Below are 72089 nucleotides of genomic sequence, written 5' to 3'. Positions count from 1 at the left end.
AATTTTTTTTTTTTTTTGTATTTTTAGTAGAGATGGGGTTTCACCATGTTGGCCAGGATGGTCTCGATCTCCTGATCTCGTGATCCACCCACCTTGGCCTCCCAAAGTGCTGGGATTACAGGCGTGAGCCACTGCGCCTGGCCTTCAAGTCACTCTTATTGACCTCATAATGGTCCCAAAGCACCAAGAGTAGTGATGCTGGCAATTCAGATATGCCGAGGAGAAGCCATAAAGTGCCTGCTTTAAATGAAAAGGTGAATCTTCTCAACTCAATAGAAAAAGAAAAAAAATCATATGCTGGGGTTGCTGAGATCTAAGACAAGAACAAACCTTCTATCTGTGAACTTATGATGAAGGAAAAAGAAATTCCTGCTAGTTTTGCCATCACACCTCAGATTGCAAAATTTATGGACACTGTGCGTGATAAATGCTAGTTAAGATGCAAAAGGCATTAAGTTTGTGGGTGGAAGACATGAACAAAAACGTGTTCCGATTGATGGCAATTGGGTTCAGTACTAGCTGAGGTTTCAGGCACCTACTGGGGGTCTTGGAATGGCCCTCACAGATAAGGGTGGCTACTGTACTCCTTAAAAGAGTTAAAGTCATAAGAAACAAGGAAAGACTGAGAAAGTGTCACAGGCTAGAGAACACTAAGACATGCCGACTAAACACATGAATGTGGTATCCTGAATTAGATCCTATAATAGAAAAAGGATGTTACTGGAAAAACTAATGAAATCCAAATGAAGTCTGGAGTTTAGTAATAATGCACCCTGTTGGTTTCTTAGTTTTGACAAATGTACCATGGTAAGGTAAGATACTAACATTGTAGGGTGACTAACCATTCCAGTTTGTGTGGAAGAGGGGTTTCTTGGGATGTGGGACTCTCAGTGCTAAAACCAGGACAGTCTGTGCAAACTGGAATGACTGGCTCTAATCTAACAATTGGATTAGAGGTATATGGGAATTCTATATTATCTTTGTAACTGTTTTTGTAAATCTAAAAGCATTCCAAAATAAAAAGTTTATTAAAAATAATAAGACAAATTAAAAACAAGTTAGGAATAGCTGACTAATAATGAGATAATAGGCCTAAAGAAGTTAAATATCACTTTAGTCAAATAATTTATTAAAGTCCTACTAGATGCAAAGTTTTTTGATGGTTCCTGCTTTCAAGTGTACAAAACAGATATATATATGTGTGTGTGTGTGTTTATATATACCATTTTTCTTTCTATAATCTTGCTGTTATATTTGCAGAAATATATGTGTTTGTGAGGAACTCTGTGGGTTTATTCATTTGGCCTTTTTATGCATTTACTTTTAGCATACATTAAACACACTTTTAAAAGTGTGCATTTCTTTTCTTTCTGTCTTTTTTTTTTTGAGACAGAGTGTCGCTCTGTCATCCAGGCTGGAGTGCAGTGGTGTCATCTTGGCTCACTGCAACCTCCACCTCCTGGGTTTAAGCGATTCTTCTGCCTCAGCCTCCCAAGTAGCTGGGATTACAGGCATGCACCACCACACCTGACTAATTTTTGTATTTTTAGTAGAGATAGGGTTTCATCATGTTGGCCAGGCTGGTCTGAACTCCTGACCTCAGGTGATCCGCCCACCTTGGCCTCCCAAAGTGCTGGGATTACAGGTGTCAGCCACTGCGCCCGGCCTAACATGTGCATTTCTTGCCATTCCACTGTTTATCCATGGATTTCTTTCTTTCAAAATATTCATTTCTAAGCCTTTTTTCATATACTTCCATCTCCTCTTCAAAAAAGTTTCCACAATTAAATTAGTCTATGTTAAACCCCCCACGTACAGGAGCCTGGACCATCCCCTGTGCTATTCTCACAGAGTTTCACTTTCCGTATTTACTAGTTTTTTTTTTTTTTTAAATGAAGCTTCTGGCTAGGCGTGGTGGCTCACACCTGTAATCCCAGCACTTTGGGAGGCCAAGGTGGCTGGATTACCTGAGGTCAGGAGTTCTAGACCAGCCTGGCCAATGTGGCAAAACCCCATCTCTACTAAAAATACAAAAATTAGCCAGGCGTGGTAGCGGGTGCCTGTAATCCCAGCTACTCTGGAGGCTGAGGCAGGAGAAACACTTGAACCCTGGAGGCAGAGGTTGCAGTGAGCCAAGATGGCGCCACTTCACTCCAGCCTGGGTGACAAAGTGAGACACTGTCTCAAAAAAAAACAAAACAAACATAAAATGAAGATTCTATTTACTTTTTTCTATTTATAAAATAAGGTATAATTTACATATAGTAAAATTCACCCTATTTAGGTATACAGTTCTATGAATTTTGACTACTCCGATACATTTTCACTATTGTAATGCGAATAGTTTCTTCTTGATTTTTTTTTTTTTTTTGGTTTGTTTTTTGAGACAAGGTCTTGCTCTGTTGACCAGGCTGGAGTGCAGTGGTTCGATCACGGCTTGCTGCAGTCTTAACCTCCTGGACTCAAGCAATCCTCCTACCTCAGCCTCGAGAGTAGCTAGGATCACAGGTGTATGCCACCACGGGTGCAACCACACCCAGCTAATTTTTTATTTTTTGTAGAGACAGCATCTCCCTATGTTGTCCAGGCTGGTCATGAATTCCTAGACTCAAATGATCCACCCATTTCAGCCTCTCAAAGTGCTGAGATTATAAACATGAGCCACCATGCTTAGCCTGCTTCTTGATTCTTAATAGATGTTTAAATTCATCAATAAGGAGAAAAGTGACTTGAAATACTTTATCTTTGACTAGGTCTATGTCAGTTTTAATAAGTAAAACCCTCATTAAATTATTGTTCATTCCCTAAATATCCCTTTTTCTCTTGAGCATGAGATTCAGAAGTATTAAATTCTGTAGAGAAGATGACATTGGTAAATTTTGTAGGAAATCAGCAAATGGAAATATCAGAAAGTTATGATTTAATTTAAAAAGAGTCAGCATGGATTCACATCTTATCTGCCTCAGTGATATGAAATAACTTCTGGGTCTAATAACAAGTATCAGCTGAGGGAAGCCATGAACCAATTACTTGTATTTTAGGATAAAATACCATGAAAAGAATACCAGACAAACAACTAATCTAGAAGTTAGATAAGTAGTATAGGGATGAACTACTTAAGTAAACAATGACTTTGATATCAAAGTGTGGAATAGTTTGGAATGGATGGGTTACAATGCTCCAGGGATCAATATTAGGACCAACTTTGTTCATTTTTATATGTCAGTGATTTGGAAGAAGTAACATGCAGTAAGCTTGTTATACAAAACTAGAGGGAGGGTCAGTCAATACAAAGAAGGAATGAAATGACTTGAGTAGACTAGGGACATAAGCAGATAAGTGGCTTATTCAATTCAGTGTGGAGGAAATATGAAGTAGAAAGATTATCTCATGGTAGGCTGGGCTCGGTGGCTTACGTCTGTAGTCCTAACACTTTGGGAGGTGGAGGCAGGTGGATTGCTTGAGCTCAGAAGTTCGAGACCAGCCTGAGCAACGATGTGGTGAAACCCCATCTCTACAAAAAATACAAAAATTAGCCAGATATGGTGGCTCATGCTTGTAGTCCCAGCTACTTGGGGGGCTGAAGAAGGAGGATCACTTGAGCTTAGGAGGTGGAGGTTGCAGTGAGCCAAGATGGCACCACTGCACTCTAGCCTGGGAGACAGAGTGAGACCTTGTCTCAAAAGAAAGAAAGAAAGAAAGAAAGATTATCTCAGTAATGTGAAATCAGAATATTCAAAATAGAGTAAAAAAGTACAAACTCATGAGTTAGCAAGCATGCCAGAAACAAAATAATTCCAATGCAACGAGTAAGACAGGAATATTGACTATAGAATTTAAAGAAATGCTTTTTTTTTTGAGACGGAGTTTCACTCTTGTTGCCCAGGCTGGAATGCAATGGGGTGATCTTGGCTCACTGCAACCTCCACCTCCCAGGTTCAAGCAATTCTCCTGCCTCAGCCTCCCGAGTAGCTGAGATTACAGGCGCACACCACCACACCTGGCTCACTTTTGTATTTTCCGTAGAGATAGGGTTTCACCACGTTGGTAAGGCTGGTCTTGAACCCCTGACATCAGGTGATTCACCCACCTCAGCCTTCCAAAGTGCTGAGATTACAGGCGTGAGCCACCGCACCTGGCCAAGAAATGCCACAGTTTTAATATACTAGACTAAGAAAATAACTCAGTGAAATATATGTAATTAGAGCAAAAATAAAGTCATTTGCTGTTAAAGGTAACAGAACCTTTAAATTATGGGTGTTGGCCAGGTGCGGTGGCTCACACCTGTAATCCCAGCACTTTGGGAGGCTGAGGTGGGCAGATCACCTGAGGTCGGGAGTTTGAAACCAGCCTAACCAACATGGAGAAACCCTGTCTCTACTAAAAATACAAAATTAGTCGGGTGTGGTGGCGCATGCCTGTAATCCCAGCTACTCGGGAGGCTGAGGCAGGAGAATCGCTTGAACCTGGGAGGCAGAGGTTGTGGTGAGCCAAGATTGTACCATTGCACTCTAGCCTGGGCAACAAGAGTGAAACTCCGTCTCAAAAAAAAAAAAAAATTATAGGTGTTAATCAGTTCCAGAAATCTCTTAAATTAGGTGACTTCACCATCTATTATTGTTTTATACTTTATGTATACATTGTGCACATTTTATATATCAAATGGTTCATAACAAAAACATTCAAACATATCCTTACGTTTTTAATAGTTGGTTCAGCTGGTGAGTACCAGTTTTTTGGCCCCTTTACAATCAGCAGGTCATATTACTAACAGTTTCTCCATTAAAATAAGAAGTCTGAATGTTTAATTCTAAAAGAATCCAAATTCATGGCTTGTTGAAATCAATGTATTGTTCAACAGATATCTATTAATTATCTTCTATTTGCTCAACACTGAAAAATTGTCTCCTTACTCTTTCATTACACAACATGCCTCTTTTGATAAAGCATAAAAGTCTCACATTTTCCTTTAATATTTGAAATTCCAGTAAGTTAAGTGTTATAGCTTTTAAAAACATCCCTATGGGACAAAGAGCTGTTTTGTTTTCAAATGATACCTCTCCTTCCTTGGAAATCACTGCTTAAGAACCATAGAAAGAGTAAGATAATGCTTGTGCACAAAGTGCTTATCATTTAAATCGTGGTGACAATACTAAATCATGAATTAAGAGTAATATTAAGGGGTATACTCTAAGGTTAATGGAAAGTTAGAGATGAGGGAATGACCAATAGCTGGAAGCAGTCGCTTTTTAAATTTTTATTTTTGAGACACGGTCTCTGTCACCAAGGCTGGGGTGCAGTGGCACAATCAAAGCTCACTGCAGCCTTGACCTCCCTGGGCTCAGTTGATCCTCCTGCCTTAACCTCCAGAGTAGCTGGGACTACAGGTGCACACCACTATGCCCAGCTAATTTTTGCATTTTTTGTAGAGATGGGGTTTTGCCACGATGCTAAGGCCGGTCTTGAATTCCAAAGTGTTGAGATTATAGGTGTGAGCCACCACGCCTGGCCAGCAGTGGCTTTATGGAAAGAGGTTAAGACTTGAACTGAAGCATGGGGAGGGGAGAAGGAAAATCCTGGTGGCAGAGGGCCAGTAAACTTTGTGGTTAGAGTGACTACAGGACAGTGAGGAGTTGGGAGAGATGACCTGATATGCATTAGATCATTTGAATCACTCAGGTTTTTTGAGCCAGGTTAAGGAAGATTAATTTGATGGTAGATATAGAACAGAAAGGAGCAGGAAAGTCTGGAGGCCTGTCTAGGGCAGCAGAAGTGGGCCAGGGCAAAGCATGCTCCAGAAGGAGCTGACTGACCCCCCAGTGATTTCTGAATTCGGAAAGCAGTCCTTTGGCAAAGCATCTGATGTATTGTAGGCTTTGTTATTTCTCTTCTCTATTATTTGAATTTGTGTATGTTTACATTTTGCTTCTTGCTCTGTGGCCCAGGATGGAGGGCAGTGGTGCAATCATGGCTCACTGCAGCCTTGACCTCCTGAGCTCAAGGAATCCTCCCATCGCAGCCTCCCAAGTAGCTAGGACTGCAGGCATGCACCCCCATGTCTGGCTAATTAAAAAAAAAATTTTGTAGAGTTGAGATCTCAGTATGTTGCCTAGGCTAGCCTTGAACTCCTGGGCTCAAGTGTTCCTCCTGCCTTGGCCTCCCAAAGTGCTGGGAGGCATGCATCACTGTGCCTGGCCTATATTTTCTTTCTTTTTTTTTTTTTTTGAGTCTCGCTCTGTCGCCCAGGCTGGAGTGCAGTGACACGATCTCGGCTCACTGTAGGCTCCGCCTCCCAGGTTCATGCCATTCTCCTGCCTCAGCCTCCTGAGTAGCTGGGACTACAGGCGCCTGCCACCATGCCCAGCTAATTTTTTTGTATTTTTAGTAGAGACGGGGTTTCACTGTGTTAGCCAATACGGTCTCCATCTCCTGACCTCGTGATCCATCTGCCTCGGCCTCCCAATCCACCCGCCTTGGCCTCCCAAGGTGCTGGGATTACCGGTGTGAGCCACCGTGCCCAGCCCTATATTTTGTTTCTTAACTGGATATCCACTCCTTGAGGATAGGGACCATGCAGCATTTTGTAGAGCAGGGTTCAATAAATGTGATTTCAATGAACAGGTAGCTGAGAGTGTCTGCAGGAAAACTGGGCAGCCAGCATCTGGTAAGTGGCTGCCTATGGGAGAGGGAAGGGAGGAGATGTGTCAAAGGTAATATCCCGTACGGGCTTCTGAGAGAATGATGGCCTCACTGTCACAGACAGAAGCATCAGAGGGGAGGAGGAGCTGGTTGTGTAGAGAAAGTTATGAGTTTAGTTTTGAACATTCTGAGTTTGAGGTGAAAGTGAGACATTCAAGAGGAATTCACAGTGCTTAAACATATAGAACATGGCCGGGTGCAGCGGCTCACACCTGTAATCCCAGCACTTTGGGAGGCCGAGGCGGGTGGATCATTTGCAGTCAGGAGTTAGAGACCAGCCTGGGCAACATGACGAAACCCCGTCTCTACTAAAAATGCAAAAAAAAATTAGCTGGGCATGGTGGCGTGCACCTGTGGTCCCAGCTACTCTGGAGGCTGAGGCAGGAGAATCGCTTGAACCCAGGAGGTGGAGGTTGCAGTGAGCTGAGATCATGCCAGTGCACTCCACCCTGGGTGACAAGAGTGAAATTTTGTCTTTGAAAAAAAAAAAAAGGATATAGAACAAGAATTCAGGTGACAGGAGATAGAGATTTGGGAGTGAGTTTGGAGATGAGGGCTGACATTGCAGAATGCTGTGTTTCCAGCTTCTGAAGAAAAGCTCAGGGAACCAAAAACAAAAGAAACCCTAAAGCGGCACTGTCTGATAGCCACTAGCCACATGTGGCCATTCACATTTAACTTTAATTAAAATAAAAAAACCTTCAGTTCTTCAGTCATACTAGCCACATTTCCAAGTTCCTAATGGTCACATGTGGTCAGTGGCTATGGTAATAGGCAGTGCACACATAGAATATTTCCATCACCACAGGTAGCTTTTTATGGGACTGCACTGTAAAGATACAGAGAAATATATATTTGAGAGAAAACCAGAAAGCTGATAATGTTCAAGGGAGGGGAGAGTGTTAAGGAGGAAATATTTACAGTGTCAAATGCTGAAACTGGGTGTAGAATTATATTAGGAAGGCAGTAGGAAGACAGCAAGTTACTGAGACTTTGGACAAGGAAAGGGAGGAAAGAAAAAATATAGTAGCTAGGGACAACCACAGTCACATGGAGGATTTTTAAAGATAGGAAGGAATGTTTATCTTCAAACATAGCTATGTTTGAAGACAAATGGACAAAGGCCTGTGAAGATGGTAAGAGTCCCCAAACCCAAGCCTGCCCTTGCTTCTCTCTGTGGCTCTAAACTCAATTTGACAACAGTCTGTTGGCTATCCATCTCATGGAAGTCCTGCTAGCACCTCCAGCTCAGCACATCTAAAAACAAACTCATAATGGCCCACCACTTACTCATGCCCTTTTAAGATCCTTTACTTCAGTTCATCTTCCCAGTTACTAAAAGCTGGGAAACTTAGTATATTTGAATCATTCTCTTTTGCCTCCAGCCCTTTGATCAGTTACCTGGGCATACTTACTGCAGTACTTCTCCTGTCAGTTACTTTTTTTTTTTTTCTAGTTTAAAATAATGCTCATAGTATTTCAGGCAAAGAGAACAATATATAGAATACAATAATAATACACTCAGCCTAGCTTAAGTAAAACTTGCAAATGTAAACAAAGCCCATGGGAAACTCATTCAAATGCCATTCTCCTCTTCATACCAAGGGTAATCACCATTTTAAATTTAGCACACCATTCCTTTGCAATTACAGTGTTACTACATATGTATATATCCATATATAGTATAGAATATAATTTGGTACATTTAAAAACTTTATATAAATACAGTAGTAGCATAACATTTATTCTTCTATAACCAGGCTTTTTTCACACAATATTGAGATTTATCCATGATGGTCATCTCTTTTAATTAATTATGGATTGTTCTGTTTATATATTAATGCATATATTATACATATATACTTATGTGTGTATAGATTGTACATATATATGTGTGTGTATAATTGCATTTTTTATTCCAGCTGTTTGGTTGGAATGGAGTGATGACATGGTGCAGCACTCAGCCATTTTAGGGGGAACTGGAAAAATTCTGTTCCTTAAAGCAGGTAAAAGCTGCCTTCAATATTTTCTACAGTTCTATCCAACCTTCTCCTAACCACATCATTATTTTTTTCCCCTTTCTCTTACCTTCTCTAACTAGGCTTTGGGTATCATTGACTCTTTTGAGATTAGTTGTTGTTTATGTCTGGTTTATATGACCAAAGAAAATAAACAAATTCTATTATCTAATTGAATCATAAAGTATGAATACACTCCATGCTGAAGGTTGTTGCTCCTCATTTAAGGACATCACACTTTAATGGCTTGAGGTTATTTATTACTATTTTTGAGAAAGGAAGAGATGAAATATGAGGGGGTTAAGTGTATTTAATGTAAACTAAAATGTTTCTGAAGTGTGATAGTGATTATGTAGTAGAACAACTTAAGATCCTTGAAATCCAGTGTGAACAGGTTAAAGAGCTCTAGGATGGTTAAAAGTAAGGTCACAATAATAGAAACAAAGGTTATGTTCTTGAGACATTAATTTAGGTTGAATGATATAGAATTGTCACCTTTTAAGATAAAAAACAGTCGAATACTGGCAATTTCATATGGTCCACTTGATAGATGTTCAGGAGGAAAGAAATGCAGAAGTAGGGAGTGTGAAGGAAAGGGCATAGGTCTTCAGGTGTGGTACCGTTAACCAGGGCCATCACTTTTTAATACTGAATGGCTAGGCTATTGCAGATGTAGATCAAACCGTATTTAGTTGTCTCTTCTGTTTGTAGGGAAGAAACGGGTTGCAAAATATTCCATGCCAGCAGGTGTATAGAAGCCTTCAGGGATTTTTCACCGTCATCACATTTCCAAAGGATTTAAGAAAACTTACAAAAACATATGACATTTTAAAAAGTGAGGAAATCGAGGATATGGGAAAAGAAAGTGACATCCAGATCTCCTAATATGATGTAAACAATGGCCAGCACAGTACTTCCTCAAATCGTTTTGGAAGAAAAAGTATAAATAATATCCAGCACTGTGATTCTCTCCCTGCTAAGCAACTGCAATTTTGGGTTACTATGTAAATGTAGCAGTAGGTGCCATTGAGAGGCAGCTTTCTAATAAGAAAATAAGTGTTTTAATTAAATTGTATTTCGGCCAGGCTCATGCCTGTAATCCCAGCACTTTAGGAGGCAGAGGCGGGCGGATCACAAGGTCAGCAGTTCAAGACCAGCCTGGCCAACATGGTAAAACCCTGTCTTTACTAAAAATACAAAACTTAGCCAGGCATGCTGGCAGGCGCTACGTGATCCCAGCTACTGGGGAGGCTGAGGCAGGAGAATCACTTGAAGCCGGGAGGTGGAGGTTGCAGTGAGCCGAGACCATGCCATTGAAAAAAAAAAATTGTATTTCAAGATTTGACTACAATACTGAAATAGGTAGGAAAAGGTGTTCTTTCAAGAGACTATCTTCATTTCCAGCCATTTTAAAAAGATATTCCATGACAATAACTCAAGTGTGGTCTAAGAGGGTTCTCTGAATCTGACTAAAGTAGTGAGTGATGCTTTTGGTATATGCATCTTTTGTTAAAAATTTTTAAAAACGGATACATATTTGTACATATTTATGGGGTACATGTGGTATTTTGATACATGCATACAGTGTTGTAATGATCAAATCAGAGTGTTTAGGGTATCTATCACTTTGGACATTTTTTTTCTGCCCCCTCTCCCCTGTCACCTTGAACATTTGTCATTTCTTGTGTTGGGAACATTTCAAATCTTCCCTTCCAGTTATTTTGGAATATAAAATATATTGCTATTTACTATAGTCACCCTACTGTGCTATTGAACACTAGAACTTATTCCTTCTATCTAACTGTATGTTTGTACCAATTAACCAACCTCTCTTTGTCACCCTACCTCCATATGTATCTCTTAAAAGCATCGCATCAAAAGCAGTATAGTTAGTTCAGGGAGGTTTTTTTTTTTGGGACAGTCTCAGTCTTGCTGGAGCGCAGTGGTGCCATCTCGGCTCACTGCAACCTCCACCTCCCAGGTTCAAGTGATTCTCCCGTCTCAGTCTCCTGAGTAGCTGGGATTACACATGTGCGCCACCATGCCTGGCTAATTTTTGTATTTCAAGTAGAGATGGGGTTTCACCATGGCAATCAGGCTGGTCTCGAACTTCTGACCTCAAGTGATCTGCCTGCCTTGGCCTCCCAAAGTGCTGGGATTACAGGTGTGAGCCACCACGCTCAGCTAGGCTATTTTTTTCTTTTTCAGAAGTTTTTTTGCTTGTCAAAATGGTCTGCGGACGTGCCGTCCCCACCCCCCAAAAAAGAAAGAAAAAAGACAATTCGTGTCTCACATCATTTGCCAATTGGTATCAATGAAGAAACGAATTTAACTCCTGTGGCCAAGTACTTTGCTCTCAAGGTGGCTGGACTAACACTTTGCAAAAAGGGTATGGCGATAGCGTAGAACATATCCCCACTCCTGAAAAAAACAAAACAAAACTGAAAATGCCTGAAATATCCTTTCTAGGGAAAGAGCTACCTTCCACCCAAGAGATCCAGGTAGGAACAGAGTGATAATAGTGACTTCCCTTCCTGCCTCCCAGTCCACTTATTTTCACCTGTCCCGCTCTTCAAGGCACCCATCTCTTTTTCCATTTTCCCCACCCCAAATCAGGTTATTTTGTGACTTTTATTTCCTTAAAAGTTTTTGTTGTAAAATAGTACATAGGTTATACCACTCAACTTTGAAAGTGACTTTTCCACTTAAATATGAGACTACAAGGACTTACTATTAGAAGAGATGAACCCTATTCTTGGACTCACAATTTTGAGTCTCGTTTCCGCATGTTTGTGGTTTTTAGGTTAATTCCCTGGAAATTTGATCTTTGTACAATTAAGAGCAAAGTAACCATACAATGTTTCTGATCCTGTCAGCATAGGCGGTTAAGTGCTTTGGAACTGGGATGCAAACTCAGTATCTCACAAATGGATTACCTATTAAGTTAGCACACACAAAATCTGGTTAAAGTGCTTGGACTTCACAACCTCATCCACCAGCACATCACATATCACACATCACACAAAATATAATAATCACAGTAATGGGAAAACTGAATCTTGAGCCAGAGTTCTAAAAAACAGGTATTGTGGACAGTGTTTCCACCTCTTGAATTTAACTTCTTTCTTGGCAACTATACTTGAAGGTAACAGGGAGAGATGTCTCTTAGTTGGCAAAACACACACTTAAAACCTGAGCATTTTCCCCCAGGATGACAGCAAGATATCAAGGATGCCAAAGAAGGAAGGAGTGTTAACCTAATCCAGTAAGTGAAACAAGATTTTAAAATACAACAAAAATGTTCCAATGGGGGGAAAAAAGGTAGTTCACCGGTTCACGACTTTAAAAAACGTTGGCAGTAGTTGATGGGCTTGTTTCAGGAGATATCTGACTTGGTACCAAGAGGATAAAGAGGCCGGGAATAATACGTTTGTGCAGCAAAATGATTATGTGACCGATTTTTTAAAACACAGAATTCTGCCCCACTGAATACATACACATACCACAAGTAAAATGAAATATACTTTTAAGTGCCCGTTTTGGTGCCACTGGCCAAAATTAAAACTCTCCTTCCGTATGTGAGGTGACTTGAGATTTCTTTTTTGCTTTAAATGCCTGCCTTCAGGGTACGTGAAAGTGGGAGACCGGTTGGAAAACTGGGGCTAAGGGGGCTGGGAGCGAGATGGCTGTGACTGTGAATCAGGAAGCTGGATGTGAGAGAGAAAAATCCTCCTCCAGCCTCGGAGGGGGTGTCTCCCCTAATACCAGCTCCCTCCCCCCGGGCTCGTGGGGCGGGTCTGGTTTGCTCAGTAGCGGCAGCGGCCGCAGCAGCACAGCCCCGGGGCTGAGCAGCGGTGGCCTCCTGGCAGCGCAGGGAAGCGGCGGCTCCAAGAGCGCGAGGCCCTGGGGAGATCCGGCCAAGACTGCTGCCGGGATGGAGGAAGCGTCCAGTGGAGCAGGAGTCACCGGGGACGAATTTCCTCCCCAGCTCAGCTCCCCTACAGCTTGGCTAGGCCTGCTCCGAGCGCCTGCAAGGTGGAGGAGGCCTGCGCCTCGGGCCTGGCAGCGGCAGCCGGCGAGAGAGGCGGGCACAGCGGGGTAACCGGCGAGCCGTAGCCGCTCTCGAAAACCTACGCTACCACGGCCGCTCATTGTCTCTCCCCTTCCACCCGGGGGCAAACAGGAAGCGCGCCGCCTGGCAGACCGACGGACAGGCGCCTGGACCAATGAGCACAGCCGACAGAGAGCACGGCAGCGAATGAGGGCCAAGAAGAGGGGCGGGAGTTCCGGGCGGGCTGTCACCCTCTTCCCCCCTTTTGGGCTGGAGGCTCCACCTTTTGTGTTTCCCGCACAGTCAATCAAAATAGGAAAAAAAAAATCCCCGGACCGCTCCGGCCGTGTCCGCCGCCGCTTCCCGCATCCTCTCCCGCCGCCGCCGCCTTCGCTCCTCACCATGTGTAAGGCGGCGGGGAGCCCCGCCTGAGGTGCCCTAAACACACTATGACCGGTACGTAAAGCCGAGAGAGAGCAACCCTTGCTGCTGCCGCCGCCGCCGCCGCCGCCGACCACAGCCAGCCCGGGGCCGCTGCCGCCGGTCTCGGCCCCGTGTGTGCGACCGAGTGTCTGTGAGAGGCAGAAAGCTGCACTCCCCTGCGCCTCCCTCCCCTCCCCGCCAGCCACCGTCCACCCCCGAAGCCCCAGCAACGCCGTCTCCCCGCCAGGCCCCGGGGCGGGCGGCCCGGTCCGCCGGGAGCGCATCCCCCTGTGTGCGGGCGCGGGCGGGCGTGTGTGAGTGACTGACGGTGCGAGAGGAGCGAGCGCGAGTGAGAGCGAGCGGCGCGAAGGGAAAGGGGAGGAGAGGAGAGGGGGCAGGGGCAGCGCGGGGAGGAGGAGGAGGAGGGAAAGAGGAGGAGGAGGAGGGTTACAGGCAGCGGCGGGCGGGGGCAGCAGCAGGAGGGGAGGAGGGAGCCGCCGCCGCCGCCGCCGCAGGGGGGCGGGTGGGGGAGGGGAAGGGGCCTGGGTCCGGGCTTTGGGAGTAATTTCGCTTCGGCCCGCGGGCCCCCTCCCTCTCCGCCACCCGCCTTCCTCCCCACCCCCACCCCCCCGCGCTGTGCCTGCAGCTCCCGAAAAGCCCGTGAAACAAGAGGAAATGGCTGCCTTGGACGTGGATAGCGTCGGCGGCGGTGGCGGCGGCGGCGGCCACGGCGAGTATCTGCAGCAGCAGCAACAGCACGGAAACGGTGCGGTGGCGGCGGCGGCGGCGGCCCAGGTGAGGAGCGGCTGAACCCCGGCCCGGCTCCCCCCTCGCGCCGCTTTCTCCTCCCCTCGCCTCTCCCCTCCCTCCTCGCCTCACCCCTCCCTCCTCGTCTCTCCCCTCCTCTCCACTCCCCTCCCCCCGCCCCGGGAGCTGCCCGCCCGAGGCGCCAACGCTCCGACCCCGCCCGCGCCGCCCCGCCTCGCCCGCCTGCCGCCTTTTTGTGCGCGTGTGAGTGTGGGCCCCAGCGTGCCCTCCCGGGGGTGGGTTCCGGGCGGAAGGCGGAGGCCCGGCGCGCAGCCCGCCGCCCGCCTGCCCGCGGACCGGGGAGCCGGGGTGCTTGGAGTGGGGGACGCCAGGCGTGGGCTGGCGGCGGGACCAGGAGGAGAAGGAGGAGGAGGAGAGCGCGGGCTGGCGCTCGCCCGGGCGCAGTCGGCGGGGACCGAGTCGTACTTCCTGTGCGAAAGGCGGCCCGGCCCTAACCGCCACCCCCTCCCCCTGTCTCCCTCTCTGAACCCGCCCATTGGGGGTAGGACACTCAGCCGTCACCGCTCGCTCTGCTGGCCGCTACCTGCAGCAAGATAGGGCCGCCATCGCCGGGCGACGACGAGGAGGAGGCGGCCGCCGCAGCCGGGGCCCCCGCCGCCGCCGGAGCGGTAAGTCCCGCGCGCGGCCCGCCCCCGCCGAGGCCGGGCGCCCGCCATCCCGGACCCGTGGCGCGCCCGCCCGAAAGGCCTCCCCGGCGCCCGCGCTTCCCCCGACCCGCACGGGCCGCTGGGCTCCAGGGCGCCCTTTCCTGCTCTTTCGCATCCCGGTTTGGATCTGAAGCCAGCCCAGGCTTTCTCGAAATTGTCACTGCAGCACCTCGCGCAAAATCTTCACAAAATGAAGTCTGAGAGGGCGGGGGTAGAGGACTCCAAAATGGATGTTTGAGCAATTCATATCAGTGCTGAAAACTCCTTCGCTTAACACTACAAAATTTTCAAGCACAGCCTATCGGCCATAGATAGTATCAACTAGAGGCAGTGTCTTTAGTTTTTAGTATTTTTGAACCTGGAGCATTTTCTGTTGGACGTTACAGGATCTTACTGCTTTAAATCATACATTATTTTAAAAAATGAGGGTTTATTCTTTGAATTACCCTTTTGTATGCAGGAGTGAAGACTGCTTTTTTAGTTGACCATTCAAAATCGTTGAATTTTAGTTTTTGCAGACTACTAAAATTTGCAGTGACTTTTTTTTTTTTGTAAGGGGGGTAAATGAAACATTTAGCAGCCTTTGAAATCAGCAAGTTGCTTAGATAGTACTTTAGATTTTGAAACTGAATATAACAGTGTTAGAAAAGTATGTGTAAGGAATTGTATTTACATGCATACTAGTAGTACAATACTTATAGCTGAATTTGGTTGGCAAAAGTATGTTTTCATTTTATTACGACTGCTAGTCAGGTAAGATATGGTGGGATTCTTTCTGTAGTGTTTTCAGTGTCTGGGGCAAGGGGAGGAGCTCGCCTGTGTTATATGAGGGGTTAATACAAATAGGATAGGAACAGTTTTTAGACTGTTAATTGTGAATTTTACATTTGGGTCATCACTGTTGTGTAGATTTGTTCACCTATTAGAATAATGAAAACTCTCTCATTTGAGTGTGTGTGTGTGGTGGATCATAGGAATTGATTTGTGGAGTGATACTTTGAATAGTCACTGAAGACAGAAGTTTGGTATTTGGTATAGTCTACAACAAATGCTTAGTATGTCCAGGTATTTTTTTTTTTTTTAAGTTAAACCAATGTTAAGCTATTACTTGTAAATAATTTGTAATTTTAGTGCTTCGTTATAGGGGATGTGAATAGTTTTAATGTCTTGTTGTTTCATAAGCAGATTAAGATGTAAAAATGTAAAATTATATTAGGCTTTGTTATTTTTAAATACATTTATGGATTGGTACGCCTTCTGTTCACCTCATTTCAGCTTCGCTGAGGGTTGGTAGATTTTTTTATGAACTGTATCCCTCTAGTTCCAAAGTGCCAAAACAAATTGACTGTATCTTAAAAAACTACTGCATAAGTAAAATTAAAAAGCAGATTGCTTCTCCTGATCTTTTTTGTATTTCAAATGGAACAAAACTTTTCTTGTAACTGTAATTTATAAAGTTTAGATATCAGTTTACAGATGGGGGAGGGGAGAAGGAAGGAAATATGGGTGAATAATATGTGTATGTACATACATATGTGAGTCTGAGGCCCAAGGATAGAATACTGTCTCCAACCTTAGCCAGCTGTGGCCATATACTTGTAGGGAAGTTTCCATGCTTCTTCAGCTGCTTCTCTGAATTACCAAATCACTCCTGACAACACATATTCTGCCACATGAACACGAACTAGAATCAATCTGATAAATCTGAGATTTATCCATCGAATACATCATAATTTGCCAATCATAGTAAAATGAAAATAGTTTTGCCTAAAAAACAAAAAACAAAAAACCCAAACCATATATTTATGATGTCTGGTACCTGCACCCAAGATTTTTCACTTTGAGTAAAATTGGTAAGACTGGCTTGTGTGTATTTGCCTTAGCAAATAGAAAATTTGCTAAAAATTTATTTTTCCAGTGCAAATATGAACTTAAGACATCTTTTCAGCACATCTTAGAAAAGGAAATTCACATGAGTTCATGGGCTTAGATAATCTTTTATTACTCAAATGACTGGGAATTATGAGAGGTTATAGCTGTGTTTTTAAATAATTGTATTTTGGAATAATTTTAAATTTATAGAAAAGTTGGAAATACAGAACTGAGTCATCTCATACCCTTCATCCAGCTTCCCCTAATGTTAGGATAATGATGATACATTTGTCCAAATTAAGAAATGAACATTGGTATGACATTACTAACCAGAGTTTGTTTGCGTTTCACCAGCTTTTCCACTAATGTCCATTTTCTCTTCTGGGATCCAGTCCAGGATTCCACATTGCATATATATTGTTGTGTTTAAACAAGTGGAAATATACACATACAGATGAACTTTATGCCAGTTTAGCTTGGTATTTTGAGATTAAAAGGGCCTTGAAAAGCCAATCAACTGTGCTGAAGATTGCTTTTAATATTTGGATTTTGAATTTGGAATTTGTCATAAAAGAGGATCCTAGCCAAGGGTGTTTGGTTACCCACAGTACATTGCTGAAGAAGTCTAGTCACAAAGCAGTCTCGTATATAATGTCGTACAACATGGACTCTGAAAGATGGTTTTATAGCAACGCTCCTTTGTACTTGTGGCTAATTTTAGTAGTAAACCAGGAAATAGAAAAAAGTAGACCTTTGTGCAAGTATTAACTTTGACCAGTTTGCATTTATGTGAGCTTGTGGATTATTAATTTACTTCATTTTTACTTTAGTGGAATAAAATAAGTGACTATTTTATTTTTATTTTTATTTTTTTGAGACAGAGTCTCACTCTGTCGCCCAGACTGGAGTGCAGTGGCGCGATCTCGGCTCACTGCAAGCTCTGCTTCCTGGGTTCACAGCATTCTCCTGCCTCAGCCTCCCGAGTAACTGGGACGACAGGTGTGTGCCACCACGCCCGGCTAATTTTTTTTTTGTATTTTTAGTAGAGACAGAGTTTCACCGTGTTAGCCAGGATGGTCTCGATCTCCTGACCTCATGATCTGCCCACCTTGGCCTCCCAAAGTGCTGGGATTACAGGCATAAGCCACTGCGCCTGGCCTAAAATAAGTGACTATTATGAAAGTGATTGCTTGATCTTTGGTTTAGGTTGTAAATTTAGTGTTCCTTAATTTGGCACATAAATGTTGAGCTAAAAAATAAGTAATAGCTTACTTCAAAAAAGTTATTTTGCCATTATTTAAAATAAGACCTGTGCTGTCATTGTAACTAATTCATTGGGTAGGGTAATTCTATTTGAAGTCTGTTTGAGTTCTTTTAGTGCTCTTTGAAGATTTTAAGAAACTTGAATATTTGCCTAAGTTCTTAATTTGTTTCCACCTCAGCTTCACACCTGTTCTTGTTTCCAGTTATACTCCTTCCTTTCCTATTTCTGGCTTTTGTAAAGGCATTCGTGGGAACTAAGTTAATAATCATTTCCAAATGCTATGCAATAGGTGGTGTGAATTTTTTCTTTTTCCGTTTCCACAGGTATATTTGTATGTAGAGAGACTTAGAGTGCCTTAGTTACAACTTTTTACTGTACTAATGCCAACATTCATGTTAGATGGTGTTTTGTTTGTTTTTTGAGAAAGGCTCGCTTTGTCTCCCAGGCTGGAATGGAGGTGTGTGATTACAACTCACTGCAGCCTCAACCACTGGGGCTCAGTTGATCCTCCCACCTCAGCCTCCCTAGTAGCTGAGACTACAGGCACGTGCCACCACGCCTGGCTAATTTTTGTATTTTTTGTAGAGATGGGGCTTCGCCATGTTGCCTAGGCTGGTCTTGAACTCCTAGACTCAAAGGATCCACCTGCCTAGGTTTTGTTTGTTAATTGTCCGGTAAGAAAGGTACTGAGAGAAACACTGGTGGATTTTTAATTTGGTTTGTAAACTTACGTAGACATAGGTTATGTAGAGGATTATCTTGCTTCTAAACCAAATACTAGTTCTCGTCTAGGTTGCCTGTTTTAATTTTTTTAATTTTTATTTTTTTGAGACTGAGTCTCGCCCTGTCACTCAGGCTGGAGTGCGGTGGCGGAATCTCGGCTCACTGCAATCTCCGCCTTCCAGGCCCAAGCCATTCTTCCGCCTCAGCCCACAGAGTAGCTGGGACTACAGCCCGAGTCCCAGAGTAGCTGGGACTACAGATGTACACCATGCCCGGCTAATTTTTGTCTTTTTAGTAGAGGCGGGGTTTCATCATGTTGGTCAGGCTGGTCTCAAACTCCTGACCTCAAGTGATCTGCCCGCCTCAGCCTCCCACAGTGCTAGGATTACAGGCGTGAGCCACCGGCCCTGTCACGGTTGTACGTTTTTAAATCTCCTTTTATTCTTTTGTTTCTGTAGTGTTTCCAGTAGTCTAACATCAAACATTTTTCAAACTTTTTTTTTTTTTTTTTTGGTCTCAGATGATTTTCTAATTTATTCCTCTCCCATTTGGTATTTAGTGTACTTTATCTCTTTTAGTGGTATATTGCTGATAAAATTTCTTTTACAAAGAAATTTGATTGTGCTTTACAAGGCTTTGTAGTTTTGAAATATTTGGAGCTGATTCATTGTGGAATTGTGGAAATAAATAGGCTTAAAATTGGTTTAGACTTTTTCATAGAAGGCTCTTAATACCTCAAAATTTGTTTTGATCCATTCTGTCATTGTGTTTGCAATGATTTTAAAGTAAAATAACTTTTCATTCAGTAAATATATATTGATCTTACTGAGTGCCAGGAATTGTGCTAGGCTAATTTTAATGGATGTTTTTCAAATCTATTCTCATAATCTTAGCACTCACAATGATCTTGGGATTGCACAGTGCTCAATAGTTTATAAAATTTAATATTTTTCTTCTGATTCTTATGACCCTGCAAGGTAATGTTTTTCCGGTTGTTGACATGAGAAAATTGAGTTGCTGTAACTCACACAATTCCACAGTGTAGCCAGAACTAGAACTCAGTTCTGAGCTTTTTTTTTTTTTTCTTGTGTAATATATTGTCGAGTGTAGTTTTAGCATAAATCATCTAGTAGTTTTCTGATTCAATGTGTTTTTTCCATTCCATTTAGAAAATAGGGTATTCAGCAATTTTTTTTAAAACTGCAAATTTATTAAATTAAAAAAGTCCCTTTTCTTGCTTGATTCTTTTCCTTAAATTACCTGTTGCTTTTTTTTTTTTTTCCCCATCGTTGTGCTTCACAGGTATTTTAATAATGCTTTTCATTTCAGGCTTATTCAGAAAAGTTCGGAATACATCACTTTGCTCTAGGTTTAGAGATTTTCCTTCAATTAATGGCCTGAATTGCTGAGAAAAATGGCACTACAGTTTATTTTTATCTAGCTTCTGGAGAGGGGATGACTTGGGCAATATTTACTCAGATTTGTCATTTGCGTTAGCTGTATTTATTTTCAAGGAATTTCTTGACTAGAAAGCTGTTCAGTGATGGTTGAATATCTGCCTTTATTACTATTTTGTAAAAAAAAAAAAAAACACTTTAGGTGCTGTAAATTTGACTTTGTTTTTTTTAAAGAAAGGAAAAGGGACAAAATGCCAGTATTATAAAATTAATTTGTGTCTGAGTTACTATATTCTTTGATAAAAGTTCAATACCTGTAAATTTTATGCTGGTCAGAAAAAATTTCAGTGGATCCTCCAGGTGAGCAATAACCTTAAGAAGATAAAGGTTAGATTTTAGACACACTTTAGTGTAGATTTTAGTGTATAGATTTAAATATTTGTAGTTTACTTAAAATGCCAAGAGACCGAAATGAAACATTTGTCACTGTAATGTTAGGAAAGGTGACTTAACATTGTAATTTCTATACCAGATTGAAGTTGCAGAGTGACATGTGACTTTAATGTCTGATGCTTCATTTTAAAATTGTTGAGTAAATATAATTTAAGTGTATTTAAGACAGATCGCTATTTTATAGTTCAGGCCTAGAGATTTGTATTGGGTTCCACAATTTCTCAGCCTTTAGTCTCTTCTCCCTTTCTTTCAGTCTCCTTCATTGAGCCTTAGTTTATCTTTATAAGACACAGATGTGATTGCACCACTCACTTGCTTATAAACCTTTAAACCTTTTATAGCTTTCACTCACTATCTACAGGATAAAGTCCGAACAATTTAGTGGGATCTGTGAAGCCATTTACAAGCGTTGATAAAAATATCTAGTCCTGTTTCCCATTACTTTCCTCTATGAATATGAGCCTTTTTGGGATCTTTTCTTCAACTCCAAACTGCGTATTATTATTTAGGGTTTCTTTTTGTGATTTTATTGTTTCTATGCTTTTATTAGTGCCTCTTTTTTAACTGACTACAGGAAAATCTTATATTCTAATACTACTTTATCTCTGTATGAAATCTTTTTTTTCAATCTTGTGTCTTCCACAGAGTGTTTTGATCATATGACTAGTCTATGCTACTTTTCACATTGTATTAGCATGGATGTGTGTATGTCTGCTTGGATTGACAGTGAACCGTTTGAAGATTGGGATTGTATGTCATGGGTTTACTCACGTGTGTATTTCATCTTGGTAAATTACGTTCAAATGTTTGAATTCAGTCATTTAACTGTGGTTCATCCACTGAAATAACTGTATATATTTCTCAACTGTGTCTTCATGAAAATTAGGTAGTGAGTTTCTTTAAGAAACTTAAGATTTTTTTGTTTATCATATTTGCATTAAGTTTTATAGAATGGTTTATGTTGAGAGAACTGTGTATGTCTCAACTGATTTTTATGGTCCCATTGAGATTCCCATTGAGAATATAATGAAACCCTAGATTATCTTTCTCTCTGGTGTATTAATACACCAGAATACAAAAGGTATATGCCAGACATTCTACTGAAAACTTAGACTAGTAAGTAAAGTCACAGTGTGTATCCTCCAGCTTCTGATCCTAGAGAAACCTTTCAAATGGGGCCACGTCATGTGGTCACGGGGCAATGACTTTTTCTCATTAAGTTTTTTTAAGGTCTTTGTTTTTCATTAGTTCATGGAAAAAGTAGAGTTTGATAGCTTAATGGAATAGCCCTAGCCATGAGTTTACTTTAGAGTATGTTAATAGATGCCACAAAAGAGTAGATTTCATTGTTTGATTTTAGGTTTATAGCAATAAATCTTTTCTAAGTCAGATGACTTAATACACTATGCATATGTTTCCTTTTTATACACAAATATAATGCACCTGATTTGGTCATAGCCATCTCCACTGTTTTGTTTTGTGTTTTAACTGTGTAGTGTTAGAGATCATAGATGCAGGATTAGAAGATTGGTCTGTGGTTGTGATGAACATTCTGAGAATTTTTTTTATCCCACTCAAATAGGATGAATTGTCTTTGCAGTAACAAAACTGGAAGTGATAATTATTTTAGTTCATATAGTACTGCTCCTGTATTTGAACTCTATTGTGTTTTAAGATAAGTTGAATTTTCAGGTAGTAGGATTTATACCAGTTTTTAGAATTTTTTGAGGGTTGATTTAAATATACCAAAAATATATCACCTTTTTGTTTCCTTCATCCAGACAGGTGATTTGGCTTCTGCACAGTTAGGAGGAGCACCAAACCGATGGGAGGTTTTGTCAGCCACACCTACAACTATAAAAGATGAAGCTGGTAATCTAGTCCAGATTCCAAGTGCTGCTACTTCAAGTGGGCAGTATGTTCTTCCCCTTCAGAATTTGCAGAATCAACAAATATTTTCCGTTGCACCAGGATCAGATTCATCAAATGGTACAGTGTCCAATGTTCAATATCAAGTGATACCACAGATCCAGTCAGCAGATGGTCAGCAGGTTCAAATTGGTTTCACAGGCTCTTCAGATAATGGGGGTATAAATCAAGAAAGCAGTCAAATTCAGATCATTCCTGGCTCTAATCAAACCTTACTTGCCTCTGGAACACCTTCTGCTAACATCCAGAATCTCATACCACAGACTGGTCAAGTCCAGGTTCAGGGAGTTGCAATTGGTGGTTCATCTTTTCCTGGTCAAACCCAAGTAGTTGCTAATGTGCCTCTTGGTCTGCCAGGAAATATTACGTTTGTACCAATCAATAGTGTCGATCTAGATTCTTTGGGACTCTCGGGCAGTTCTCAGACAATGACTGCAGGCATTAATGCTGACGGACATTTGATAAACACAGGACAAGCTATGGATAGTTCAGACAATTCAGAAAGGACTGGTGAGCGGGTTTCTCCTGATATTAATGAAACTAATACTGATACAGATTTATTTGTGCCAACATCCTCTTCATCACAGTTGCCTGTTACGATAGATAGTACAGGTATATTACAACAAAACACAAATAGCTTGACTACATCTAGTGGGCAAGTTCATTCTTCAGATCTTCAGGGAAATTATATCCAGTCGCCTGTTTCTGAAGAGACACAGGCACAGAATATTCAGGTTTCTACAGCACAGCCTGTTGTACAGCATCTACAACTTCAAGAGTCTCAGCAGCCAACCAGTCAAGCCCAAATTGTGCAAGGTATTACACCACAGACAATCCATGGTGTGCAAGCCAGTGGTCAAAATATATCACAACAGGCTTTGCAAAATCTTCAGTTGCAGCTGAATCCTGGAACCTTTTTAATTCAGGCACAGACAGTGACCCCTTCTGGACAGGTAACTTGGCAAACGTTTCAAGTACAAGGGGTCCAGAACTTGCAGAATTTGCAAATACAGAATACTGCTGCCCAACAAATAACTTTGACGCCTGTTCAAACCCTCACACTTGGTCAAGTTGCGGCAGGTGGAGCCTTCACTTCAACTCCAGTTAGTCTAAGCACTGGTCAGTTGCCAAATCTACAAACAGTTACAGTGAACTCTATAGATTCTGCTGGTATACAGCTACATCCAGGAGAGAATGCTGACAGTCCTGCAGGTGAGTCTTAAGTTATGTCATGCCATAAATAAGTTCAGTGATAATACATAGAGGGAAATTTTTTGTTTTAGGTATTTATCAGCATCAGACTCACATTAGAAGTAATGATCAATGTTTGTATGAAAATATGTTTGTATGAAAGTAGACATCAAAGTATCTTCCAAATTATTCTTTGAAAGTTTGTAGTTTTTGAAGTTAGGGATTCATGTTTCTATTATGCCAATTAACATTTATAGTTTTTTCTTAATTTTATATTTGTTTTGACATCTGATTGATATTGTCAGGCATTATAAAATTTTTATTTGGCAGGTAGGGTGTCTTGGTTGGCCTTAGTGTGATGTGAATTAAAATTTTTATGCATTATATTTGGTTGAGGAGTCAGGTTGGTATAGTGAAAACATGGTACAGGGAGTAAATATGCCTCAGCCACTTGCTAGGTGTGTGATTTTGACCAAGTTATTTTTCTTTTGCAAACTCAGTTTCCTTGTTGTGTAAAATGGAGGTGTTGGACTAGGTAACTGTCTAGGTGACCTTCCAGACCAAAAATTCTTTGATTCTGTGATAGTGGGCATTAAACTTAGCTGTGCTAGAAATAGTTGTCAATAGTATGGGTAGACATTTCTGAAGTCTACTCTTTGAATGTTGTGTAAGAATTAAATAATAAAGTTTAAAAAGAGATAGTGTCATTTTTACCCTATTAATGTTGTCTGTCTAGATAACATTTGATTGAATGTTTTGTTGTGCAGTAAATCCTGAACTTATTACTTTAATTCTGTTTTGTATTTGGATTTCTGTGGAGATTGTACTACTAACATTCTTTCACCAGGTCAGTGATTCTAAACTCTTAAATTGGGACACTTTAACTGAACTGATTCACATAACTCCCATCACCATTTAAAGATTACCTTTTTTCTTTTGATAAATTTGTGATACATGCTTAGAAAATTGGAATGGTCTTAGAACCTCAGATCCGTATTTGGAAATCCTTTAATTGCATTTGAGCCTTCTGAAGCTGTGATTATTTTTTTTTAGGGGTTGGGATTAGGATTTCTGAAACTGGTTTAGAGCAGTAGTTTTTTGTTTGTTTGTTTGTTTGTTTTGAGATGGAGTCTCGCTCTGTCACACAGGCTGGAGTGCAGTGGTGTGATCTTGGTTCACTGCAACCTCTGCCTTCTGGGTTCAAGCAATTCTCGTGCCTCAGCCTCTCGAGTAACTGGGATTAGCTCCTGAATAACTGGGATTACAGGTGCACACCACCACATCCGGCTAATTTTTGTATTTTTAGTAAAGATGAGGTTTAGTAAAGATGTTGGCCAGGCTGGTCACAAACTCCTGACCTCAAGTGATCTGCCTGTCTTGGCCTCCCAAAGTGCTGGGATTACAGGTGTGGGCCTCCCAAAGTGCTGGGATTACAGGTGTGGGTCTCCCAAAGTGCTGGGATTACAGGCGTGAGCCACCGCTCTGCTCCTGGCCTAGAACAGTAGTTCTTAAAATGTGATCTGTGGACCATTGGATATCCCTGAGACCCTCTCAGAGGTCCTTCACATCAAGCTGCACTAAGAAATTGTTTGCCTTGTTCTCTGTGTTGACACTTTCAGTGGTGGTGGATAAAACTGCTTGTGTCTTAGCATAAATCAAGGCAGTGACAGCAAACTGTAATAGTTGTTGCTGTATTCTTCATGACCATACACTTGCAGTTAAAGAAAAATCCCAGTTTCACTCAAGAATGACCTTGATGAACCAGTAAGAAAAGATATTTACTAAATCTTGACCCTTGAGGGCTGCATGTCTTTTAAAAAATAATAGCTTTATTGGGATATAACTCACATAGCGTAAAACTCACTCTTTATACAATTCACTGGTTGTAACTATGGTCATGGAGTTGTACAACCATCATCACTATCTAATTTCAGAGCATTTTTATTACCTCAAAAGGAAACCCATACCCTTTAGCAGTCACTCGTCATTCACTTCCCCTCAGACCCTGACAACCACTACGCTACTTTCTGTCCCTTCAGATTTGCCAGTTATTTCGTATCAGTGTAATTGTACAATATGTGGCCTTTGGTGTTTGGTTTCTTTCATTTAGCATGATGTTTTCAAGGTTCATCTGTGTCATGGTATGTGTCATTACCTCATTTCTTTATATATGGCTGAATACTGTTTCACTGTATGGATATACCACATTTTATTTATCTACTGATGGACATTTAGGTTGTTTACACTTTTTGGCTATTATGAATATTGCTGCTGTGAACATTTGTGTAGGTAGTATTTTGTGTGGAAATGTTTTCTTTTGGGTATGTACCTGGGACTGGATTGCTGGGTTATATGGCGATTGGGTTTAACCGGTTTTCCAAAGAGACCATACCGTTTTACATTCTCATCAGCAATGTGTTGAGAGTCCCAATTTCTCTCTAGCGCCACCAACCTTATTATTGCCCATCTTTCTGATTACAGCCATCCTAGTGGGTGTGAAGTGGTATCTTTTTATGGTTTTGGTTTGTAGTTCCTACTGCATATCTTTGTAGTATTCTTTATGATGAAATGGGAAGTATGCCTTAATAAAGCATTTTTGCTGCATATCAAAATAAGAATTGTCTTTAAAAAACCACTTTTTTCCCTCAGTTATGCAGTTCTGTGAGTTGCAAGCTGAACTAGATGCTATTTTCATCAAATACTGTTTTTACTTGAAAGAATGATAAACTGTGGTCTTGAGATTAATGTAGTTAAGTGACAGATATTTCCTCAAAAAAAAAAAATGAAGTGAGCCTGTCATGTGAAGGGAAAAAACTGGAAAGCATTTGCTGCTGCAGATGACAAAATTTGTGCTTTCCAGTGAAAATTAGAATTTTAGAAAACTCAAATCTATTATGAGCTTGATACCTTCTTAATATTTTTCTGATGAGATGGATAGTGATACTAACAAAGCTTTTTTGATACTGTATTTTAATGAAATGTGCTAACACTTGGAAGATCTGTATGATAGTTCAGTGAACCGGCAGTTTTCAGATGACTAACTCATTGTATTATAAAATCATGCATGAGTAAAAGATCCATTCAAAGTGCGAGATAGACCAATAACAGTATAGAAAGTTTACAGGTAGTGTCAGATTCCACATTTGGACTGAACTTTAAGAAACTGCCACCAGTTAAGTTTGGTGTAGTATTCAAAGAAAACCCACAATTGGCTGAAAGGATATTAAGTTATTCTTGCCCTTTCCAGGTAGATATCTGTGAGTAGATACTCTTCATATGGTTCAGCCCGAACCATATTGCAAGAGATTGAATGCAGGAGCAGATCTGAGACTTTAAATGTCTTCTTTTATTCACTCTAGACATTACAGAGATTTGTGAAAATGTAAAACATGGTTTTCTCATTAAACTTTTTTTGTTGTTTTGAAAAATGTTTTTCATAAAATGTTAATTTAACGTGTAATGGATTTATTTTTAAATGAACTAAATTTAAATTTCTGTTTATGATATGGTAAGTATCAGTATACACATATACTACATGAACAGAAGTTTTTTGTGAACGTCAGTAATATGTAAGTTTGGAAAGGAGTTCTGAGACTAAAAGGTTTGAGTTAAGTGACAGACTACTGAAGACATAAAAGATAGTTTTTAGAAACTAGTTTTTAATGTGTGTACAAAATTAATGTTACAGCGTTCTATAGGTGTTAGAAAAGAAATCTAGAAACTTTGATTTTTGTGGATTTATGTTGGTCATGAAATGAAGTTGGTATAAAGCACCAAGTTCTTCAGTAAAGTAATTTCTTTTCAAATGTTATCAGAATAGAAACACTGTGTATATTGAATACAAAATGGAATTTTAGTTTATTGAATGTTGCCCAGGAAGGGTAAAATAAATACTCCAGAAAGCCATTAAATTTGAATTTTGTCCTGATTTTAAAGGAACGGGGAAATTATTTGAGAAAGTAAAAGTTAAAGCAAGTGAGAATAAAAATGCTGGATAAGACATAGCATATTTAGTAATAAATTCATTTTGAGGATATAAACTTTCTCTTGGTATACTATCTTTCTAATTGGCAAGAAGGGAGATACGTTAAGATGCTTTTTCTCCCTAGAAAATCAGAGCAAAACATTTTTGTTTCAGTGTTATGTGTAGTATGCCCAGATGAAAATGCTGAAAACTTTGACATCCTTGGTTTGCCTTTTTTTCTTTCTTTTTTTTTTTTTTTTTAAGAGACAGGGTCTCTGTTTTCTAGGCTGGAGTGCAGTGGCATGATTATAACGCATTGTGATCTCAAACTCCTGGCCTGAGCCTCCTGAATGTGTAGAACTACAGGCTAGCGCCACCATGCCCAGCTAAGTTTTAAATTTTTTGTAGAGATGGCATCTTGCTATGTTGCCCAAGTTGGTCTTGAACTGCTAGGCACAAGCAGTCCTTTTGCCTTGGCCTCCCAAAGTGTGGGAATTATAGGCATGAGCCACTGTGCCTAGCCTGCACTTTACTTTTGATAAGCATGACATTAATGTAACAATTTCCCAAAATAAAGGAGAAAGTACTTTTTTTTTTTTTAAACCAGGGCTCTGGAACTTGCCTTTTTGTTTGTTTTTGTTAAGTTTAAAGGACCCCTTTAACAAAAATGACCTCTACTCCAGCCTGTATTAAGCAGTAAGTCTGACTTTGTTCCCTTCTTTTTGGGGGTACTTTTACTACTCCTTATCCTTTAGAAGGCAAATCTCCATCTTCCTGGAAACATCAGGCGCCAAGCTGAAACCCTACTAATCTTACATATTTCTGTCCATTTGTGGCCCACTGAGAAATGCATGCTGTTTTAGGAAACTTCATTGTTGTCTCATTTTTACTTTATCGTTGCTGTGTATTTGAAACTGGGTAAGAGGAGGCAAAATATGAATTTATGTATCTTTCCAATGTCAAAATTTCCCCCAAATTTAAGCCAAGACTTAATTCAGTCTCTCAAATTTTAGTCCTCTGTCAGATTTTGTTTTATCTAAAATACAGTTAATCTTTCAAGACTGGGCACATTTAAAATGGAGTCAGGTGTTTGAAGTTGGAAGAAGAGTTTATAGAAGTCATTTCTTCTTAAAAGCAAACAACTTAATGTTTAGAATTCCCCATTATTCATGAAAAACTGGATAGTTGCAGGTTAACTGGTAGCTATCTTTTTTTGAGAAAATAGAAGCCTTATAAAAGGCAGGATTTTTTAACTTAATATTTAAGTATTTAAAGATTGACAGGCAAAAGAGAGGGATGGATCTCTTATGGGCTCCTACTCTATCGGGTACTGTTTAGGTGTTTTTAGGTGTATTATCTCATATAATTCTTTCTTACATTAATCTATTTACTGTTCTCACGGTTGGATAGGAAAGTAACTGGCCCAAGGCTTCACAACTAGGCTTTGTTCTTTTCACTATCCTATAGTGTCTTGGCAGTGTGCTCTTTAATTTATATCAGTATTGTATTTTTCTTCCCTTTTTTTGGTTATTTTTATTTCAGATTTTTTTTTTTCCTTTTTGAGGGTAAAGATACTAGCCTTGAATAAAGTATTTTCTACATGGTAAGTGGAGGAAATGTCTTCTGAAACATTTTTATTTGTGATTCTAACAAGGTGAAAGATAAATCCTTACTGATTTTACCTAAGGGATCACTGTCAGAACTGGTTGATTATAGAAATGCACAAATACTGCTAAAAGGCCAACCCTATTGCTTGAAAAGTAGAGTGTATGATGGAAATGTGGTCTTTTTAGAGTTACAGAAAGAACAGACAAAATGTGATGACCATGATCTGTGCTGATTTTAAGTAATTGGTAGACCTCCTTTTGCCCCTCTTACACAACATAAAAGGTTGTTGTGTAAGACTTTTACACTGTTGCTTTCTGTAGACTTTAAAGTTGTCTTATCAAAAATAACCTGAGGATGGTTTATTTAGGTATCATACCACTTAGCTTGGTTATGTCTGAGTTCCTCTTCATTTGTGAATCATGTATGTATTGCATGCTATGGTTTTTAAATTTTAGAAATTAAGATTTTTATTTTAATGCTTGGGGAAAACCTATTCATATTCTGATTTTCCAACGATTTTTTTGGTTTATTAATTTTGAGACTTATAATTATGTATTTTCTGTACTTAAAGTTGATTTGCTTACAAAAGTAATACATGGCTTGATATGGAAAACAAAAACATTATGGAAATATTTAATGTAGAAAGTGAAATTTTCTCTTATCTCTTAGGAATAAGACTTAGTGTCATATATTTTAAAATATTGTCATAATTATACTGCATATACACTTTTTACAATATTGCTTAATTTTTAGTTTTAGGAGGATGAAAATAGAATAGTTGCCCCCCTTATCACTGAGGGATGGTTCAAAGACCCCCAGTGGATGCCTGAAACCTCAGGGAGTACCAAACCCTATATACACTATGATTTTTACTATATGGTAATGAGTGGGTAGCATGTATAGTGGATAGGCTGGACAAAGGAATGATTCACGTCCCAGGTGGGATGGAATGAGACAGCATGAGATTTCTTAGTGCAAAGAATGGCATGTAATTTAAAACTTGCGAAGTCTTTATTTCTGGAATTTTTAATTTCATGTTTTCAGACTGTGATTGACTATGGGTAACAAACCATTGTGGAAAGCAAAACCTTGGATAAGGGTATAAGGACTTCCTATACTTGCTAAGTATTTAGGTCAAGAATTACATCCTATTTAATTAGCTATTAATATAGATAAAAGTACCCTACATGCAGAAAAACCCAGAGTTAGATTCATTGCTGAAAACAAGAGCCTGGAGTAGGGCTCTTTTTTGTTAAAGGGGAGCTACAAAAAGTTGTTGCTGTTTGTTATCCTGAGGTATGACTTAAATGAAGATTTACGGAGATGAGACGATGATGCAGGAAAATAGGAGGACATCAGCACAGTCTTAACGACCACCACATCTGAACCAATCTGAACCATTGAACTGTTAGCTGAGTGTTTGGATTTGTGATATAGCCAGTATTACTGCTTACAAGAGTTATATATGAGTTCTGGGGCTTGCAGAAATGCCAGACCCAAAATTGTAATACTGAGAAAGAAAGAAAAAAATTGTATTCAAGATGATCCTGCAAACCTAAATTCCAAAATACATGAAGACAAAATCTGTGAAAGATAGCTGATAAAATCAACAATTAGGAGATGAATTCATGTCAGATTAAAGAAAATAAAACATTCTGTTGAAGACTTTGAAAATCAGTATGCTTGCAATTGTCAGTGAGATAAAAGAAGCAATAGCATCTATAGAAAAGAAGTGAAACAAAAACAATAGATACGGAAAAACAACCAAATCCTGTACATGAGAAACCCATTTCATTGATTCTAAGACAAATTTTTGAAATCGGAGTGCATCTTGCTATTCAAGGCATGTCAGTGTTTCTCTCTCTCTCTTTTTTTTTTTTTTTTTTTAAACTGGTAGTGCTTTTTCTTAGATGAAACATAAAAGTTTTTCGGGGAGAAAAAAGACAACCTTTAGAATGGATTGAGCAAATAGTAATATGCTTAGGAATTTACCCAGACTACCACACAGAGATAATGAACGAGCAGTTAAGACATGGAGGATAGATTGAGAACCACCAGTGTAGGAATTTCAGAAAAAAAGAATAAAGTGAATGGCAAGAGAAGCAATGTTTGATGAAATAATGGCTAAGAATTTTCTTGTGTTGAAGAAGTACAATCTACAGATCAAGTTTTATTTCAAGTATGTTGATAAGTAGAAATAAGTTCATCTCTGACTTGAACTAAAATCACAGACATTACAGAGATGTTACATTAACATCTTAAATGTTAACAGAGAGAAGACAGATTACTTACAAGGAATGATAGCCCAGCCAGGTATGGTGGCTCATGCCTCTAATCCCACCACCTTAGGAAGCCAATGCAGGAGGATCACTTGAACCCAGGAGTTAGTTTGAGACCAGCCAGGGCAACATAGTAAGACCCTCCGTCTACCTTAAAAAAAAAAAAGCCAGGCGTGGTGGTACACACCTGTAGTCGCAGCTACTGGGGAGGCTAAGTTGGGAGGATTGCTTGAGCCTGGCAGGTTGAGGCTACAGTGAGCTGTGATTGTGCCACTGCACTCCACACTGGTGACAGACCGAGGCCCTGTCTTAAAAAAAAAAAAAAAAAAAAAGGCAGATCTTTCTTTTTAGCCACACAGATGTCAGAAGATCATGGAGTAACATTCAGAGTGCTGAGAGAAAATAACCAGCAGCCCAGAATTCAGTGGGCAATTAAACTACTATTCAAGATTCAGAGTTTAGTGAAGATATTTAAAATACTATTATTCAAAGACCTTTATTGAACTGACTACTGTAGGATTAAGTAGGAAAAATGGATCCTGAGGAAATGAGTTGGAAATGAGGAAATAACAGTAATTACAGAAATGGATTTAAAAAATTGATGATTTGAATCCCAGTGTGGTGGTACATGCCTTTAGTTCCAGCTACTCCGGAGGTTGAGGTGGGAGAATTGCTTGAGGCCAGGAGTTTAAGACCAGCTTGGGCAAGATAGACCCCCATCTCTTTAAAAAAAAAAAAAAATCAGTAATATTGGTAACTTAGAAATATAAAAAATTTCAAAAGTACACAAAAACAATATATAATGAACCTTCCATGTACCCCTTTCCCAGCTTTAGCAATTATGAACACCCTGCTATTCTTGTTTCCATTATTTCTACTATTTAAAGTTTTATTTTTGCTGGGTTATTTAATCAATTTATTATTATTTTTGAGACCGTATCTTGCTCTGTCACCCAGGCTGGAGTGCAGTGGTGTGATCTTGGCTCAGTGCACCCTCCACCTCCTGGGTTCAAGTGATTCTCCTGCCTCAGCCTCTAGAGTAGCTGGGATTACAGGAGCCTGCCACCATGCCTGGCTAATTTTTGTGTTTTTTAGTAGAGATGGGATTTCACCACGTTGGCCAGGCTGGTCTTGAACTCCTGACCTCAAATGATCCATCCACATCAGCCTCGTAAAGTGCTGGGATTAAGGCATAAGCCACCAGGCCTGACGTTTGCTGGGTTATTTTAAAGCAAATCTGACATCATATAATATTATCCCAAAATACTAATGGAGTGGTTCTCAGTGTGTGGTCTGAGACCCCTGGGGGAGGTGTCCCCGTGATCCTTTAATGGGAGAGTGAAGTCAAAGCTATTTTCATAATATTAAGATGTTATTTACCGTTTTCACCTCACAAGTAGTGTACAGTGGAGTTTTTATTAGGGAAGTTGAACATTTGTGCATGTTCATTGGCTATTTGTGTTTTTTTGTTAAATTGCCTTTTATGTTTTTTGCTTATTTTCCCCCACTAGTATAGCATACTTCTTGTATACTGTATACATAAAGATGTTGTAAACGTCTTTATCTGTCTGGCATATTAATCTTTTGTCCCACACTACAAATAATGTCATCATTTTTTTGCCTTCAGGTTTAGTCATGTTGAGTTGAGGTATACATAAGTTCTTACTAGACTTTTTTTAGTATAACAATTTAGAAACTTTGAGGTGTAGTTTTTGAATTTAGTTTGTATGGATTTACAAGTCTTCTGATGTAGTGGGAACAGTATGTGGAAGAAATTGGGAATTTTAAATTATACTTTCTTAGACTAGAAGATCTAAAATGCATTGTGTGACCTTTAAAATAAAGTAATTTTAAATATATGGTTTTGGTCACACTTTGGTTTCTTAGTATTGTATGGAAAAATAGTGTTCATAGTTCCATGAGACCCATCCTTAAGGATGATACTTTCATCAACCTGAAGTGTATTTAATTTAACATTAGTAAATATTATAACCATTTACTTGTTCTGATATAGCTATGTGATTTAAACCATAGAATTTTAGAGAGCTCAACTAATTCACCTTATTAAATCCATCTTGAACAAATGGCTGCTCAGTGTTTGTTTTTCGTAGAGACGGGGTTTCACCATGTTGGCCAGGCTGGTCTCAAACTCCTAGCTTCAAGTGATCCAGCTGCCTTGGCCTCCCAAAGTGCTGGGATTACAGGCATGAACCACCGTCCCACCATTGGTGGTTTTTTTTTTTGGTTTGTTTTGTTTTTTAGTACTTTTCTCTTTAATTTTTTTGGAATAGTATATTTAGTTTAATAACCAAATTTACCCCATAATTTAGTCAGCAACAATAATGCAAATAAGGATTCTGGATGAACATAAAAGAATGGAAATCACCTGATGTGTGCTCTTCATTAGAGTGTTGATATATTTTTCAGTAATGCCGTATTTTATTCCAAGGGAAGAACTTTATTACAGCTTGTTCTCTAAACTGCCTCATCATTTTAGTGGTTCTTGGGGACAATTTTTGTATTCAACTTAACAGTTTTTTTGAGACAAGGTCTAGCTCTGTCACCCAGGCTGGAGTGCAGTGGTGCAGTTTTGGCTCACTGCAATCTCCAGCTCCCAGGCTCAAGCAATCCTCCTGAGTTAGCTGGGACTACAGGTGTGTGCCACCACACCTGGCTAATCTTGTGTATTTTTTCTAGAGATGGGGTTTTGCCATGTTGCCCAGGGTGGCCTCGAACTCCTGAGCTCAAGCAGTCCGCCTGCCTTGGCCTCCCAAAGTGTTGGGATTATAGGCGTGAGCCACCATGCCTGGCCTTCAGCTTTATTTTATGAAGGTACTTAACATGTGACGTTGTTTTCATAAATCTCATAAATTCTCTGATGAAAATAGGACCATCATTCTCCCAGCAACCTAGGTTAGTCAGTCATTGATTCAGTCAACAAATGTTTGAGGTTATAGTCACATGCTGCATAATGATGTTTCAGTCAGCAACAAACCACATATATGATGGTGGTCCCATAAGATGTAAGACTTTTATTTTTACGATTCCTTTTCTGTTATGTTTAGATATACAGATACATACCATCATGTTTACAGTTGCCTATAGTACTCAGTAGAGTAACTTGCTATACAGGTTCTTAGCCTGTGAACAATAGACTATACCTATAGCCTAGATATGTAGTAGACTATACCACTAGGTTTGTGTAAGAAAGACTGTGATGTTTGTACAGTGATGAAATCGCCTAATGATGTATTTCTCAGAATGTATCCCAGTCATTAAGTGACAAATGGTTGTATATTACACTATTCTAGGTAATGTTCTTTGCAGCAGTGAAAAAGACTAAGTCCCTCTTCTCATGAATCTTGTATTCTAGTGGATGAAGACAAATAAGCAAATACAATACTTTTAAATAATTAGTGTTACGAAGAAAATAAAGCAGCGCAGGGAGCAGTGGTTCACGCCTTTAATTCCAGCACATTGGGATACCGAAGTGGGAGGTTCACTTAAGCCCAGGAGTTCGAGACCAGCCTGGGCAACATAGTGAGACCCCCATCTCATAAAAAAGAAAATTAAAAAGGAAAATAAAGCAGAGTTATGGAATAACCATGGAGTATGGTGGTTATTTTAAATATGATGGTTAGGAAATCCCGCCTTATGAGAAAATGAAATTGAACTACAGATCTGAACATTGATAAAGGAGCCTGTCACATTGACATTTGGAGGAAAGAGTATTCCAGGAAGAGGGAATGAGCAAGGTGGCTGGAATTTCATGAATGAGGAGTGTTAGAAAATAAGATTGGGATCAGTCAGGGGCCAGATAATATACGCCATGGTAGGGAAATTGGATTTATTTCTTGTCTTATAGGAAAACATTGGCAGGTTTTTAATAGGGAACTGATATAATTTATGTATTTAAAAGATCACGCTAGCAGGTCCCTGCCTCAGAGTAAGCATAAGGCTGATGGAGCAATAGAGTCATCCCTCAATATCCATTGGGCATTGGTTCTAGGATACTCCCTACACCCCCTAGAATATCAAAATCCCCAGATGCTCTAGTCTCTTGTAGTATTTGCATATAACCTACACACATCCTCCCACAAGCTTTAAATCATCTCTTAGTTACTTATAATACCTAATATGATGTAAATGCTATATATATAGTTGTACTGTATTTTAAATTTTGTATTTTTATTTTTGTGTTTTTAAAAAAAACATTTTTGATTTACAGTTAATTGGATCCACAGATATAGAACCTGTGGAGGGCTGACTGTACAAGCAAAAGATGATAGTTTGGCTAGGCTAGTAATGAAGAAAATCTGGGGAAGGGTGGAGTAAAGTGGGAATTAAGTCTGTTATGGCTTTGTTAAATCTGAAATGACTATTAGATCTACAAGTGGATGGTTCCAGTAAACAGTGGAATATCAGAATCTAGTGGTCAGGTTGGGCTGGAGGTAGAATTTAGGGTGTCATTAGTGTATACAGATATGACTTGATGAAATATTCAGGTCATAGTTTCTTTTCCAGTCACCCAGACTGGAGTGCAGTGGCATGATCTTGGCTGACTGTAACTTCCGCCTCCTGGGTTCAAGCGTTTCTCCTGCCTCAGCCTCCCAAGTAGCTGGGATTACAGGCATGCGCCACCACGCTCGGCTAATTTTTGTATTTTTCATAGAGATGGGGTTTCACCATGCTGGCCAGGCTGGTCTTGAACTTCTGACCTCAAGTGATCCACCTGCCTCGGCCTCCCAAAGTGCTGGGATTACAGGCTTACAGGCCTCGTGAGCCACTGCTCCCGGCCCCAACTTTTGACTGCATTGTAGGATCTCACAGAGAACTTTCTAGAAATGCCAACAACTTGTGTTCATCCTCCTCCCAATTCTAGTTTAATTGCTCTGCATGAAACCAGGAAAGTTGTGTTGTAAAAGTCCCAAAGTGATTTTGAAGTGCAGCTGGTTTAAGAATTTCTAACTTAGTAGAGAAAGAATATACATAGAGAAGAGCTTGGGAAATCATATTCTGAGCCTCAAGTTATTACTCTAGACTTTTTAAATGCAGGGTCTGGCACAGAATCAAATGTAACCCACCAGGCATATGAGAAGGTAAGATACCATGAATGAGAACCAGCAGAAACAATGGAAATAGACTAGAAACTACTTACTGTGGTCTAGGGAATACAAGCCAAGCTTGAAAAAATTTTAACAGAGTTGGAGACTGTAACAGAAATGACACTGCGGATTTGTAAAATAACCAAATAGAAATTCAGGAACTGAAACTTAAGTATCCAAAATTGAGGGAAAGCCTTAGGAATGAGTCCTAGGGCATTCCCAACATATAGAGGGTGAGAAGTAGAGGAAGAGCTAGCAAAGGAAACAGAAGGAGCTTCCGTGAAAGCCAAGTATATTCTGGAAGCCAAGTGTGTAAATTACTTAAGAAAGGAGGAGGGAATGCTTATCCCTTTCTTTTCTTTTTTTTAGGCAGGGTCTCACTATCACCCAGGCTGGAGTGCAGTGGCATGATCACTGGCCTCAACCTTCCGGGCTCAGGTGACCTTACCACCACAGCTTCCCAAGTAGCTGGGACTGCACATGTGTGCTGCCATGTCTGGCAAATTTTTTGTAATTTTTAGAAGAGATGGGGTTTTGCCACGTTGACCAGGCTGGTCTCGAACTCCTGGTCTCACGTTATCCACCTGCCTTAGCCTCCCAAAGTGCTGGGATTACAGGCATGAGCCACCATGCCTAGCATTATCTATTCATATATTGTGGAGGGTACATAAGATGAGAGAGAACAGGATATTGGATTTAGTAAGATAATGATTGTTGGTGACTTTTAACAAGTGGTTTCATTAGAGTGCTGGGGAGGAAAGCATGAGTAGAATGATTTAAAAGGTGAAGAGGATTTAGTGAGAGTAATTACAGACTTTTTTTTTTTTTTTTTTTTTTTTACTTGTGTTGTGAGCAACATTGAAATAGATGGTAGCTGGAGGTGGACCTGGTTGAGGAGGTTGGTTTTCTAAGAATCTCGCCACAAATTAATGATAGAGGAGAGAAAGTATGAAAGAGGATGAGAGAGGGATGTTTTAAGAAAACAAGCAAGGTGAAATACAGGACACAGGTTTAAGGGGTTGGACACAGGAGTAGGGGTCATTATAACAGGGAAAGGGCATTGGATAGCCATTCAGAGATATAGATATGTTGATTGGAAGATAAGATAATTCTTGTCAGATTGTTCCTTATTTCCTTTTGTGATAAGAAACAAGCTAAGATGGGTGAGAGGGCCAGGTGTTAGGAAGTTTGAGAAGGAAGAAGGTATGAAGTGGTCATCTGAGAATCGGAAAGTGAAATGTGAGATGTAGAATTGCAGCAGTACTGGGTGCCTGCTTGAATAATTAGCACAGTTGTGTTTTTTCTCCAGCTACCTTTAGCTGCTGGGCACACATGCAAACTTCAATCTTCTGTTTCCTGGTGGAAAGTTCCAAGTCCTTTTTGTTCTGTTTCTGCCATATTTTTGTTGTCTGTTCATCCTCTCCATTCTCAGTTTGTTAGTTTGGCTCTTACTGGTCTCCTAGACCAGGGGTCTCGAACCCCCGGGTGCCAAGGCCACAGTGCAAAAAGTAAGCGGTGGGCGATAAGCATGACTGGCTGAGCTCCGCCTCCTGTCACATCAACAGCAGCATTAGATTCTCATAGGAGCCCGAACCCTATTGTGAATTGCACATGCGAGGGATCTAGGTTGCAAGCTCCTTATGAAAATCTAATGCCTAATGATCTGAGTGAGTGGAACAGTTTCACCCTGAAACCATCTCCCTTGTCAGCAGTAAAATTGTCTTCCATGAAACTGGTCCCTGGTGCCGAAAAGGTTGGGGACCGCTGTCCTAGACTACTATTAAGACATCTAATCTAGGCTGAGTGTGGTGGCATAATCCCAGCACTTTGGGAGGCTGAGGCTGGGAGAATTGCTTGAAGCCAGGAAGTTGAAACCAGTCTGGGCAACCAAGCAACACCTTGCCTCTACCAAAAAACAAAAAAAAATTAGCTGGTCACAGTAATGTGTGCCCATAGTCCTGTCTGCTCAGAGAGGCTGAGATGGGAGGATTGATTGAACCCAGGAGGTCAAGCCTACAGTGAGTTATGATTGAGTCATTGCACTCCAGCCTGGGTGACTCTCTCTTAAAAAACAACTTTCATTTTCCATGCCCCCTCCTTTCTGGTGCATTAACAAAAATTTATTTTTTAAAAAAATTTTTACATTTTTTATCTTTTTAATTCCTCCCCCAAAATCAGTGTAACTTTTTTTTTTTTTTTTGAGTTGGAGTCTTGCTCTGTTGCTCAGGCTGGAGTGCAGTGGCGCAATCTTGGCTCACTACAACTTCCGCCTCTCTGGCTCAAGTGATCTTCCTGCCTCAGCCTCCTGAGTAGCTGGGACTACAGGCCCATGCCACCACACCTGGCTAATTTTTTGTATTTTTAGTAGAGACAGTGTTTCACCATGTTGGCCAGGCTGTTATCAAACTCCTGACCTCAGGTGATCTACCTGCCTCGGCCTCCGAAACTGCTGGGATTACAGGCATGAGCCACCGTGCCTGGCCAGATGTCACAAAAATTTTTAATCTTATTTCAAAAATGCTGCAGTAGATATCCTTATACAGATGTGGCATTTCTTTTGTTAAAGTATGCATATCTGAAGCATATACATCTGAAAGCAAAATCCCAAGGTTGGAGAATATGTGCATTTTAAATTTTGTAAGATACTAGAAACTGTTCCAATACATCATTTTGGTATCAGTCATTTTCCCTAAATACAGATCATGTTGCTTTCTGTAAAGTCTTTACTGGCTCTTCCATTACCTTTAAATTGAGGTCTGTTGAGTCTACAAATAACTTACAGCGCTCTTGCTGTGCATGCCAGATACTGGAATTACAAAGATGAATATGATAATTCTTGCACTAAAGGTGCTCATAATCTAACAAGTTAGACTATGATTTCTCAACCTCTGCACTGTTGATATTTTGGGCCTGATGATTCTTTGTTGTGGGGCTGTCCTCTGCATTGTAGGATGTTGAGGAGCATTCCTGACTTACCCAGTAGATGCTGGTAGCACTCTGTACCCCAGGCAGTTGTGATAATAAAAAAAATGGCTTCACACATTGCCAGATGTCCCCTGGAGGACAGTTCTTCATCTCCCCCTTAAGAATCATTGGGTTAGACAGACATGCACATGATTCTAGTATAATGTGATAAATGGTATATTAACATTGAACCCCACAGCACTGTAGAAACAGGAATAGTGGAGTAACCTTCAGGTTGACATCTTTCAAGACTTAGCCCAGATACTGCGTTATCCCGCAGCCTTCCCTTCTTCTTGCCACCTTTGAATTACCGCTTGTTTAATAGCACTTGTCCTTTGTCTTGTATTATAGCTAACATGTATTTCTTGTTTTGGGATTGGGTAGTCATTGCTTACTCATCTTTTTTTTTTTTCTGCATTCTTTTTTTTGATGGATAAAATGAAGAGATGCCAATAATAGATACAGAATAAACGTAGATTTGTGTGGAAATGTGTAACGTAAATTTTACCTGTTTGGTTCCTTTTTTTTTTTTTTTTTTTTGAGGCAAAGTTTCGCTCTTGTTGCCCAGATGGGAGCACAGTGGCACTATCTCGGCTCACTGCAACCTCTGCCTCTTAGGTTCAAGTGATTCTCCTGCCTCAGCCTCTCCCGAGTAGCTGGGATTACAGGCGCCCACCACCACGCCCGGCTAATTTTTGTATATTTAGCAGAGACAGGGTTTCACCATGTTGACTAGGCTGGTCTTGAACTTCTGACCTCAGGTGATCCACCCTCCTTGGCCTCCCAAAGTGCTGGGATTATAACTTTGTTCAGATGTGATAGTTGCATTCTGTGTTTCATACCTCTACCAATTCTGTAATTGTGTTAAATTAGTAGCTTTTTAAAAACTCTTGACATTAAGAATTATGTTTTAGAAGCCAACATATAAACCTGTGGGGGAAGAAACTAAGAGAAGCAAGAGGAACGTTAGGTTTAGTCTTAACGTGCATATGAGAGAATTTAGGAGAATTAAATGACTTGCCCTAAAGTCATTTTTTAACACTGTAGATTTAGTGTATTTTTATTCTGAGAATAACATGATGAGAGATTTTTTGTAAGTTCTTTATCTTTGAGCAGTACATAATGAAATATTTGCAGATGAAATGTTATATCTCAGATTTGTTTCAAAATGAGGTAGTTTGGGTTATACATGAAATAGAATTGTCCCAGAGTTTGTGGAATTTGGGTGTTGGGTACATGAGAGTTTGTTATGCTTTCCTACTTTGGTATATATTGGAGATTTTCTAGAGTAAAAAGGTTTTGAGAATGTGAGTTTTAGCCTCATGTTTTTAATGAGTAGAAAATTTGGATTAAAACATATTTTAAAACTTCTTTTTAAACATTTTTTTCTCAGACTTTAGTGAGCATCAGAATTATTTAAAATTTTTTTTTCAAGAAATTTAACATAAAGTAAGATTGGACTTTAATTTTGGTTCCAACATCTCCTGTGATGTTTGAGTTAGTAAGCTTTGTTCATAGTAACAGCTTAGGCAGGGTTTGAATACTTACTTGATTCACAAGTGGAAGAGGATTTTATGGTTCTGTTGTGAAAGCCTTGAAGATGAAGTTTTGACTGTTTAGGCTATTTCCCTGCATTATCTCTTGTGTTAATGAAGAAGGTAGTTGATAAATGTCAGGGGATAACCAGTCACACTAAACTGCAGTGGAAGTGTTCTTGGTTTTTCTTGCATATGAAGGGGAAAGTCAGATACATTTTTTAATAAATGTCTTTGCTGCTTTCATTTGGCAGCCTTGTTTGGGCACAGGGTTAATAAAGGCTCAAGAACTTGAGAGAGCGGGTGAACAAGTTTCTTACTGTGAAAATGTATATAGTCAACTGTGTACTTTTTTTGTATTGTCTGTAGAAGTATGTATGTGTTCATTTTCTCAAGAAGCTTACAGATTTATTGGAGTATTTAAGATAGATACATGGAGTAGTAATCAACAATATAAATCAGTGTGTGATCTGCAATATAAATCAATATAGTAAGTCACTAAATTGCATGATACAGATAACTGTGTAGAAGTTCAGAGGAACAGAAAATCAAAAAAGGCTCCAGGAGACGTAATAGAGAAGAGAGAAGTTTAATGGGGAATCTAGATTTGTATAGGTAGAGAGATGAGAGGAAGATGTTTACTAACAAGGTTTAAAAAAAAAAAAAGGTAAGAATAGAGGCAAGGCAAAGCGTTTCTCCAAAAATGGTTCGTAAGATATTAATAGGTATTATTAAATGTTATAAAAATGCTTATTAGCATGTTAAAGTTTCTGAGAAATCCTGTGGGAAATAAACCTATTTAAGGAAAGGAAGCAGCATTTTTTTTCTTTTTTAGATTATACATCTGTATTGATTAGTATTTCATTGGGTTACTTGTGAGGAACTACTTTGGGAAATGCTGTTATAGCATGAATAGAAATCTGGGCAGTTTGGTGACTAGTGGCTGATAGGACACATTTGAATAAGTATGGTGAGAGAATGAAAAGCACTGAATACTATTGGTGAGGGTTGCACTATTTTTAACCTTACTTAAGGAGCCTTTGAAAGTTTTTGAACAGAGGAATAACGTGAATAAATCAATGCTTGGAAGACGTAACCTCCAAAACAGAGTGGAATGGGAAGAAACTAGCACTAAAGAAGGTAGGAGCGGGGCCAGGCATGGTGGTTCACACCTGTAATCCCAGCACCTTAGGAGGCCAAGGCAGGTGGATCACCTGAGGTCAAGAGCAGCCTGACCAATATGGTGAAACCCTGTCTCTACCAAAAATAGAAAAAAATTAGCCAGGTGTGGTGGCGTGTGCTTGTAGTCCGAGCAACTCAGGAGGCTGAGACAGAATTGCTTGAACCCAGGAGGCATAGGTTGCAGTGAGCTGACATTGTGCCACTGCTCTCCAGCCTGGGTGACAGAGCGGGACTCCGTCTCAAAAGAAAACCAAAAAAACAAAAAAGGTAAAAGGGGCTACTTTAGTTAAACAGGGAGAAAGGAAGGAAGGAAGGAAGGAAGAATGCCAGACATTTCAAAATATGAATTTATAGGATTGGTGATTAGCTATCAGGAATACAAGAGATGAATCCGTTGTTTTAAAGTTATATCATTGGCACATTTGTGAGGGGAAAACTGATCTGGGGACTCCAAGGTGACACTAGTTGGAATGGATTGAATTTGTGGTTGAAATAATTGTTGCTAGTAGAGATGGAGGGCTGAGCCTAGGACAAAGGAATGGAATTCTGTAGGAGATGGTTGATAGACACAGTTGAAGTCAGGAGAATTGATAAAACTGAGCAGGGGAATTATAAAAAGGAAGATGTTTTGGGAAATTTTGGGGATGGTGGAGTGTGGACCATAAAACTATTACGTTAGCATCAGTAAAACGTGCAGGAAGTGTGTACATTTTCTACCATTTCTGAGATACTCTTTTAGGATAATAAAGTTTTAGTGGGTAATATATTTCTTTGGGTGACAGGAAAACAGGATTTCTCTTTCCCCTGACATTTGGCCTTGTAAAGTTTAGTTTGCACTCAGATAGTTTGGTTTTGATTGTTTTGTTGGTTGGTTTTGGTTTTGTCTTACTATTTTCCATCAGGAAAGCATCTACATGGATTGTCAGTTCTAGATAGTTCTAGCAGAGGTGATAACCTCTGCTTTATTTAAAAGTTAGCTTCTTTTAGCCTGGACTGATCATTAATAAGTTAGAACACCCAGCTTTATGATTTTTGGAAAGAGGGTCTCACTGTCTCACCCAGGCTGGAGTACAGTGGCATAATCATAGCTTACTGCAGCCCCGAACCTCCTGGGCTCAATCAGTTCTCCCGCCTCGGCCTCCAATTACAGGCATGAGTCACTGCACCTGGCCTAGAACATCGACTTTAAAACAGGTTTTGGAAGAAAGAATTAATTGCTGGTATCTGATACCAGTCGACATATCAGTACACTTATTCCCTAAGCAAAATTTGCTGCTATATTTACATAAGACCTTCTTTGTGATGCTTTTTTATTTTCTACCACTTAAAGTATTTAATTCCCATTACTTCATGTAATTCAGCCATTCATTACCTTGGATCCTCTTATATGCCAAAATTCTTTCTTGAATGTTTAAGTGAAGATGGAATAGAATGTATTTATTTTTAGAAGAAAGGAGTTTCAGCCTTAGAACTGTAAAAGCAAAGCTTTTGACCTTGAAGGTAATACCTTATATTTGTTGATAAATAAGTAGAGAGCTGATTAAATTTTTTTTTTTTTTTTTTTTTTTTTACTTTTTATGTTTTATAGTGATAGGGTCTTGCTGTGTTGCTCAGGCTGGTCTTGAACCCCTGGCCTTGGGTAATCCTCCTGTCTCCCTCCTGAAGTGCCGGAGTTACAGGCCTGGCAATTGACTTTTTTGTTACAGTGTTAATAAATGGCAGAAAGTTAACTTTAAAGGGTGTAAGGAAATCTTTTTGAAAATTGGTGAAAATATCTTTAGTTTTGATTAACATTATGTCATTTATTTCCTGCTTTCTCCCTACTTTTTATAAATAAATTGGTTTTTTCACTCCTATTTAATTTTCTTTCAGCCTATACTTGTTTCAACAGCAGTAACCACTCAAAAAGACTTGGTAAGAAAGTTTTAAAGAGGATTTGAAGTACTTGATGGCCAAAATGAATTTAAAAAATGGTATTTGATGTCTGTTTCCATTTTTGCTTTTTTTCCCATTCTAATCAATTAAGTGCTCTTTTTTTTTTTTAGAGACAAGTTCTCTCTCACTCAGACTGGAGTACAGGGGTATGATTATAGCTCACTGCAGCCTCAAACTCCTGGGCTCATGTGATCCTACTGTGTTAGCCACCTGAGTAGGTGGGACTACAGGTGCCCCGCACTGTGCCTTGCTAATTTTTTTAAGTTTTAATTTTTTGTAATGATGGGGTCTCACTATGATGCCTAGGCTGGTCTTGAACACCTGGGCTCAAGCTATCCTCCCACCTCTGCCTCCCAAGTAACTGGGACTACAGATGTACACCACCACATCCAACTCTTATTTCCGCTTTTCATGTGCTTTTATTAAATCTTCAGGAATTTCGTTGAAGGGCAAATGATGTTCCATGGTAAAGAAATTTTATTTGTCTTAGATTTACTGTTTTATCTAGTTAATGGAAGTAGTGTATTCAAGTAGTATAGCTCTACCACTTTATCATTTCATTTGCTTTTTGAAGCAGGCTTATATCAGAGCAAAAGGAAAATAAAGGTAGAATTTATTGAAAACAGTTTGAAAGTTTTAAATTGTGATTTTATAAATGTTAGTTTATAACTTACATATATATATATATAAAGTTTTATAAATGTTAGTCATTTGTACTGTCTTCCTAATATTTCTGGTTCTCTTCATGGGCACACCGAAGTTGGGTGTAGCCATGGAGCTTGCTTTGGCCAATGAAATACGTCATGGTGATTGATCCATTAACATTGATCCATAAGTCAGGAAAGCAGCATCAGCTGACTTATGATGGATGTGAATAAAAAACAGACCTTTGTTTTAAGCCACTGTGATTTGAGGGGTTGTTACTGCAACTTAATTTTGCCCTGCTCTGTTATATAGGGGAGCCATTAGCCCTGTGATGCTATTAAGCACTCGAAATGTGGCTAGACTGAATTGAGATGTGCTGTAAGTGTAATAAAATACAAATTGAATTTTCAAGTTTTAGTATAAAAAATAGAATGTAAAACATTTCATGAATAATTTTTATTATTGATAAAAGATTGAAATTTAATTCTTTGGATATATAGGCATGCTTTATCTTATTGTGCTTCACAGATACTACTTAAAAAAAAAAGAAGAATGTGGCAACCTCGCATTTGAGCAAGTCTGTTGACCCCATTTTTCCATCAGAATGTGATCACTTTGTGTCCCTGTGTCACATTTTGGCAATTCTTGGAATATTTCAAACCTTTTCATTATTATTTTTTATTTTTGTTTTTGAGACAGTCTCGTACTGTCGCCCAGGCCTGGAGTGCAGTGGTGCTATCTTGGCTCACTGCAAGCTCTGCCTCTGGGATTCAGGCCATTCTCCTGCCTCAGCCTCCCGAGTAGCTGGGACTACAGGACCCCACCGCCACGCCTGGCTAATGTTTTGTATTTTTAGTAGAGACGGGGTTTCACCGTGTCAGCCAGGATGGTCTCAATCTCCTGACCTCGTGATCCACCTGCCTTGGCCTCCCAAAGTGCTGGGATTACAGGCGTGAGCCACTGCGCCCGACCATTATTATTATACTTCTTAACAGTGATCTGTAATCAGTGGTCTTTGATGTTACTGTCGTAATTGTCTTGGGGCACAACAGACCATGCACCCATAGAAGGTGAACTTAATTGATATAAAGGTTGTATGTTCTGACTGTTGCAACGACCAGCTGTTTCCTCATCTTTCTCCTCGGGCCTCCCTCCTCCCTGAGACACAACAATATTGAAACTAGGCCAATTCCGGGCACGGTGGCTCACTCCTGTAATCCCAGCACTTTGGGAGGCCGAGATTGGCGGATCAGTTGAGGTCAGGGGTTCAAGTGCAGCCTGGCCAACATGGTGAAACCCATCTCTACTGAAAATACAAAAATTAGCCGGGCGTGGTGGCAGGCGCCTGTAATCCCAGCCACTTGGGAGGCTGAGGCAGAACAATTGCTTGAACCCAGGAGGCAGACGTTGCAGTGAGCTGAGATCACGCCATTGTACTCCAGCCTGGGCAAAAGAGCAAAAATTTGTCTCAAGAAAAAGAAAAAACTAGGCAAATTGATAATAACCCTACAGTAGCCTCTAAGTGTTCCAGTGAAAGGAAGAATTGCACATATCTCACTTTAAGTCAGAAGCTTAGAAATAATTAAGCTTAGTGAGGAAAGCATATTGAAAGCCCAGATAGACCAAAAGCTGGGCCTCTTGTGCCACACAGCCAAGTTGTGAATGCAAAGGAAAAGTTCTTGAAGGAAATTAAAAGTCCTATTCCAGTGAACACGTGATAAGAAAGCAAAACAGTCTCATTGCTGATACGGAGAAAATTTTAGTGGTCTGGCCAGATATACCAGCCACAACATTCCTTTAAACCAAAGCCTAATCCAGAGCAAGGCCCCTAACTCTTCAATTCTGTGAATGCTGATAGAGGTGAGGAAGCTGCAGAAAGAGTTGGAAGTTAGCAGAATACTGGTCCATGAGGTTTAAGGAAAGAAACTTTCCATAACATAAAGACAAGGCTGCAAGTGCTGATGTAGAAGCTGCAAGAAGTTATCCGGAAGCTAAGATCATTGATGAAAATGGCCACACTAAACAACAGATTTTCCGGCTGGGCGTGGTGGCTCACACCTGTAACCCCAGCACTTTGGGAGGCCGAGGTGGGAGGATCACGTGGTCAGGAGTTGAAGACCAGCCTGGCCAATATGGTGAAACCCCATCTCTACTGAAAATACAAAAATTAGCCGGGCATGATGGCGCACACCTGTAGTCCCAGCTACTCGGGAGGCTGAGGCAGAAGAATCGCTTGAACCTGGGAGGTGGAGGTTGCAGTGAGCCGAGATTGCACCACTGCACTCCAGCCTGGGAAACGGAGCGAGACTCCATCTCAAAAACAACAACAACAAAAATGCCAGACTGGTCTCGAACTCCTGACCTCAAGTGATCTGCTCGCCTTGGCATCCCAAAGTGCTGGAATTACAGATGTGAACCACCGCGCCTAGCCAGCAACCACCATCTTGATCAGTCAGCAGCAATCGACTTTGAGGCAAGACCCTCCACCAGCAAAAAGATTACGATTTACTGAAGGCTCAGATGATTGTTAGCATTTTTTAGCTGTAAAGTTTTTTTAAATTAATGTACTTTTTGTTTTTTTAGACATAATGCTGTTGCACACTTAATAGACTGCAGTATAGTATAAACATATGTACTGGGAAACCAAAAAAATGTGTGGCTTGGTTAATTGCAAGATTAGCTTTATTGTACTTGTCTGGAATCAAATCTGTAGTGTTTCTGAGGTATGTCTATATTAGGTTAAATGAAATATATTAATTTTACCTTTGAGTTTTACTTTTTTAATGTGGCTGTTAGAAAATTTGAAGTTATGTATGTGGCTTGCATTGTATTTCTATTAGACAGCACCTATATTATTACAGCCTATCATCACTTAAGTCAAAATTTATACAAGGAATAGTATGCTCTAACAAAAAACTTCAACTGTGGCATTGGCCTGAGGATCAGGCAGCAAGGAAACTGATGTTAGATGCTAGAAACATGACGATGCAGAGAACAATATTATTATATAAAACTTACGTGCAATAACTTGGAAGGCAAGTAATATATTTAATGCATTTGAAGCTTTTGGGACAAGGTTGGAAAACAAATTGTATTTTAACTGGTACTGGTTTCATTCGACAAGGTGTTATAAGAAAGAGATGAGCTAGAAAATAATTGGTTAGTTTGCAAGTATGAATGAAAAGCAATACAGAGTCCAGAAATTTGGGAATTTGTAGGATTAGAAGAAGCAATTACTGCTGCTCCTTTTTTTTTTTTTTCTTTTTAATTAAATTAGAGGCAGTCTCCCTGTGTTACCCAGGCTAGTCTCAAATTCCTGGGCTCAAGCAATCCTCCCACCTTGGCCTCCCAAAGTACTGGGATGAGCGACTGTGCCTGACCAGTAGTTGCTTCTTACCTCCAATCAGTAGGAGACACAACTGAAAAGGCTTTTGAGTAGATAATTAAAATTCATCCTTTTGGCAGGATCCAGTCAGGGTTATGACCATCACTTCCATTGTTAAAATGTCTGAAAGGATTAAGGTAATTCAGAGTAAAGGCCAACTTGAGAGGGAATTGCTTTTCAGTTGGGTTAGGGAAAAGAGACTAAAGGTATGGAATCCCTGCTAAAGCCAGGTAAACTCAAGGTACCCATAGTTAGAGAGAAATAGACACACTGTCTCATGGGGCAAGAAAGCAAAGAAAAGTAGTAAATCTAAGAGGCATATCTTAGAAAAAAGCTTTGGTTCTGGACATTGGCGCTTGGAATTGGATAGAATGAAATAGATAAGCCTTCTAATTTTTTCAGGGAGAGGCATAGACAAAAGTCTGAATAAAGTATAACTGCTTGATACATAATGATCTTGCTCTCTGCCCCATACCTCCCTGACTTATCTGCCTGCTGAGAATTCTGCTCTGCTAAGGAGTCACACTCTCTGATGCTCACTTCACTTGTAGCGGTAGAAGATAACAGACCAGGAAAAACCTTCCAGAAGGCAGAACCTAGAGGCACAGAGAACAGCAGACTTAGAAACTCCTCCCAAGGGTCAGTCAGAGCATTCCCCACCTTCCAGGACAGAGAGCCCTTGCACAATCTGTTCAGCCTGGCTTATGAATTGCTATGAACTACTGACTGTTGTCTTCTTTTCTTCTTTTGAACTGGAGCATTTTTTATATTCTGTCAGTGTGTATTGTGTGTGTGAAGGGAAGTAGATAACTTGTTTTAATAAATAGGTCTCTGTGAAGAGGGGCTGCATCTGGACTTGATATAGAGGTGATTTCCCCATCAGCGCAGATCCTGTCCTTTGATCTTGATGCTGAGACTGGATGGGATATTTGGGTTACCTTCTGAATGGAGGGACAGGTGTATTTTTTCATGTGGGAAGAATAAATATTTGACAGCAGGGGACTAGGGAGTCATGATTCTTCATAAAAATCATTGAATTGCCCTTTCCTTTAATTCTTAATGTCGGGCATGGCCATGTGCCTTTTTGTAACCAGTAAAATGTGAGTGGAAGTTAAAGAGCAGAATGTGATTTGCCACGTTTTCTTTCACCTTTGGCAAGGCAACCATGCTTCCGCTTGGAAGCATGTATCAAGTGGAGCCTGGAAGCATGTATCAAGGGGAGCCTGGACTCCTGAGGCACTGTCATGATCACATCTCCCTTACCAACCTGAATTGGACATTTGAAATTAGTGAAAAATAAATTTTTGTTGTATCAAAGCCATTGAGCTTTTGTGATTGATGTTACTGTAGCACAGCTTCACTGATTCTGATTAATGTGTTAGATTATAATTTTGGTCAACAAATGTTCGCTCAATATAGTTGTTCAATAAATGTTTGAATCAAATATGTAAAAATTTGAGGGCAAAAGAAAAATGTACAAATTCTAAAACTGCCAAGATCCAGGTCTTTGGCTTTTATTCTTTGTGAAAGCCAACCCACATGGTGACTAAGGGTCCTCTAATTATATAGGTAATACGGCAGAGATGATTTAGGTAGCAGACACGGGAAAATAGAAAACAATGAAGCTTGTAAATAACTAGGGGTTCAAAGCAATAGATAGGTGTCGTTTAGTGGATCATTTAAAGCATTTTTTCTTCTATTTATATTGATACCAACTCAGGATTGTTTACAGTCTGCAGAAAGTGTTGGAACGGAATCATTTTATTTAAAGGCAGTTCTGTTTTTGTTTTTTTTTTTAATGAAGGAAGAAAACCCCAAACCATGTGTTTTTATTGTTGTTGGTTGTTTGTTTTCCCCCTAGCCATTGCAGCAGTGGCAGAAACATCAGTTTTAGTCCAGTGCTAGAGCAGAGACTTTTCCTCAAATGACATCTTAGGCAGAACTCCAGTGTATAAAACTAATATTAATGGGGCTGCTCTGACTTACATGAGGGCCTGGGGCCCTCTTCTCTGCTGACACTTAACAGTTTGAAATTTCCTGTACTGAAGCAGATATACCTGCCGTGGCCATCTTCATTTTGAAGGGTTTGAGTTTCTTAAGAGTAGCCTTAGATCCTTTCTTTAGTCCTAATTTATTTAATGTTTATATACAGTTTTAACAATTCCGACTGATTTCCAAATTTAAAACTGGCTTAGAAAATGTACAGTAGAAGGGATGATGGGTACGGTAACCTGGGAGGTGGAGGATGGAGAGTTGATATCACCAGAGTTGGGAAGAAGGCAGGAAAAACAAGTAGAAGAAATCAAAAACTATAATTATGAATGTTTTTAGTTCAGTGTTCTAGGGCCTATTTGATACCATAAATTACTTTTAATAATGAATTGGAATAATTAGACAAAGATTAAATAACGTTCTGAGCTTCCTGCCAAGGAAAGTAGGTAAATGTGTAATTGATTCTGGAGAAATTTTTGTTCAAGATATCATAACTATCTTAAATAACTGATGCCCTGAAGGTTTTGAATTTTAGAAGTTTTTGATGTATTTTTAAAGCGATACACAAATAATTGAAAGTTGAAATAGTAAATAATACTGTTTTCCAAAGTTTAATTAAAATATTTTATAATTAAAGCTTAAAAGGATCTCAAGCTACTTAAATTTGAGAAAATGAATTTATATTGTGATATATGCCATTACCATTGCATTTCAACAAGTTATAAGAATGATATAGGTTGGGCGGGGTGGCTCATTCCTGTAATCCCAGCACTTTGGGAGACCGAGGCCGGCAGATCACCTGAGGTCAGGAGTTCGAGACCAGCCTGGCCAACGTGGTGAAACCCAGTCTCTACTAAAAAATACAAAAATTAGCCGGGCGTGGTGGCGGACACCTGTAGTCCCAGATACTCGGGAGGCTGAAATAGGAGAATTGCTTGAACCCTGGGAAGTGGAAGTTGCAGTGAGCGGAGATCACACCACTGTACCCCACCCTGGGCGACAGAGTGAGAACCCTGTCTTAAAAAAAAAAAAAAGATATATAGTTGATATGGTTTGGAAGTCCCACCCAAATCTCATGTTCAATTGTAATCCCCAATGTGGGAGGAAGGACTTGATGGAAGGTGATTTGATCATGGGGGTGGTTTCCCATGGCTTACCACCATCCTCCTTGGTGTTGTCTTGGTGATAGTGAGTTCTTGTGAGATCTAGTTATGAGTGTGTGGCACCTCTTGCCACCCTCTTGCTGCCCTGGTCATGTGACTTGCCAGCTCTCCTTTTGCCTTCTGCCATGATTGTAAGTTTCCTGAGGCCTCCCCAGAAGCAGAGCAGATGCCAGAATCATGCTTCCTATACAGCCTGCAGAACCATGAGCCAATTAAACCTTTTTAAAAAATAAATTACTTAGTCTCAGGTATCTCTTCATAGCAGTGGGAGAACGGACTAATACAATACTATCTAAAAAGCATAACCAACTCTGTTCTGTCATGGCTATTTTTTAAAGAATATTTTAAGAAACGACTTCAAGCCATTCAATTTAAGTTTTATTGCAATATGCAATTGGAATGACTTAGTTAATAGAATTAATGTGGAAGCCATTTTTACATTCTTAAAATTTTTTTTAATTATTTAAAAATAATTTTAAAATTATTTGGGCATTGTGGCCCAATTTATTTTTGGTAGAGACAGGTCTTGCTGTGTTGCCCAGGCCAGTCTCAAACACTTGGACTCAAGTGACCCTCCCTCCTTGGCCTCCTAAAGTGCTGGGATTACAGGCGTGAGCCACCATGCCCAGCCTCTGGTGCGTTCTACAGGATGCTTGGCACTTGTCCTGTTGAAAGACAGGGCTTTTCTGGGGACCACCTGCCTCATTTTTGTATTCTTGGTGAGTAGCATAAATACATACATAGAACCTGGAAGAAAATATATATCTATTTGGTAGAAGGCATGAAAACCGAGAATAAGATTATAATAGGTACATCTATTAAATACCAAGAGATGAGATTAAAAAATAATATATATTATTGCTATTTTGTATGTTTCCTTCATTGGTCTTACTAAAGAAGGAGGCTTGAAAAACTGTATTTTGTCCTCAAGTAGTTAGACTAAGACTAGACATTGTGATACAATGTTTAGATTAGGTGATTGGGAGGTGGGAAAGGAGGTAAACTACATTAAGATCCAATTTCTGTTGTAGTCATAGTTTGTTTTGAATCAAGAGCAGTTTGAATACTTAACCTTATTCTTAATAGACAGCTTCAGATCTTTAGTTGTCCCTAAAAATTCAGTCTACCTTTAAGATGAACATTTAGTACATTTTAGTACATTTGATTTGAGAGTTGTGAGTTACAGCTGCTTATAGCAGATCACTTTCCTGCTGTTTCTTGGATAGCAGTTAGGAATTACTGAGAACTTTATCTTTTTGTGTGTGTACTATTTTAACCTGGTAGAACAGCTTTTAAAAAAACCTTTATAGTAAATTTAAAGTAGTCTTTTTTTTAATCTGAAGGGGAGAGGAAAACTAGTCCCTAAAGCTTATGGGGACAAGGCAGAGCCTTAGGAAAGAGTATTGTGTGTTACAATAACTTGTGATATTGCTGTGTATCCTTCATAGTTTCTCTGACCTTCTTACCTGTGACATTGAGGATTTTATCCATTAGGTTCCTAAAATAAGTCCTCTATGGGAGTGGGACAACAGGGAAGATTTGCCAGATTTTAAAAAAAGTTGTAAAAAACACATAACATTAAATTTACCATCTAAACAATTTTTAAGTGTACAGTTCAGTAACGTTAAGTGTATTCACATTGTTGTGTAACACATCTCTAGAATTTTCCATCTTGCAAAATTGAAACTCTTTACCTTTTAAATACCAACTTCCCTTTTCATCTCTCCCCCATTTGGCAACTACCTTTTTTCTTGCTGTTTGTATGATTTTGACTACTTTAAGTACTTCATATTCATGGAATCATAGCTGTCTTGTGACTCGTTTATTTCACTTAACATAATGTCCTTGAGGTTCATCCGTGTTGTAGTGTGTGACAGGATTTCACATGCTACATACACATACTATATACATACAATAGAATATTTCACATATAATAGCATATGTGGCTGAGCGTGGTGGCTCACGCCTGTAATCCCAGCACTTTGGGTGGGCGGATCACGCCAAGGTGGGCGGATCACCTGAGGTCAGGAGTTTGAGACCAGCCTGACCAACATGGCGAAACTCGGTCTCTACTAAAAATACAGAAATTAGCCGGGTGTGGTGTTGCATGCCTGTAATCCCAGCTACTCAGGTGGCTGAGGCAGGAGAATAGTTTGAACCTGGGAGGTGGAGGTTGCAGTGAGCTGAGATCACGCCACTGCACTCCAGCCTGGGCGACGTGACACTCTGTCTCAAACAAAGAAAAAATAGTCTATGTATGTACTAAAGTTTCTTTATCTTTCCTAGATTTTTAAACTCACTTTGATTTGATTTAATGAAACTAAAACTAATTACAATTGCATATATTTATATACAGGGAAGCTAACTTAAAGCTGCTGTTCCTATGAATGAACTGGCCCTGGTAGGGAGTTGATCTTTAGCAATATCTGCAATATGGTTTTGCACAGTTTTCATCTTACATCCTGGCTCCATCCATTTTCAACTGTGTGACTTCAGGCAAACTACATAACCTCTTTGTTTTCTCATCTAGAAAGGAGGGGGAAAATAATATTAAACTCAGCGTAGTTGGGAGCATGACATGAGTTAATATATGTAAGCACTTAGAATAGTGCTCTACAAGTAGTAAATCCTTATCTTATGTGTTTAGCCATCATATTCATCATTGGAGAGAGTAGGAGTCCCCTTAACAGGGGCTTAACTAGTACTTCAGATTTAATAAGGTGAAGTGAATATCTCGCTAGTCAGTGTACTAATTACAGGTCACATCATCTTTTTCTCACATATTTGTGGTAAGACTATAAAATGAGATCTTCTGTAATACATATTAGAAAATCAGTCATTTCTGGTTATGTTCATATGTATGTGTATATAAAATAATTTGGAAAACTGCTATAAAAATGAAAGGTTAATAAAAGATTAATTTCTAATGGGAGGAAAGGAGCAGTTTATAGAAGAGTAATGATCCAAATCTAAGGAGATGGCATTTGGGGGAAGAGATCGCTTGATGTTAAAGCAAAGATGGTGATTAACCATCCATCTATATTTTTTAAATTATTATTATATTTGGTAAGGGGATAACATTTAGTTTTAAAAACCTAACCCCTAAAGTGTTAACTTCTTTTAGCATTAGTGAAGTTATATTTTTAGGAACTCATATCTATAATTTAGAACTATCCCCTTAGAAGAAAAGTTGAAAAAAAACTTGGTACCTCTGAAATATCCATAGGAATCTGAGGAATAATGAAACTTTATAATACATGAGATATTGTAGGATTATCCGGTGGTTCTTTTAGATGATTTTTATGGCAGGTGAAGCTGATTAAAGGGAAAATGTAAATAAAATAAACTTTTAGAATCAAATGAAGTAATTTGATTCTAAATCAAATTTGATTTAGAATCAAATTACTTCAGTGCTTAAAAAAGTTGAAGGCAGAGAATATGAAAGACTTTGATAAGAACAACAAAATCTTAATGGCACACTATTGATAAAAGATAATGTCTCATTTTATCAACCATACTGTAATTCATATTTATCTAATGTTAGCTATTTAAATATAAGTATGCGTGTTCCAGACTTGATAAGTTGGTTAAGAATTTATCTTAAATGTTCTGTTAGCTCTATTGATAAATAATTAGCAGTTAATTTTAGGAAGAGGTATTTAGGATTTTCTTGTAATATTTTTAATAGAAATCTAGGCATGCCCTGAGTTATTGATACTTAACTAATATTGAAAATTAGCCTTATCTTTGTAACCATATTGTGTGTGTGGGTGTATGTGTATATTTCATTATTTAAATTTTCTGTTTTTTTCTCTTCAATTCTTGCCCAGGTATGCAGAATTTTTTTTTCTTTTGTACATACCCCTTTCGCAAGCTTGTTTTATTGGTAGGCCTTGAAAACAGCCATAATCACAGGACAGAGATACTGTCAGTGCAATACCTCGTCAAATGAAAAGGAAACTTAAACATTTTGAGGTGGAGAATTGACATAATAAAAAAACAGTGCTGTTTATAAAGTTCTTAAATGTGTCATACACATTTCCTTGAATTTCTGTTTTCATTGCTTAAATTTTTTGCATACTTTTCCTCAAATATTAATCAAATTTTAGTCAGCACATTCATTTCTTTATACTGCTAGCATGCACTATTGCTACAGAATATAAAGGCTGATTTACAAATACTTCAGGTACCCTTATGTGTCAAATCTACCCTTGTGGGCTAACCTAGGAACTGTACTGCCAATTTTATAATGCTTGCTTTTATAGCAAAACCCTTGGAAAGAGTTAACCTGTACTTGTTTACAATTCATCTCCTTCCACTCTCTGGAGTCTATACTAGGCAGGGTTTTGTGCTCACAGTTCTTGTCAAGATCACCAGTGATTACCACAATGTTATATCCAAGGATCATTTCTTAGTCTTTATTTTACTTGACTTTTTAAGTATTTGACACAGTTAAGTTCTTCCTGAAATGATTTCTTCAGTTTGGTTTCTGGACACCAGTTTCCTCATATCTCACTGGCGCACTCAGTCCCCTTTGCTGGTTCTTTTTAATCTCTGCTTGTTAATTTTGGAGTGCTGCAGGGTTTCCTCCTGTCTACATTATATTCCAGATGACTCTCAATGCCTAATGTATATGCTGATATTGGCAGGCCAGATTTCTACCTGAACTCCAAACCCATTGACTGTCTGATGAACACCTTCATCTGGATATTCAATAGGCATTCAGAACTTTCATATTTCAAAATAGGCCCCTGACTGGCACCCCTCCCCTGCCATCTTGTCTACCTTCAGTTTACCATATCTCAGTTAATGGCAACTCCATCTTTCTAGTTGCTCAGGATTTAAAAAAAAAAAAACCTTGGGAGTGTTTTTAACTTCTTTCTGTTCTTGCTCCTCACATGATAACCTGTTATCAATCTGTTAGCAGATGTCTTTGACTCTACTTTAAACATATTTTCTGACTGAACAATTCTACCCCTCCTCATCAATACCTTAGCTTCAGGCCACTATCATCTCTTTTTAAGACTGTGTCAGGCCATTCCTGTATTACTATATAGAAATATCTGGGACTGGGTAATTTGTAAGAGGTTTAATTGACTCAGTTCTGCAGGCTGTACCGGAAGCATAGTGCTGGCATCTGGGTCTGGGAAGGCCTCAAGAAGCTTTTACTCATGGCAGAAGGCAAAGGGGGAATGGGCACGTCACATGGTAGAAGTAGAGGGAGGTGAGAGACAGAGAAAGAGTAGGAGGGAAGGTGCCACACACTTAAACCAGATCTCTTAACTATTGCAAGGACAGTGCCAAGACAGTGCCGCTAAACCATTTATGAGAAATCCGCCCCCATGATCCAATCACCTCCTACCAGGCTCCACCTCCACCTTTGGGGATTGCATTTCAACATAAGATTTGGATGGGGACAAATATCGAAACTGTGTCAGGGTCTTTCTTTGTTGCCCAGGCTGGAGGGCAGTGATGTGATCATGGCTCACTGCAACCTGAACCTCCTGGGCTCAAGTGATTCTCCCACTTCAGTCTCCTGAGTAGCTGGGACCACAAGGCATGTGCCACCATGCCTGCCTGGCCTGTTTGTTTGTTTGTTTTTGGATAGTGACGGGACCTCTCTCTGTTGGCTCAGGCTGGTCTTGAACTCCTAGGTTCAATCGTTTCTCCCGCTTCAGTCTCCCAAAGTGCTGATATTACAGGCATGAGCCACCCTGCCCAGTCAGCATGAACTTTTAACTTGCTAACTGCCTTATCCTTAGAACCTAGAACAGTGACTGGCACATTGTAGCCATACATATAGTTGTTGAGTGAATAAAATTATATTCTAAATTTCATATTATGAATTTAATCTGTGGGACACACTCATTTTAAGTTTATTATTTGTATAAAAATGGGGGAAGGTTTAGTCAACTATGTGGGAACTAGAGGTAAAGCAAAAAAAATTGTCTTTAACAGTTCCTAAGTAATCACCTATAAATTACGTTAAAATATTTAATTTATAATAATCTTTATATTGAAGTATAATATGCATTCAGAAAATGTACAGATCAAATGTATATAACTTGATGAAATTTTACAAAATGAACATAGGAAAACTACCACCCAGATCAAGAAATAGGATATTACCAGCAACCCTGAAATCTCCCTGTACTCAGTCATATATGTCCCTCAAAAGTAGGCAGTCACCACTCTTCTATCCCCATGGAGCACCTACTCCCTTCACATTTAAATAATTATTTTTAAACTGGGCTCAGTGGCTCATGCCTGTAATCCCAGCATTTTGGGAGGCTGAGGTGGGTGGATCACTTGAGGTCAGGAGTTCGAGACCAGCCTGGCCAACATGGTGAAATCCTGTCTCTACTAAAAATACAAAAATTAGCCGGGCATGGTGGTGGGCACCTGTAATCCCAGCTACTCGGGAGGCTGAGGCAGGAGAATCACTTGAATCCGGGAGGCAGAGGTTGCAGTGAGCCGAGGTCACGCCACCACAGAGCAAGACTCTGCTTAAAAATAAATAAATAAATAAATAAATTTTTAAAGAGCAGTTGAGATGCTTAGTAAAAATGAAAGGAAGTATAGAGATATACCTTACCCCCCGCCCCTGCACATGCATACCCTTCCCTATGTCAACATCACACATCATTCAGAGTGGTTCATTTGTTAACAGTTGATGAATTTGCTTGATGTATTATCACCCAAAGTCCATACTCTACATTAGGGTTCCCTCTTCGTGTTTATACATTCTGTAAGTTTGAACAAATGTATGCCATGCATCCACCTATATTACATCATACATAGTATTTTCAGTACTCTGAAATGAAAATACGTCTGTGCTGTGCCTATTCATCCCTCCCTCCCGTTTAATTCCTGGCAACCACTGATCTTTTTTAATGTCTTCACAGTTTTGCCTTTTCCAACGTGTCATATGGTTGGAATCATTGCCAATTGTTATGAATCTTATATAAATGAAAATTTCTTTATATAAATATCATACACGATCCCATTCCCTGTATATAAAGGGAATACATAGGGGGTGCGGGGGGGCTTCTTTTGTTCGAAATGCTTGGAGAGATTCATTTCTGTTGCATGTAAGTTGTTGTTAATGTTCATTGTTTTAACATGTTCCATTATATGAACAAATATGATTTGTTTTTCCATTCCAATACTAGGGGATATGTGAGTTTTTCTAGTTTAGGGTGATTACAAATAACATTGCTGTAAATTTTGTACTTGTATTTTGGTGTTAAGTGTATGCATTTCTGTAGGTTGTGTACCTAGGGGGAAATTGTTTGAGCTATAGGGTATATATAGGTTCACTTTTAGAAGATATAGATGAAAGAGTTTCCAAAGTGGTTGTACTGATCTACACACCTACCATCACCGTGGGAGCTTCAGTTGTTCCACTTCTTTGCCAACAGTCTGTACGGTCTGTTTTAAAATTTCTCGTCATTTCTGTGGGTGTGTAATGATACCTCATTGTGAATTAAATTTTTATTTCCCTGATATTTAACAATGTTGAATACCTTTTCTTACTTTTATGGGTCATTTTGATGGATTATTACTTTCGTTTCTCCTGAGCCTTATAAATAGTGGATTTCTAAGAATAACTAGCCACCATGTAGGACACTAATACAGCACAGTAAAAAAAAGTGTTTTCCTGTCATCTATACTGAGATACCAAGGAAGATGTAAACTTAAGTGCCTGGTACTGAAGACTTATTTTTAAGGTATCTGTATTAAGTTGGTATGCAAAGGAGAATTATTTAGGGCTTACTACATTAATTGATTTTATGGTGAGAATTTGAAAGTATACCCAGATGTGTATGAATGAGTGCAGTGATTAGAAATTGGGTATAACACTTTTTGGGCAATTAATTTATTGTCTTTAGTGAGCACTTTGTGGTCTCATCTATATGAACTGACTTAATCTTGTAACATCTCTTTATGTATTATTTGCACATAAAAGGCATAGAAAAGTAGAGGAGAAAGTTTTTCCAGGTAGATTATTACCTATATTGGAAGTTCCTTCTTACAGAAGACTTGTTCATTTAGGGAGATTGTATTTTCCGAGAACTTTGAGTGAAGCATTTATTATCTAAAGGGACATATGAACTAATTAATGTTATTAATTCTACTATAAGCATTTATACAGGAGATTACTCTCCAACTAGTCTTGAAGAATAGAGGTTAGTTAGATAAGGAACAAAATAACTGGAAAACAGTCTAGGCAAGAGAAGTAGTGCTTGCAAGGTTGTAACATTGGGAGAAGACATGTAATTTCATGCTGTCTTTTTGGGCCATTTGGTTGCTTCTCATCTGTATTTGGTTTTTTTTTCCCTTTAGATATTAGGATCAAGGAAGAAGAACCTGATCCTGAAGAGTGGCAGCTCAGTGGTGATTCTACCTTGAATACCAATGACCTAACACACTTAAGAGTACAGGTGGTAGATGAAGAAGGGGACCAACAACATCAAGAAGGAAAAAGACTTCGGAGGGTAGCTTGCACCTGTCCCAACTGTAAAGAAGGTGGTGGAAGGTATGCATACATGAAACACATATATATTTTTAAGAGTGCTAATATCATTCTGATTTTTGAAATACTGCATGCTATGTCATTTAATTATGAGAAATTATTACATGATCATTTTTGGTGTGTGTGTATGCGTGTGGCAGAAGTTAGAGAACAAAATATATGGAATTGGATTTTCAGTTCTCAATGTTTTTTAAACTAAAATTATTAGTTTGCTGTTTCAAAAATAGTAGAGCAGATGCCATTTAACAGGCCCACACTGATCAGAAATTAGCCTGTTTGCAAACCAGCAATGGAATTTGCCTAAATATAGATAAAAAGTTGATTTTTTAGGTTGAGAATAGTAGTTACGTAAAAATTAAGTTCAGGAATGGCTAATAAGCATAAGTATTTCCATTTTCAATAGAAGTGAAAAATAAGCCTTAATAGATTGAATTTTTTAAAAAATGGGATTGTATTTCAGTTCAGTCTTTTTAAAGGTAAACATTAAGACAGAATAACATGACTGGAGTAAACTCAAAATGATCAGAAATTATGTTAAATATGGATGTACTAAGCTTAATAATGAAGAGATTGAGACTCAGATCATATTTAAAAAAAAAAAAACACAAGATCCAGACTGATGTTAATTATAAAGAACACCTCAAATAATTGGCACAGGAATATTGAAGATGAGGGATGGAAAAAGATTTATCAGGCAAGTATTAACAAAAAGAAAACTTGGATAGCAGTGTTAATATATCACACGAGACGGGATTGAGGTGAAAGCCCCAAATAAGACAGAGATGTATTTCTTGTTAATAATATTAAATTTCCACCAAGAGGATTTAATAGCCACGGTCCCTTTTTTGTGCAGCTTTGAAATATATAGAGCAAAAATGGATAGAACTCTAAAGCCATACTTAACCAAATCCCTTGTCATGGTGAAAATTAACATACCTTTCTTAGAAATGCACTGTTTAAGTAGATAAAATGTACTTTTAATAGAGTTAACAAACTTGATCTAATAGAGCATTTCTATCTGCCTTTGAGTTGCACGTTGGCCAGCCCTTTCCAGTAATAATAATTGCTAACAACTGGTAACATTGAGAGTTTACCGTATTCCCAGTGGTGTTAGAAGTGAGACATAGAGAGGTTGAGTGACTCCTAAGAGCACACACAACAGGGATTCGGACCTAGTTTTACTCCAGAGCCTTAACCATTAAACTATACTGCCTCCCAAGTGACTCTCCTTCTACATCTGATCCTTAGGTATTCATGTTTATTGTAATTAGTTTAAAATTTTGTTTTTTGACATATTTTGGTCAATTAAAATTGTGAATTCTAACTAGGCAGTAACTTTTCTGAAACTCATTTTAGAGGGGCTTTTAAGATAAATTATTCACAAAAGTCAAATCTAACGGAGGCCTGGCCTTTGTTTCACTTTATTTTAAAATGAAAATGTTGTAATTAGTTTATGTTTATTAAACTAAAACATGCTCATAAAAATGTAGACACATAGGACATTTAAAAACACCAAAATCCCACCCCTCTTCAAGTTAAGCTAGTAACGTGTTTGTATATGTCCTTTAAGATGTTACATGTATTTTAAAGTAGAATCATCTTATTCTCACTGTTTTATATGTCTGTTCTTGTTTTGAGAATTTTTGTGACCATATTTTCAAGTCTATATAGTCTGAATCATTTTTATGGCTGTGTAGTATTCTGTTGTATTCTATTGTATGGATGTAGAGTGATTTAACATCTTTTGTTGGGAATTTATTGTCATAATCTTACACGTATGTCTTTGCACATTTGTCTGATTATTTTATTTGTATAAGTTGGCAGAAGTGAAATTGCTGGGTTAAAGGGAATTGTCTGCTAGAAAGGCTAGTTTATACTCTAACCAGCAGTGTGTGAAAGTATCTAGTTTCCCACACCTTTGCCAACAATGAATTTTACAATTATTTTTAACCTTTGAAAGTCTGACAGATGAAAAATACCTTAATATTGTCTTAGTATATTTTTAAATTACTTGGTGAGGTTGAGCATTTTTGGGGATGTTATTTTGCCATTTTAAAATTTATTTTTTGAATTGTTTCTTTCTTTTTTTTGTAAATCTGTTAATTTATGTAACTCTGTCACGTGCAAATGTTTTTTCCCAGTTTTACATTGCCTTTGTCAGTGGTTTATAGAATGCATTGTTATTACACAAGTAAAGAAACAGTTCCATCACTTACACCTTGCAAACATTTTAAGCACAAAAAATTAAAGTTGGTCAGCCTTTCCTTTATTAGATGCCTTGTTACCATGCTATTACAAGTTTTCCGTATTCTGAGAATTATAAAAATGTTCATTTATATTTTTTCTAGAACTTTTGTGACTTCATTCTTTAATAGCTCACTTATTCTAAGCAATAAAAACTGAGATTCCTAAGAAAAGAAACTATATTGTTTCTTAGAGCTTGTTTGAACACAATTCAAGCAGTATATGTGTGATAGACACACTTGTATAAATGACAATTGTACCTAATTGATAGAAGCATAACATAGGTAGTAAATCCAAACTATTCTAAAGTATTCTGCGAGTTGATACAGATAGTAATTTAAAAAGTTTTTTAGAATATTTGTCTTTTTTTGCAACCATTATTTTTTTAAAGAATATGGGCAAGATGGCATTTTTAGAGAACTGATTTTATTCATCTTTAGAGAAGTAAATTTTATTTGTTTACCTTTTAAAGTAAGGTGTAAAATATAAAATATTTAAAAGTCGTAATTATTTAGCAAATATTTATTGAGCAGAACCAGCTTTCAGAGACTGTTTAAACTAGTGAGAGATAACCTAGTGAGAGACAAATAATTGTAAGTAAAATACATTCTAGAGGCATGATTGTTATATAGGTTTTGTATGGATTAAACATCAGTCCATATTTTTAAAATTGTGCACAATCTGTTTTCTTTGTCAGCATTTCAGTTTATGTCCTGTTTTTCCCACCCTGAGCAGAAGAGAGTGTATTTACTTAACTTTTCTTAACTCCTCTACCCACAGTTTAGCTTCCACTCTATCTTAGCATTATTAAATTATTGGGAACAAGTTTAGACACTCAAGAATAAAAACGTAAAATTATTAGTTTTTCCTATATTATAGGCATTAGTGGTGTGGATATTAATCAAGAAGAAAACTTTAAATCTTTTCTTACCTGAACTTTGTTGAGAAATTCACTTCAGTTCTCTCCCTTCAAGCCTTGGTATGACATGCCGTAAATCCACATCTACCATATCTATATCTTACTTTGAATGAAATTTTCTTTTTAAATAGAATTTTGGGCCTGGATGTTGAGCTTTTTCCTTAAATATGTGTGCAACCCCGCCCCTATGTTTTTTCTTTCTTAGATGCCTGTCCCATTTTCAAATAATATTTCTTATTTCCTAATAATTCAGTTAAAAATACCTTCCCTAGCTTCTTGCTTCTTTGAGAACCCAGATCTGTTGCTGTTAATTTGTTAGTCTTGTGCTTTGTTAGTGTTCCCATGCTAAATTTTGCTAAGTTTGTGAAATGCACTTTTGAGTTTGTAAAAGCGCGTTGATTATTGACCTGAGTGGTAGGCTTAGAGGAGAGGCATGAAATAATGAGTACACGAGTGAACTGAATTGGGTTCTCTGTGAAATTGCTATGGTGAACACGATATGTAAAATTGGTTTGTACACCAGTAGCCACAAACATTGCTGTTTTTCTTAGGGATTTTTAAATAATAAAATAAATTTAAAAATCTAAATTAAATGGAATCAATATTGGCTTTGGTTAATAAGACTTTGGCATTGCAAGGGAGCCAGAAAAACCTGTTTCACTCAACTCAGCTCTTTGAAGAGAGTTGTAGAAATTGGGGGTGGACTGGAGCAGAAACTAGAATTGTGTTAGATTATGACATCCTTGCCCTTGAGACAACAGCATGACTCCTCCTTGTCTTTACTTATGCTATTCCTCTGCCTGGAATGCCTTCCCTCCTTTCTATCTAAATCCTACCCACCTCCTCCACGAAGCCTTCTCTAACTACTGGAGCCCACATTGATGTCTCCCTGTTCAGAACACCTATGGCATCTAACAGCCAGCACTGCACCGTTTAGCACTGTTTGTCCTATGGCAATTTCACATGCTACTGAGTGTGAGTACATTAAAATATAAATGTGGGGAAATATGCATTTTTCCAGTAAATTTGAAAAACGATAGGTGTATTGTATACAGGAGGATTTACAGGCTATAGAAAGTTTTACAGGATATGCCTAAACTGTGAGATTGGGGGAGGAGGGGAGTTGGGGAGGGGGCTAAATGTACTTTTTAAAAAAAACTCAGAAACATTGTAAAGTTTATACAAATTGTTTTGTCCAAAGTGTCATGTTTTTTAAAAACTAATTTATTTTTATTCAGTAACAAGCCTATTTTTTTTTTTTATTTTAAAAGGTTGAGAAATAACATTTTCTGTAGTGTTTAATACTATTCAAATGATCAATTCTGGGATCAAAAAAGTTTTCTTCTTGCTTAGGCTAAGATACCTCTGTTCACCCATCTAATCTCATATCTTCTAAACCCTGCTCTTGGTATCAAATACTGAAATGTAATAAATGTCCAATTTTGTGATGTGGAGAAAACTGTATTTTATTATATCTCTTGTGTCTTAATTTTGGGTATCTTTTACATGGTTAATATGAAGGGAATTTTAAATGTAAAGATAATTTTGATTTGTATTTATCTCATCTAATGCTAAGGGAGTTCAGACCATTGCTTTAGCTAGATTTAAAAAAAAGCTTTCTCCAAGTCAGTGTATATTCAGAGTGTGGCCACACAAATATGAACAAATATTCTTAAATCATATTAAAGTCTGCTAAAGCTGCCTATATCTTTTAATTGTACCTGTGATCAGTTACGTATTCATTCTTTGGTTTAAATATATTTTTGATTATCTGACGACTTTTGAATACAGACCACATTTAGTTTCCTATATAATTAAGTGGATCAGGCTTATGCGTAGAATTTGTGAATGGTTCTGATAGAAGAATAAATAGCTTTATTGTACATTCTTTACATATGAAATGTCCTTTTACATAATTCTTGAGCATATTTACATTTGGACAACAATCACATTAATTCTGGAGTAAGGTTAATATATAAAATGTATATGCTTGAAATACATAAATTTTCATTTAAACTGATTTTAAATGGTTTTGGTTTCTGATTGACTTTGTAATGATAACGTCTTCTATTTAAAATTCAACATGGGGATATATGATGTAAATGGTAATGTCCATTTGAATATTTTCATATAAGTATATATTATTCTGTGTGTGTTTTTTAGAGGTACCAATCTTGGGAAAAAGAAGCAACACATTTGTCATATACCAGGATGTGGTAAAGTCTATGGGAAGACCTCACATCTGAGAGCTCATCTGCGTTGGCATTCTGGAGAACGCCCTTTTGTTTGTAACTGGATGTACTGTGGTAAAAGATTTACTCGAAGTGATGAATTACAGAGGCACAGAAGAACACATACAGGTTACTAATACTTACTTTTAACAGACAAAAATGAATTATAGGGCTACATAACTGCCTTGATTTCTTTTTTATTAGCATTCCTTACTGAACTGAATCTTTAAAATACAATGAATTACATCCAATTTTTACCTTTAGTAACACCATCTTAATAACATAAATTCCAAAGAACAAGTCAGTCTGGCTTATCTTCTAAAATAAAGTTATATTTAAGTAGACTTTGGGTGGCTTTTGTTGACATTATTGAATGCTTTAAACCACATTTATACTATTTTTATTCTGTTAACATTTTTAATTAGTTGTCAGCTTTTACTCTTGATCTATCCTATTTTTTTTCTTTCCCCTTAACACTGTAACAAAAAATACTCCTGTTTCTTCTGACATATTTGGGCATTTCACCTTTTCTTTTGTTTTTAGTGTCTCTGAGGTAAGGGAAAGGTATTTCACTGAGGAATAACCAAGGCAATGTTGATGTGAAGACTTTCTCTGATTATATTATTTTTACATAGTGTTGTGTGGTTGTTAAATGAAATGGACCTGTGACTGATCTACACTGAAACCTAACAGTATTAACTTAGAGATAGTTTTTTCCTACTACCATGTAAATGATTAAAGTGTTCATCAGTCTATGCTCAACACTGGAGAATTGAAAAATATGTATTTACAATCCCTAGAGAGCTTGGAAGAAGCATGGTAAAATGGAGAACAACATGGATTTTGAAGTCATCTGGATTCTAATCCAAGTTCCCTATTAGGTTAAGCGAATAAACTATCTCTGACGTTGCTTCACATATCCTACTTTGGCCTTCAGTATTGTATAAAATTACCTATGAGGTCTGTAGTAGTATACAGATGCTCTAATTGTTTTAGTTCCTGTCTCTCATTGGGTGGGTAGACAGATGAGATTAACCTACATGAAACTGCAACAGACAATTAAGAAAGTAGATAAGGCTGCAGGGTATGCTGGCCCATGCCTGTAATCCCGGCACTTTGGGAGGCCAAGGAAGGCAGATTGCTTGAGCCTCAGGAGTTTGAGACCAGCCTGGGCAACATGGTGAAACCGTGTCTCTCCTAGAACGACAAAGAATAGCCGGGCGGATGGTGTGTACCTGTAGTCCCAGCTGCTCAGGAGGCTGAGGTGGGAGGATTGCTTGAGCCCATGGGGCGGCGGTTGCAGTGAGCCAAGGTCATGCCACTGTACTGCAGCCTGGGTGACAAAGTGAGATCCTGTCTCAAAAAAAAAAAAAAAAAAAAAAAGGTAGATAAAAGATTTTGTGTTGCAGTCTGCTGTTGAAAAGGCTCAGAAACAGAGATAATTACTGCTTGGGATAGTAAAGTATGGGATAATAGACCTTACGATGGCCCTGTTAACAGAATTTTCCTCAGTAGGATTTTATCAGCAGGTTGTAAAAAGGAATAATGTAAAAGGGAGAAAAAGATCAATGATCAAATAAGTGTAGGAAATAGTGGGCCAAAGAGGGTATAAGTACCTTCAAGGCAGTACCTCTTAGGACCTTTAAATTAAATGCTAGATGGACAGCTTGCATCTATAAGTTAGTGATGTAATGTGTGTGTAGCATTTCCTAACCTTGTGCCGTTTGCCATGGAGTACCTCTCAGGACTAATGTTACAAGAGAAACTGGGAAATACTTTAGTAGAAAAATGGTGGTATGTTAATAGAAGAAGTGAGAGACCTTTTTTTTTTTTTGTAGTGGTGAATGAGGATGAGATTTTACATAACATTTCTGTTAAGTAGGATTGAGGCACATTTTAAAGGTCCTTGTAAATTAGGCAGTGGAGCATCTAAACTGTTACTTCATCTGCAAGTTACCCTTGCATTTCCATATCACTTAATATAATCTTGAAGTTTTCTGATGTAATAAAATTTGGTCTTTAAGGAAGATAGTCTGGAGAGAGAGAGAGACTAGGATGTGACTGCAGTATAGTTCAAGCATGAGGTCTGATAAAGACCTATGTAGAGTAGAGGTGCTAGAACAAAGGATACAGGCTAAGACATTTTTGAAGAAAGGAATTAAGAAAATATTTACTAGATTTATTGATTGATTTTTATTGATTTCTTTCTGAATTCGTTTTAGGTTGGCCTTTTGTCTTCTCTTTTGGTAATCTTGCAGAGTCGGTCTTCAACATAATAGAAGTTCAGTCTGTCTTTTGTATTTAAACTTACTTTATTCATGCTGGGAAATAAATTTAGGCATCAGGATTTTAACAGCTTTAACATCTTGACATATTAGGCTTGTTCTTGATTGTTGTAGCTGAAGTCAAGTCAGCTAGCCAGATTCATTTTTCTAAGGATTACTCATTCTTTTTGGATCTCAAGCTTGTGGTGTCATTTCTTTAATCTAGAAGTACCCTGTTGCTTTAATTCATATTTAAGAGTTGAAGGTTTAGTATCATGAACATGGCATGTTAGTATTTTAATTATAGCGTGAAAGAATATACTTTTATTTAGACTTTAAAGTGTGTCATAGATGCTTATTTTTTAGCTGGCATCTTAACACAGGTATTTCAAACAAACTCTTAGCGTAGTTGAGATATTAAAGTCTTATTTTGAATATCCATCTATTATATAATACATGTTTGAAGATTGCTATTCATCAAAAAGTAAAGATGAAAGATTTAAGGAGAAATATTCTGTAAGAGAAATCTGGCAGGGGTAGCTCGTAAAATGAATACAATTTTAATAGACCCCTGCTCCCATCCTCACCTGTCAGCGTTGACTTACTTTCTGTTTTGGGGGAGATGATTGAGCTATTAAAGTTGAATTTTTAAAACCAAGTAACTTAATTTTTTTCTTAACAGGTGAGAAGAAATTTGTTTGTCCAGAATGTTCAAAACGCTTTATGAGAAGTGACCACCTTGCCAAACATATTAAAACACACCAGAATAAAAAAGGTATTCACTCTAGCAGTACAGTGCTGGCATCTGTGGAAGCTGCGCGAGATGATACTTTGATTACTGCAGGAGGAACAACGCTTATCCTTGCAAATATTCAACAAGGTTCTGTTTCAGGGATAGGAACTGTTAATACTTCCGCCACCAGCAATCAAGATATCCTTACCAACACTGAAATACCTTTACAGCTTGTCACAGTTTCTGGAAATGAGACAATGGAGTAAATATTACACAAATACTTATTCATTGTGGTTATTTTTATACAGTAGTGAGAAGAATATTGTTCCTAAGTTCTTAGATATCTTTTTATTGATGTGCAAAAATTTTTGGATTGACAGTAACTTGGTTATACATGACACTGAAATGCCTTACTTTGTATGATATTCCATAGTATATTAAAAATGGTAAAATTGCATGGGTTTTGTAGGTACTTTTGGAATCTAGAAGAAATGAAATTTTACCAAGTTATATAAAGAGAAAATTGAATTTAACAATGCGAATGGTAGTCTAACCAAATGCATCAATCCTGTGTGGTTTAGTGTAAAAATGAGAACATGTTGGTATTTATCTATTGTAAGATAAAAGAGCTGGTGGGTGAAAGAAATCATGTTATGATAAAAAATTTTGTAATTTTCTTGATGACTGGAATTTTTATTATGCATAACTGACAAATCAAGTTTCCAAGCAAATGTTACATAGTGTAGGCTTTACTTAGCTTATCAATTTGTCATTTTGAAGCTAATTATTTTAATTAGGTTAACTATGTACAATATTTTAAGCATTACTCTTGTAAGATTTTGAAAACTACATTTTAACATGGAACTCTAGGGATAGTCACCTTTTAAATCCTGTTGAAAAGCCATGTTTAAGATTTAATTTGCCAAAATAATGTCTTGTTAATATTCTTTCAATAACGAAGTTGGGCAATATAACCAATGTTTAAAAAAGTTTAAAATGTATAAGTTGAGGCATTTGGGTGGTAAGAGAATGTTATAGTGAATTATCCCTTTTCTTGACTATTGGAGGACCAAAAAAATAAGGTGTATTGCGTCTTAGCAGTGATTTTTATCCAATCTTGTTTCCAAAAACCATGTCTCCCAGGGCCTTAAAAGCCATCATGTAAATTACCAGTAAAGTATAACATATGCAAACATAACAAAATCACTTCCATAGTGACGATACTCCATATGGATATTAGTCATAGAAGAACTAGAGGTTTTATGATATTTTTTTAAGTCTTTTTTTTTTGTCTAGGTAGTCAGTCTGCACTTAAATATCAATCATTTTCCTTTTTTGCTTCTTCCCTTAAAATTTATATGTATCCAGTACATTTAATTGAGAAACGTATGTTTTTTATTATGCTGTATTTTCTTTTTATTTTTTAATTATTGTTTATATTTTCAATTCAAAAATGTACAAAATAAAGTTACATTGCTGGTCTTGTAAGAGCTATACAGTTTTCCTAAATGTATACCTGTAACTGCAGCAGTTCACCTATTTCAAAAATTTGGAATTCTGTTCATTTGTTATTCTTAAGACCACCTCAAATTTAAAGGCTACCTTATTGTACGTTTAAAGTGTATTATAACAGTGTGGTAGTTAATAAAACACTATTTTTTTTTCTTTTGAGTTTGTTGTATTCCTATGCATAAAAAATATTGCAGTGGTATGGGGTAAGAATTGGTGGTTTATTTTTCTTCAACTTGGCTTTTTATTTTTAGATTCTTGATTTTAGACACTGAATTGTAAACAGGCATTTATTTGAAGAAGAGATATATAGAGACACTGGTCATTTACTAATTTTTTACCTAGAGTAAATAAGAATGAGCTTATTAAATAAAATTTTTGAAAAAAAGTCTTAGCCCTTAGCCCACATTGATTCATATGAGTTTTATCAGTACCATTTTGCAATTTTTTTGTTTTCCGTTTTAAAGCAATGCAGAATATTTTGATTTATCGAAAACCTGAATTTACATTAAGACTCCTGAAAATGATAAGACAAGCGTTGGTAACCATGGCAGGAGTTACTTGAAAAAGTTGCCTTTTGAATTTGCATGTGTTTCATCATGATAAAGGCAGAGCAGGAGGAAAGAGTATTAATGTGATTGTGTATTGTAGATGTTTTAAAGTAAAAATCAAGTTTCTTAACACATGTATACAGTGGGGGTAAAGATGTCCATTTTCTGTTTTCCAGGCCCAGTCTGACTCTGTCTGTAATATCTGATTGCATTGGAGAACTCTAGACACGCATAAACGTGGACAGTTTTTCTAAATGTGAGACTTAAGCTTGTGATGTAAAATAGGAAGTTCTACTTGGAATAATATAAAGGAACCACTAGAATTTACAATTATTTTGAAGTTACAGGGATTAGATTTTGAATCTTAAAATCCTTTAGGTAATTTTTAGAATTTTTAAATTAAGATTAATGTGAAGAGAATTAAGTGAGCAGCAGGTGGTTCACTTGAGCAAACTGCCCATTAAGTCAGATTAAACCATTTGAATGATAGTAGAGATGTTTTAAGTAATACTGGATTTTTACAGTAAGTTTATGGTGTACTTTGAATCGATAGGTGTCCATGCATATTTTATGAATTCGTGGAGAATGCAATGAAGAAAATAAGTAGTCTTGAAAATTATTTAAATAAAGTTGTAGATTTTTTTAGTGCCCACTAGGAATATATTAGTGAACTTTGGAACTTTTACCAAAGTTATGTAACCTCAGTGTAGATAATTTTAAATATTTCTATTTTTATATTTTAAAATGTTGAATATACTCTGGAAACAACATTTGAAGATTTGCTCTGATGTCAACTTTTTCTGGTTATAAAACCTATTAGTATTGTGTATGAGTATAATTCTCAGGGTAGGTATACTCTAATAGGTGTTTTGTCAATTGCTTTATTTTTGTAAAGGCTAGAGTTAGTGCATATTGAATATATTTATGTACAAATAATTCCTGTTGTAACATTTAGTGGACTCGATTATCTGTATACCTCAAATTTTAATTTAAGAAAATACCACTTAAAGAGCATCTCATTTTCTATAGATTGAGGCTTAATTACTGAAAAGTGACTCAACCAAAAAGCACATAACCTTTTAAAGGAGCTACACCTACCGCAGAAAGTCAGATGCCCTGTAAATAACTTTGGTCTTTCAAAATAGTGGCAATGCTTAAGATACTTAAAAATACACATAAGCTGAAAGCATGTCAAGCCTATTTCATAGAAAATAGTTCTTAAACAGTATTGTTCATTAGAAATTGCTGGGGAGCATTTTAGAGATTCCATAGGCCTGGTAGCCACCTCAGCTTACTAAATCAACATCTCTGGAGATGGAGTGTATATGTGTTTTGAAACAGCTGCTCAAGTGGTTCTGTTAAACACTCCTGCGTTACAATCACTTAAAATAGAGCAAGCATCCCCTTAGGCTCTTAATTGTAGTTTAAATTCCAGTACTGCCTACTCAGACCCAAAAGTTTTGTTTTATGAAAAATTTGTATTGTGTTCAATATTGTTTGAAATTTGGGGTTGTTGCATAAATGATTATGGAATAACATTTGGTTTTAAAATATATAAACTGACATGTTATGCTACCTGTTACACAATTTGGTTTTCAGTTTTAATTATATGAAGCTGGTAACAATCGTTTTTGTTGTAAAAGAATTATTTTTCACTAAACAGTATGTTTAAAACTGACTGCCATGAATGAGTACTAAGTCTTTTGTTGTCTGACAATAAGCACAAAACAAATTAATTGATATCTTTGGTACAAATTTGATATTTTTGTGAAATCACCTCATAATTTTATTTAGTGTTGAAGAAACAACATTGGCCCCTTGCCTTGTTCCGACAGATTTGCGTATAATGT

At 38.3% G+C, this 72089-nt stretch overlaps 1 protein-coding gene across 4 annotated transcripts; it reads left to right on the top strand.

Moving 5' to 3' along the window:
* Positions 1–12510: 12510 nt before the first annotated feature.
* Positions 12511–69850, top strand: SP3 (Sp3 transcription factor). 4 transcript variants are annotated; one of them, XR_010150156.1, is made up of 8 exons: positions 12538–13224; positions 13838–13986; positions 14505–14627; positions 22157–23516; positions 59599–59791; positions 63805–63926; positions 65115–65311; positions 68129–69850. XR_010150156.1 is itself a non-coding variant. In XM_016950059.4 (7 exons), exons 1-7 carry the CDS (start codon positions 13218–13220, stop codon positions 68443–68445), a joined length of 2346 nt encoding a protein of 781 aa, XP_016805548.1. In that variant the 5' UTR covers positions 12511–13217; the 3' UTR covers positions 68446–69850. The 4 variants fall into 4 exon arrangements, 3 of the variants coding, with proteins under 3 accessions (XP_016805548.1, XP_054535927.1, XP_063647378.1); XM_016950059.4 differs by lacking the exon at positions 63805–63926 and having other exon boundaries at positions 12511–13224; XM_063791308.1 differs by lacking the exon at positions 63805–63926 and having other exon boundaries at positions 13027–13224; positions 13838–14202.
* The last annotated feature ends 2239 nt before the right edge of the window (positions 69851–72089 follow it).

Source organism: Pan troglodytes, chromosome 13 (assembly GCF_028858775.2).
Source record: "Pan troglodytes isolate AG18354 chromosome 13, NHGRI_mPanTro3-v2.0_pri, whole genome shotgun sequence".
Lineage (NCBI taxonomy): Eukaryota > Metazoa > Chordata > Mammalia > Primates > Hominidae > Pan > Pan troglodytes.
Note: the sequence above shows the minus strand (reverse complement) of the source record. Positions and strands in the feature narration are given on the sequence as shown.

Excerpts from the sequence above, each read along its gene's own strand:
- SP3 (XM_016950059.4), top strand. Across the intron at positions 13,987-14,504 it reads CGGCGGCGGCGGCGGCCCAG|GACACTCAGCCGTCACCGCT; the intron begins GTGAGGAGCGGC and ends CATTGGGGGTAG. Across the intron at positions 23,517-59,598 it reads GAATGCTGACAGTCCTGCAG|ATATTAGGATCAAGGAAGAA; the intron begins GTGAGTCTTAAG and ends TTTTCCCTTTAG.